The 72,089-nt window shown below is 32.5% G+C and overlaps 4 protein-coding genes across 5 annotated transcripts; 2 read left to right on the forward strand and 2 right to left on the reverse strand.

Moving 5' to 3' along the window:
- Positions 1-9,672: 9,672 nt before the first annotated feature.
- On the forward strand, positions 9,673-12,299 carry LOC108325544 (cytochrome P450 94C1). Its single transcript, XM_017558632.2, has one exon. It carries the CDS (start codon positions 9,755-9,757, stop codon positions 11,300-11,302), a length of 1,548 nt encoding a protein of 515 aa, XP_017414121.1. The 5' UTR covers positions 9,673-9,754; the 3' UTR covers positions 11,303-12,299.
- A 6,469-nt stretch (positions 12,300-18,768) lies between these two features.
- Positions 18,769-33,032, forward strand: LOC108326375 (uncharacterized). Of its 2 annotated transcripts, XM_017559854.2 has the most exons (15): positions 18,769-19,122; positions 19,592-19,724; positions 19,868-19,917; positions 20,090-20,180; positions 20,922-22,579; positions 24,288-24,413; positions 25,552-25,624; positions 25,912-25,957; positions 26,076-26,148; positions 26,738-26,803; positions 27,952-28,029; positions 28,115-28,287; positions 31,078-31,124; positions 32,099-32,351; positions 32,444-33,032. In XM_017559854.2, exons 1-15 carry the CDS (start codon positions 18,806-18,808, stop codon positions 32,791-32,793), a joined length of 3,534 nt encoding a protein of 1,177 aa, XP_017415343.1. In that variant the 5' UTR covers positions 18,769-18,805; the 3' UTR covers positions 32,794-33,032. The 2 variants fall into 2 exon arrangements, with proteins under 2 accessions (XP_017415343.1, XP_017415345.1); XM_017559856.2 differs by lacking the exons at positions 18,769-19,122; positions 19,592-19,724; positions 19,868-19,917 and having other exon boundaries at positions 20,091-20,175.
- Positions 33,033-36,527: 3,495 nt separating this feature from the next.
- LOC108324503 (uncharacterized) lies at positions 36,528-39,198 on the reverse strand. The gene is made up of 4 exons (XM_052874568.1): positions 37,747-39,198; positions 37,440-37,663; positions 37,086-37,343; positions 36,528-36,744 (listed from the first exon to the last, which is right to left on the reverse strand). Exons 1-4 carry the CDS (start codon positions 39,196-39,198, stop codon positions 36,660-36,662), a joined length of 2,019 nt encoding a protein of 672 aa, XP_052730528.1. The 3' UTR covers positions 36,528-36,659.
- A 7,593-nt stretch (positions 39,199-46,791) lies between these two features.
- LOC108324044 (IQ domain-containing protein IQM3-like) lies at positions 46,792-50,528 on the reverse strand. Its single transcript, XM_052875455.1, has 9 exons — positions 50,011-50,528; positions 49,691-49,799; positions 49,480-49,545; positions 49,150-49,238; positions 48,712-48,799; positions 48,391-48,537; positions 48,189-48,281; positions 47,874-47,975; positions 46,792-47,753 (listed from the first exon to the last, which is right to left on the reverse strand). The coding sequence occupies exons 1-9, from the start codon at positions 50,310-50,312 to the stop codon at positions 47,232-47,234; spliced, it is 1,518 nt and encodes a 505-aa protein (XP_052731415.1). The 5' UTR covers positions 50,313-50,528; the 3' UTR covers positions 46,792-47,231.
- Between the last annotated feature and the right edge of the window lie 21,561 nt (positions 50,529-72,089).

Below are 72,089 nucleotides of genomic sequence, written 5' to 3' on the forward strand. Positions count from 1 at the left end.
TTAAACTTAATACATTTATCGAAGGTGCACAACAGGTAGAAACAAAAAAAAAACAATGATTTATACAATTTTGTTTGAAAATCCTACCTATCTTATTGTATTAAAATTATGTGTGAAATCTAACTCATAGATACTACTTAAAATTGAAGGATCTTATAATTTTACAGTTTAAATCTCGATTTTAACTATAATCAATAAATGTACTTTGCATGTTCATTCAATGGCTAATGTAAATCAAATTAAAAAATGTGTTTCACTTAATATATCCAGTGTATATCTCGTGAAAGGTGGTATCAATTAATTTTTAAAAATATAATTATAAATAATAATAATAATCCTTTTATGTTAATTTATATAATTCACTTATTATAAATTTATAATTATTTAATCAAGATTAACTCATTCGAAATTATAATATCCTCTCACGTTAAGAAAGTTCATGATGAATTTAAATTGTGTAGGTAAGAAAATTATAATTAAGAGGGGAGACTCCATTACATATAATAAATCGTTTTCTTTAAATAAAGTTTAATTATGAACAATCGGTAAAGGGATAGAGAATGTTAATCATATGCCAATGCTTTAATTAATGTATATCAATAAAAGTTAGAAATGTGAAGCATGTTTTTGTTTGCACCATATTTCATCTAGCAATTCTAGTCACGTTATAACTCTTTTTTATTCACCTATTAAATAAGTGGGTGAAGAAAAGTTCAACTCCGAAAATTTGTACACATAGCATGAGATAGATTTAGAATTAAAAGGGAATTAATAAATATAGAGTTAAAATGGATTTAACATACTATGACATTAAAAAGAACACATCGATCAACTCATAAATATTTTTAAGGTTTAATACATCATTTGGTCCCACTTTTGGAGGTTTGGTTTAAAATAATCCTACCTTTTGAAAAAGTTCAGTAAGGCCTCATATTTTGTTTAAAAATGTTTAATTCAATCCTTTTCGTGGACGCCGTTAAAAACATAAATGTGTTAATGCCACTGTGGCCAAATCTGAGTGAGGTGTTATGTTGGATGATTACGAGGCACTGTGAAGTGAAGTGAGTTGGTGCAAGCAACCCCACCATATTTGGATGATTACGTGGCCAAATCAGAACAACGAAGGCCACTATACCCAAAACCATATTTGTTCATCAGGATCTCCATCACTTTGTTGCAAACAACCCCATCGGTGCAAATCCACCAAATCTTGAGAATAAAGATGTGTTTGAGTCGTTGTCGCTCACAAGCTTCACGATCGCGACTCTATCGTAAATCATCCCGAAGTTGTCCGGAGTGATTGTTGTTGAAAGAACGACCCTTCATTACGAAGGTGCCACCGTCGCAAGTGCTTTTCGAAGACAGTCACCACGACTCCATCGTAGACCACTAACAAGGGAACGTCATTGCCTGAAACAGAGCTCTGCTGTGAATGTATAAGGGAGCTTCTGTTAGGGAAAAGAAGAAATAAAGTGCCTCGCCAGACCTGTAAGAAAACCAGAATCAAAACCACCATCACTTCGAACGCAACCAAAAATCATTATGTTTCCAATGATCACCACTGCTTGCGAGAGCTCCACGATAGAAAACATGGCGGCGCACCAAAAAAGGGATCAAGATTGGGGTTTTATGAAACCCGCGATAGAAAGAGGAAAAACCCATGGATCACTGGGTTAAAAGTGTGAAAGGATTAGCCATGTTCGATGTACGACGCATTGTTGGTGAAGAAGGAAGGAAGAAAAAAATGCATAAAAAGATTGGGAATTTTTCCCCAATTTAGGGTTTCTGATTCTAATTTCCACTTTAGGGTTCTTAAAACGTTAGGGTTTTAGATTTGAATTTTCTTTGATTTTAATAAAAGAACCCACACTTCACTTTACAGTGTCACATAATCATCCAACATAACACCTCACTCAGATTTGGCCACAATGGCATCAACACCATTATGTTTTTAACGGTGTCCACGAAAAGGACCGAATTGAACATTTTTAAACAAAATATGGGGTCTTACTAAACTTTTTCAAAAGGTAGGACCATTTTGAACCAAACCCCCAAAAGTAAGAACCAAATGATGTATTAAACCTATTTTTAAAATATCTTAATTTTATATTATTTTGCAAAATAATATTTAATTATTTTCTATTATTCGTAAATTAATTACAAAGATGAGCTTCAACCTAACCCACTCAGGACTAGTTCGATTAGTCTAACTTAAACTCAATTTAATCCAACTTGAATTTGCCTGAATTGGACTCAACTTAACATGGACTTGATAGGACTCAATTTGATTTCAGTATAGGACAATTTAGTTTGATTTCAGCCAACCTAACTTAAGCTTCACCAAATTTGACTAATCCTAACTTGAGTTTGACCCAGTCCAACTCAACTTGACTTAAATTAAGTCCAACCCATCTTTACTTGGGCTAAGTTTAACTCAACCTAACTTGACAAGGCCCAACGTAGGTCCAACTTTTAGCCTAATTTGAGTCAAGCCTGGCAAGTTAACCTAACCTAACTCAACCAACATGAGTCTAACCCAACTTGACATGATTGGACTCGATCCCTCACAACATAACTTTGGCTCATCTAGATCAACTTGACATGGTCTCTACTCAACTTAGCCAAATCTAAGGTTACCTTGACCAACTAGAAATGGTACTAGCCTAGCTTGACTTGAATAAAGGAATAATAATGGAATGAGGCAAGTGGAGCTTTGACTATGCTTATCCCTATACCAAAAGTAAAATTTTACATCCATCCATGTAATTTCCATCCTCATCAAGTATGAAATTTGTGTTTCATTCGCTTTCTTATTGAATAACAAATATACTTGTGCTCACGCCTATACTCATTTGTTAATTGTTCTAAATATAAATTAAATATTTTCTTTTAAAAAAATCACAACATAAGAAAGAGCATAAATGATCAAATGTGTGTTACATAATATAATTTAATTTAATAAATTGGAGTTTACATTTTCTGAGGTGCAATGCATCATTTGAAGTCCGGATAAAGGAAAAAAAAAGCAACTAAGGTTATAATGAGAGGAAAAATACCTTATGTATTTAAGTTAACTTGGTGCATATTGAATGAGATGAACCATATAGATAGAATTGAAAAGGTTTAAACCCTTTAGTTGTCCCAATTTATGTGAGGTTTTCCCATTTTGATCCTCTTCTTATTAGAATCCCCAATTGAGTTCTTATAAGTGGTAATTTGCATCAAATAAGCCCCTACCGTTAAATTTCGTTAACGGGGTTAAGTTTTTGCACAGGTGGGAGGATGACGTGTTTTTTTCTTGAAACGTGGCTTGTTCAGAGTTTAAATGTGCCATTATGGTTATTAATTTGGGTTGTTTTTTTTTAGGATTGGGAAGCAGTTGAAGTTTGGACAGTGGGGAGTGTGAAAGCAGAAGACGCAACAATGTCGATGGGTCATTCGTGTTCCTCTTTCACTTGCAATGAGTGCGGAAGAAAGCATTTGCGGTCTGTAAGCTCTCGTGGAGATGGAGGGTGGACAGGAATGATGGTTCGCTGATCTGCCATTGTGGAGATAAGTTTGTGTTGAGGACTGCGAAAACCAGTAAGAATCGTGGCAAACAATTCTGGGGTTGCCCTAGGTATAAGGTTGGAAGTGAAAATGGGGGATGCAACTACTTCAGGTGGTTGAGTGATTGGGGAATTGAAGAAAGTGTTAGCTGTGAGGTGCTGGAAGCAAATGATGAAAGGTTGGTGAAGAGTTTTGAAAATGAAAGTGATAAGAAGATAGTTGGTGTGTAGAAAGCTGTGATGGGTCTTCAAAGTTGGATTAAATTTTTGGTTGGGGTTGTCAGTGTTCTATGTATGATGAACATCATTACAATTGCAATGTTGATGGGAAGAGCTTGATAATTTAGGTCTGTTTTGGTATTAGTAGCAGGGTTGATAATTTTAGTGAAGTTCTGTTTAATGTATTTATGTTTACTGCAATGAAGATGTATCAGTTTCAGATCTTGAATGAAATGATAATTTGGGAAAAATCAGTTTTATTATTTTGGTATCATTTTGTTGTCAGTAGTTGCCCTATGTATAACATAACATGTGCATAGAAACTGTAAAACAGTTCTCAGTAAAGGCTGAGTAAACACTTTTGAATAAAACATACAACCTGTAAAACAGTTGTGAATAAAACACAGAAAATACTATATTCTTAGGACCTGAGTAAACAAAACTTTAAGAGGAATTGAACTAAGGGCACAATGATGATAATAATAAAATTTAATATCAGGAGAATAAAGAAAATGAATAGGCTTCGAACTGAACATTTGTATATTAATACGATTGAATAGTCTATTACATACTGAAACATTAAAGCATTGTTTAGAAGACATGTTTGTAAGATGATAAACATCAAACTTTGCCCTATTACATTTGGTACTACTAAAACAGATAACAATCTTCAACTCAGAAGTGGTTCTTGTCCATCTGTTTCACCCTTAGGCAATGAACTGGGTTGTTGTCCCTCTTCCTACACCTGGTTTGTCTTGGGGCAGTTTTTTCTGTTGTGGCCCACTTCCCTACAAATGCCACATCTCTTCAGTAATCCCCCTTTTGACATTCTGGTGCTACTTTTCTTCAACTCCCATTGCTCTAACCTCCTTTTCTTCTTAGGACGACCAGGCATCTGTCTTGTTGATGGAGGCATGACATCTGGACTTTGGGTTACCTCCCAGAGGTTGTTTCCATTAATGGGATATATAATGGAGGAATAAATTTCTTCATATGTAGACTTTTTAAAGCACACAGGTATGTAGTCCTCTGGATCTATGTTGAGAAACCTCGTTGCTGCCAGTGCATGTACACAAGGTATGCCACTGATGCTCCATTTCCTGCAGGAGCATGAATATTGATCTACATCCACCACAAACTTTTCCCCACTTTGGGACACATGTCTGACTTCAAATAGCCTTTGTGCAGACCAGCTGTCAATCAATAGGTAACATTAGTTTTTTACTATCTCGGATAACATAAACAAAGATATACATATGTCATAAATTTTGGATACCTGGGAATCCAATTCTTTGTTAGTAGTCCCTCCTTTTGTAGTCTACTCAGTATTTTTGGACAAATTAATGACTTAAATGACGTTACCCTTGACCTATTAGTGGCCCATCTCTTCATCATGTATAGTCTGATTTCCTCCAACATTGTAATAATTGGTTTTGTCCTCGTATTTACCAGCACACTGTTAAAGGCTTCTAACATGTTATTAACTAAAGTATCACATTGAGCTGTGGTTGTGAACCTTGATCTGGACCAAAACCTTCAATAAAGATGTATGTCACACAATAAATATGTTGAGTAACAAGAAAGTAAAAGTTATGTAAACCGAGAGTGCCAAACCTTAGAGGAATAGCTAACAAGTGTCGAAAAGCATCTTGGTTGACCTCTTTGATACATCTCATCTCGTTCTCCCATTTTTGTGGGTGGGTTGCTATAGTTGCCCTCCACATAAGCTTTTTTAGGTTCTTTCCAGTGAATTTCTTCCTGAAGTTGGCATATAAATGCCTTACACAAAATCTTTGTGCAACTCCAGGAACAACATCTTGTACTGCTTGTAACAAACCTTGTGAATGAAGAATAAAAATGGTGAGATGGTATTGATTTGAATAAATTTGTATAAGATAGAAGACAATAATTATAATGGAAGTTACCTTCTGTTGATCTGATATGATTGTAAGTGAAGAACACACCTCAGGTCCACCGAGGTCTTCAATCAATAGCTCCATAAACCAAGTCCAAGTCTCCTTGTTCTCAACTTCTACGATTGCATAGCTAGTGGCAACATTTGGTCGTTTGCATCACGATCCACAACAGTTAATAGCTCACCACGATGTCTGCCTTTCAAAAAGGCTCCATTAAGGCCAATGATTGGCCTGCATGAGACAAAGCTATCTTTGCATGCCTTTAGGCATGTGTAAAACCTCTTGAAGATTGATTTCCCATCATATGACTCAACTTTCACCTTGATTGTGGAGCTAGGATTTCTTCCTAATAACTCGTGAGCATAATCATAAATTCTACTATACTGCTTACTGAAGGACCCAACCACTTCGTCTGATGCATAGGCTTTGGCCCTGTAAGCCATGTTCTTAGAAATTGCTATATTCCATTTCCTATTAATTTTATCTCTAATATCAACTCCCTTTACATTAGGATTCTCTCTTAGTGTTTTTTCCAATTTTCTACTAAGCCATTTTGCATTGAATACTCGCAACTTGTGTTCCCTACTGCATGTATGCTTGTCAACCACAGTCCTCAGTTGCCATGACTTTACTACATCCATGAAACCAAAATATGCCCTCCACGGACATTCTCCTTTTGATCCCAAACATTTAACCCTAATTCTTTTTTTATCATTTTTAACAAGTTTCAAAATTTTCCCATTGTCTACTGCATAACTTTTGATGGCATCAAGGATGTCTTGTTTATGCACGAAATATGTTCCCACTTCCCAATTGAAATCAATCATTTTTTTGGGCATAGTAAACGTATAAAAATGCCCATACCCTTCTTCATCCTCATTGTCCTCATCACTAATATCAGGAGAAGTTAAGTCCTCAGATTGCCATTCGTCATTGAACCAAATGGAATCATTAATATCATCTTCTTCCATATCTGACTCAGACCCAAGTAAAACAGGTTCAACCTCAACCTCCAAATTACCAGAACTGTCACTTACATCACACTGCACATTTATGTCTACTAACCCATCCTCACTGTGCATCTCACCATCATCATCATCACGTGATGTACTCCAATCACAGACTTCTACTTTTATATCCTCCAAGTCTTGTACTTCTGTTCTGTAAGCCTGACCATCTAACCTATGACCCTCACCATCCTGTGCTTCTATCCTCTCAGCCTCAACATCAACTTCCTCAACCTGTATCATTTCTTCATGCACTTCATCTGTTGCTATCCTCTCAGCATCACCTTCCTCAACCTCTGTCCTCTCACCCTCATCTTCCTACACTTCATCTATTGTTGTCCTCTGACCATCAGCTTCCTCAACCTCTATCCTCTCAGCCTCAACTTAAACTTCATCTGCTTCTCTACTCTCAGCCTCAACATCAGGTTCTTGTCCCTCTATCCTCTCTTCCTGCACTTCATCTGCTGTTGTCCTCTCACCATCATCTTCCTCAACCTCTATCCTCTCTTCCTGAACTACATTTGCTTCTGTCCTCTCACCTTCAACATCACCTTCCTCAACCTCTATCCTCTCTTCCTGAACTACATCTGCTTCTGTCCTCTCAACATCTCCTTCATCAACCTCTATCCTCTCACCTTCATCTTCAGCTGCTTCTGTCATCTCAGCATGACTAACATCCTGTGCTTTTATCCTCTCACCATCACCACCTACCCCCTCATCCAACACTTGCCTCAAACCATCATCTACACCCTCAGCAAATTGTGCAACCTCACCACCCTCATTAACCTGAGGTGCAACTTCCTCACCTCCCTCATCAACGTTGTATTCAATCATGTGAATCACATCAGGTTGAGAGATAGTGTGCACAACATATAAATGAACTTGTCCATTTAAGTGAGCTAAATTGACCATATGCATGGCACCTACGTCATCACACAATGGTTCTAGCTTATCATCTAATACAGGACCACATCCAACAGAAAACCACAGATCCTTAAAATCGTCGTACCCAAGACTTTTCACTACACTAACTACAACAAAATAACTCCATAAGTCAGGATCAAAATACATTGTCTCACTTTCCCCTTCATATTTCAGGCACCCGTCATTCACGAACTTCCCCCCATGGTGAATAACAACCTCTATATCATCCATCACACACAACACAATGAACAATATTCTACACCTACAAATAACCCTAAAATTACAAAAAAATAGCGCTTATTAAAGTGAGAATGACAGAACAAACAAAGGATTTAAAGATAGGGGACATGGGGGACCACAACCGCAATATGCAAACACCACATTTTCAGACAACCCCAACCCCATATTCAAAAAAGCATCCCCAGATAACAACAGAAACAACCGAATATTAAATTCACATCTATGTAAAGTACACATACTAACCTTCCAGTAAATTCCACTTCACGCACACCTACAACGACTTCACGTTTGACGTCCAAACTCCAATCACGAACCTCCAAAGCCCTAGTCAAGTCTGTATCATCTCCACTAAACACTTCGCTCAAGCTTCGGATGCACTCTCCTCTCAGATTTCTAATCCAAGATTCAATTTCTTTGAACCCTAAATCCCATTTCAGATTTCCCTAATTTTATATTATTACGTTTAAAATAATTCAACGAATAATGCCACGTTTAAACTCTGAACAAGCCACGTTTCAAGAAAAAAACACGTCATCCTCCCACATGTGCAAAAACTTAACCCCGTTAATGAAATTTAACGGCAATGGCTTATTTGATGCAAATTACCACTTATAAGGACTCAATTGAGGATTCTAATAAGAAGGATATCAAAATGGAAAAATCTCACATAAATTGGGACAACTAAAGGATTTAAACCAATTGAAAATTGTGAAAGTTTCATTTTAAAAAGAAACAAAATAAAAAATCAAATAAAACAATGAAATAAGTTTTTTCAACTACCATATGGTGTTTTAATAATTTTAAATAAGAAAAAGATGGAGCGGACATGCATAAACTTATTCTTGACCTTATATCTAATTTAAAAAATTGAGTATAATCATTTTCATGCCCATCAATACTAGAATTTCTTATCAAAATTCTAATAGGTTCATAAAATACTCACATGCATAAGTTTATATAGCATCCGTACTTGAGTCTGACGTGTTAATATATTAGTTTCAATTTTTCTCTTAATGAAAAAACATGTTAATCATTAAAGGTTAAACACATTTAATTACATCACTAAACAACATATTCGAATACTTTATCATAACAAAGTTACTATTTATGTATACTTATTACCGAGGATCAAAAGTCCGGTAAACTAAGAAATTCACATGTGGCAATAATGAAGGTGACGTTATAATAAGGACAGTGGTATTTTAACTCCATTTTTTTTTAATACCATTTGACACTACTTACTACGGTTTACTTTATTATTTTCCGAAATACAAAAACTAACTTTCGATAAAACCATTTTACTTTTATAAAATTTGTCCAATGTCAAATAACTTTTTTTCCTTATAATAATTAGTATTTATTTTTCTCAGAAATACAAAAATTAACTTTTGATAAAATCATTTTACTTTTATAAAAGTGGTCAAATGTCAAATAACATTTTTTTCCTTATAATAATTAGCATTATTTATGAAGGTGGAATAGTTTATTTTTTTAAAAATAAGATATTTTGAACATATTTTTTATAACATTTTCACATGTCAATTTCTTAATTGTTTATTATTTATATGATATTATACTGAAATACTCTAAATCTAATAAGAAAATAACACGGATAAATATTATTCAAAAATATGTGTTGACATATGTTTTTTTTTTACCAAAATCTCTATTAATAAACTTGAGAAGTGTTTCCATTATTTTGATGGATAAATACTAAACATAAGTTAATTCCATATATATACTTCTCTTGATAAAGTTTAGGTAGGAAAAAAATTGAAGCTGATGTGATGAAAAGTGATCCAAAGAATAAATAAGAATTGTAGCAAACGCTAATCCCACTTGTCCCCTCTCGTTGCATATCTCTTCATACTTTCTGTCCTTCATCGTCAATCTTCCATCAATGGAACTCCAACTCTTATTGCAGTTCTTCACAAACAACGTCTATTTCTCTTCTCTTCTCCTTTCACTCACCATCCTCCTTCTTCTCATCGCAATCGCGCGTCTTTCTCACCGAAAGAACATCCTCTGCAGCTGCGAAACATGCCAGGCCTACCTCACTTCAAGCTGGTCCCAATACTTCCACAACCTCTGCGACTGGTACACCCACCTCCTCCGAACCTCCCCCACCAAAACCATCCACATCCACGTGCTGCGCAACACCATCACCGCCAACGTGGAAAACGTTGAGTACATTCTCAAGACCAGGTTCCACAACTTTCCCAAGGGGAAACCCTTCTCTACCATCCTCGGTGACTTCCTCGGCAAAGGAATCTTCAACGTCGATGGCGAAACCTGGCGCTTCCAGAAGAAGATGGCCGCCCTCCAACTCAACAACAACGGCGTAACCTTCTTCGCCTTCGAAATCATCAAGAGCGAAATCCATGACAGACTCCTCCCGCTCCTTCACGCGTCGACCCGAAACGGCGCCGTCTTGGACCTGCAGGACGTGTTCCGGAGATTCTCCTTCGATAGCATTTGCCGTTTCTCCTTCGGGCTGGACCCCAAGTGTTTGGAGAAGTCTTTGCCGATGTCGAAGTTCGCGGTTTGCTTTGACTTGGCGTCGAAGCTCTCTGCGGAAAGAGCCATGGCGTTGTCGCCTTATGTGTGGAAGGTGAAGAGGTTTTTCAATGTGGGGAGCGAGAAACGGCTTCGGGAAGCGGTTGAAGTGATTAACGGGTTGGCCAGGGAGGTTATAAAGCAAAGGCGCGAAATGGGTTTCTCTGAAAACAAGGACTTGTTGTCGCGGTTCATGAGCACGGTCCACGACGATGACACGTATTTACGAGACATTGTTGTGAGCTTCTTATTGGCGGGTCGTGACACAGTGGCTTCGGCTCTCACCAGCTTCTTTTATCTGTTAGGGAAACATCCAGAAGTTGAATCGGAGATTCGTGCGGAGGCAAATCGAGTGGTTGGGCCTCATGAGGATCTCACGAGCTTTGAAGAGCTTAAGCAATTGCACTATTTGCAAGCGGCGATGCATGAAAGTCTGAGGCTGTTTCCACCGATTCAGTTTGATTCAAAGTTTTGTTTGGAGGAGGATGTGTTACCCGATGGGACTAAAGTGGAGAGTGGAACTAGGGTTACTTACCATCCCTATGCGATGGGAAGGTTGGAGGAAATATGGGGCTGTGACTGTTCGGAGTTTAGGCCAGAAAGATGGTTGAAGGATGGGGTGTTCCACCCCGAAAGTCCGTTCAAGTACCCGGTTTTTCAAGCAGGGTTGAGGGTTTGTTTGGGGAAGGAAATGGCTCTGATGGAGCTCAAAACTGTGGCACTTTCACTGCTTCGAAAGTTCCACATCCAGTTGGTGGAATCATCTTGTGGAAACCCTCATTTCTCCCCTGGACTCACTGCTACCTTTAGGTTTGGCCTTCCCGTGAAGGTTCGTGAGAGAGGATTAGAACAACAACAACTGAACCCTCTCATTCACCTATCCTCTTCCTAGTTATTCATCACCTACCTTGCTGTTCATTATTTATGCTCCATACTCCATAGCATGAGATTGTTTAAAGAAAGCTTGTATATAATTAAGTTATGTAAGTTATATGAAGCATGTTGGACAAGTATAAAGCTCTCAGGCCAACTTCAGGTTTATCAAGGACTGAGTTTAGATTCTATCTGGGAACAATCTCTGGTTTGTATGAACTGATTTTTAACTCTAAGTTGGACACTCAACTCTTGTAATTAACCTCTGTAACAAGTTAAGTTCCATATGGATCGATCTTGAACCCTTCCAAAATTAAGCGAATCTTGTACAGGATCGTAGGATTTGGATTGACGAAGATGTATACTTGTTCATGATACTTTGAGGGGTGACTCGACAGTTGGAAGAACCACTTGAAAAAGGAAAAGCACAGAGAGCAGAAAAGCAACTCACGATAAAGGTATTTATAACTGATATTTGGCAAACCTTCTTAAACTGGAACATTTATGTTTACATGTTTTGGGAGTTAGGTATTCATTATTTATGGACCATACACATAGCATGTGATTAATTGTGATGTGTGAGAGATTATTGGTGATTGATTCTATGCTGATGATGATAATGGTGGAAAATGAAGAGACAGCATTGTTTTGTGCACCACAAGTTTATGGAAGTGATTAGTTGGAAAACGACTGGGATGTGATTAATGGCGAACGGGTGCAGAAGAGTCTTGTTCGCACCACTAAACCAGAATGAATGTGTTGATGTCGGTAGATTCTTGTTGAGGTACAAGTTAATGTTGAAATTGATTCCTGAAGCTGGTGGTTTTTGGATGTGCATATGGATTTTGCTCAGTGGATCCGACATTTTATATAGTGCGCCACGAAAGCTGTGACATATTTGTGAGTGTGTATGTGGTTCTTTTTTTCTTTATTCTGTTTGTTTTTATTGATATTATGTACATTAAAATTGTAGAAGTACCTGCAATGGTCATTAATTAAATCCTTTTATGTATGATATGCTGTTTAGGAATAAAAATTTACTCCTGTTTATTTCTTAGAGTTTTGAAGGCTGGTTATGTAAGTTCTTCACGTTATAAAATACTACTCATTTTAAAATTTTGCAGAGTTAAATAATAATATGATAAATATTTAAAACTGAAAAGTTATATTTTAAAAACTAAGTATTAAAAATATTTATTTGCAAAAGTTCAAATTATTGAAGGCACTACTATTGAGGATACGTAATTGTTTAGTAGTTGTTTAGTATTTTTATTTTTAATTATTAATCTCATTATTTGAATAAAACAACATTAAGTAAAAAAAGTCAGCTATATATTCAACTATTCATCATCAATTAATTTAAATATAACTTTTAATTAATAACAATTTTCCTGTTTCTTAATTGTTTAAATTTTTAAATGAGTGATGAAAACATAATTTTTTTCATTTACTTTTTTTAACACGTTTTTCTTCTCGTTAAAATCTATTAAAAACTATCAAATATAGGAAAGAGTTTAATTATGTTTTTTGTGAAGTAGTGTTAGACAAACAAGAGAGAACATTTAATAGCATAACGAGTTTTAGTGGTTAATGAATATGGTTTGAAGATAAATTTGTATTTATATTTTTATATGTTTAATGGTTAATATTCAAATATTATGTTAGTAATCTAGCAAATGCAAATGTTAAGTCTTAATATTAGACGAGTTGTAATAGACAACGAAGATGTTAAATGAGTACATAAATGATGATTAAGTTTAAGCATTAGATAATACCTTAATCTAGATTGGACAAAAATATTCAAAGTATTAAATATTGAAAATGGAGAATTGATATTTCATTGATCATGAGAATTGATATGTTGATTTAAATATTCAAATGGAAAATTAATTATGCAAGCTGTTCAATAAATTAAGTTGTGATAATTATATTCTAAAAAAAAGAAAGTTGTTGAATCAAACATTCAAATCAAATGAAAATTAGGAAATGACTAATGAACAAACTATTTGATTGAGTATGAAATATTAGTGGTCTAATAATTCAAAAACACATTGCATAAAGTTCCCTTAACAGAATAATTGTGAACGTTGAAGCAAAGAACAAAATTCAAAATAAAGTATGAGCTCATTCATAAAAGGAAAGAATATATCATGAAGACATCAACAAATTTAGATTTGAAGTCTTAAAGAATGACCTTGAAGATTCAAGCTACATAATCAAATTAAAAAATTGATCAAATCATTCCATATCAAGAAGATTATGATGAAGTGTTGTAATTTGAATTCTCAACAACAGTCAAATACAATAGTTATTTAAAGGATGCAAAGCCATACAAGAAAAACAACTAAAAGAATGAAGCTATTATAAAGAGATCAAAGTGCTGAAAAATTGTCATATTATTAGTGATAAGTGAATTAGGTTGAGAACTTACATATTATAAATCATTCTCTAAGTGAAATTATAACCTCTAAGTTGAATTTTACACTCTTATTGTGAGAGTTTTTTCTTATTATTTGTTATAATTGTGAGTTTTTTTTATATAGTAGAAAGATTAAAAAGGATACCTAGAGAAGTTAATACTTGATGTAACTTATAAAGATTTGTACTTGTATACCTGGAAAGATTGAAACTTGTGTAACTTGGAGAGGATGATGTTCTTTGCTATAGCCAAAAGTGTTTATTAAAGAAATTTCTTAAGGAGGTTGTCGTGAGTCCATTAAAGGTGGTCGGCGTTGGAGACAACGACATACGCGTTGTTAAGAACGGCTAGAAAGGACGGTGCAAGCAAACTATGATTGGCATGTGAGAGTGCGCCTAGACTTCATGGAAGCGATCTCAACAGCGTTGTAGTTGCCTAGTCGAAACGAGCAAAATTGTATGGTCGTCGATTGAAATTGATGTTCCAATAGTGACAACGACAACAATTGTAATGGACAAAAACGATAAACATTTTCCAAAAAAATATAACTAAACCTAAAATACAAATAAAAAATAATATAACAAACTAACTAAAAATAAAACATAAAAATAAAATATAAAATATTTAATAATCTAATATATCTAACAAAAATAAAAAGAATAAATATTTCCCTTCTTTTAAACTTTTTGAATTATATATTATATACATATTGTTTAATGTGTTAAAGAAGAGTACTCTTTTTACAAGGTTTACGAGAACATTGTTGATAGAAAGTCTATCAACGAAAAGCTGCATCCAAGAGTCTCAATATTAAGACTTTCTTTTTACCATAGTAAATATTGTTCTCGCTAAACAAATGAAATTTTTTAATACACAGTTCAACTTTCCTTTCTTTTGTATTTGACCTAGTTTCACATATGTCAATTTATTGCACAAAGAATTGTTTGGATGTTGTTTTTGAAAAAGAATGAAAAAAAAAGAGAAAAAATGCAAAGAAAAAAAGGAAACCCTTAGAAATTTGATTGCTTGAATGTTGCAAGAAACCATTACATGGGTTGTGAAGTAGATTTCACAAAACTTCCTACCTTAATTGCTTGTTTGAAACCTACATTAAATCAATTCTGGCAATTTTATTTTTTTAAGAAAAAAAGGAAAAGCATGTGACATACAGTGTTCAGAATTGCTTTAGAAGATTTATTGATTGCAATAATCAAATTGTTGAAGATTTTTTATATATATTTTGGAAACCTAGGAAAATCAATTACTTAACTAACTTTCCTTGTTCTAGTTTTGATTTTTGATTCTAATATTTTCTTTTTTTAGTTAATAAACTCTATGTTTTGTTTTCCTAGTTATCTTGAGCCTTTTGTTGTCAAATGTCTTTTCTAATTGTTTTTTGTTTTCTTCTTCTCCTATATAATTCATATTTATCTTGCTTGTTTTTTTCAATGAAATTTTCTTGTTCTACATATTTTGGTGTTGTATTTTGGTTTTAAACTGTCATTGTCATTTTTAAAAGTAATTATTAGTTATAGATTATTTGATTATTATAAGAAACTTTAAGTGGACAACTAGCATTAAATGGTAAAAGTACTTCATTATAGAAAAGCCCATTTGAGTAAAAACTATGAGTGGAACCATCCATAGAATAGAATGTGAACATGTGAGAAATATGGTGAGGTCCATTATTTTTCTTGAAAATTGATTTTAGATTATGGGAGGAATAGGTGGTGATGATAATAATGAGAAAGAATTGATGTTATGAGTACAAAGAATGATGAATGAAGACTTTGAACAACTTTTAAAAAGAATTTAACAAGTAGATAATGAAGTACATAATAATGAGAAAGTCAAGAAGAATATAGGAGGCATGAAAAGCCAAGAAGAGATAATGAGAGGGGTCATAGGCACTTATAGTGGCATCAATTTCAAAGAGATTAAATAAAGCAGGAAGAACTTGATGTAGATACTTAAGTGAAGATGAGAAGAGGTACGAGGAGACGAAGAGGTGAATATTTTAAAGAAATGAAGATGTTCATTATTCCATCCAATGTAAACGAATAAAGGAAAACAACTATAATTTATTTTGTGCTAAGGCAAAATGTTAACACTAATAAGAGAGATTATTTGTTATTTTCAGAATTAAACACAAGACAAGTGTTTGAAAAGAGAGCCAAGTAAGCACCACTGTTTTCACACACTCTCATATCTTTTCTGTTGTCTGCCACCACCAATTGCCCAGTAACAGCCTCTCATCCCGTATGTACCTCCTCATTCTAAAACCCAAAGTAACAGCCTTAACCCCGTTGTTTTATCAGATTTTTAGTGTACCCTCAATTGTTAATCTCATATACACTTGTTTGTTTGCTTCACTCTAAACACTCACTTTTTTTTAATAAAAATAAGGTTTGATTGGTCCCTTTTTTGGGATTTTTGTTCAAAATCGTTTTAACTTCTTCAACAATGATTCATATTTTATAAAAAATATTTTGTAATCACTACTGAACTATTTAAAAGATAGGACGACTTTAAACATAAAAATCTTAAACTAGAGACCAAATGAATTAAACCAAAAAATAAATGTTCAATAAAAATCATAAAAATAAAAGACAAAAACGAAAAAGTATATATAAAAATGTACATACGGCCATTGATATTTCTAAATTGTAAAAGTAAATTATAAAAGTATAATCCTAATACTGGGATACCAATTTAAAATCATCTCCTTAGAAGAACACATAAACACGGTGAAATATTTTCAAACCATGACATATGGTCACTAATTATTTCCATTATGACCATGACATATTTTATTTCCAATTTATTTATACATTTTGATGATTTCCTCACTCTTTTATATTTTTTCTTATTTGACTTCAAACTCCATAAAAATAAACCGTTCTAACAAAAGGAAGTGGTCATAAAGCCTAATGTGAGACAATAATATTATTTACTTATTTATTTTAGTTTATTTTAAACAATCTTATTTTTTGAGTTTTGATTCCAATCTATTTTATAGAAAAAAGTTGTAATAATTATTTTAATATTTAAAAGTATTTTATTTTGAATTCTTCTTTCTTTATTTATATAGCTTTTATACAGTGGTGATACACACGTGTCTTTCTATCTTTTACTTTTCATGTTTCATGAAATTATGCATGTACCGTGATAGTTATTAATAAAATTTAATTTTAGATTACAAATTGCCAAAATTTATTGAATAATTTAAAACTAAAAATAAGTATTAAATTTAAGTTTAAAATAAAAGTGAAATCTGTAAATTATATACATATTATAATTATAATATACAACATTCAATAAAATATATCTAAAAAGTTGGTAAAAATATAATCAAGTTTATTTATATTAGCATAAATAGAAATTCTGTCGTGTCTGTGTGTATTCTTTAAATATTTGTCTGTATTATAAATTAATAATATATATAAATTGATTAGATTAATATATAAAAAATATTAAATATTAAGAAATATTTATTGTTTTTACTTGTAACATTCAAATATAACATAGAAAACAAAACAGAGAAAAAAAAGAGAAATATGTTATAACTTTATACAAAATATTCAAAACAATAGTTATTCTTAAAAAGTTATTTATTAATTATATTTATAAAATTAGTCAGTTAATACTTATATTATAACAAATAAAATGTGAATGAAAATTGTATATAAAAATGGATCTTACATATTTCAGATTATAATGGATCTTACATATTTCAGATTATATAGACTTAGTTAATTCGCTGAATCATAATTAATAATTTATAAAGTTAAATATGATTTAAATTTTCTAATAGTATGATTACATGATTTTATTATTATAACTTAATAATATATAAATTAAAAAATACATATATAATTTAATAGGTTTGTATAACCATACATAATAAATCTATATATTAGTCATATTATTTAAGTTTAATTAGTCTTTTATTCTCATATTTTAATCTCTTATTTAATTTAGTACTATATTTTTTTATTGAACTTAACGCAACACCGAGCCCTGTCCTGACCGCACATCACCGTCGTGATTTAAGAACCGCTGTCGCGCTCTTATCCTCTTCAGTGTCGCAGCGTTGGTTCCATCTTCCATCATCTCCAAACTCCATCAAGTGCAGCTCAAGCAACAATCACACCAGGACCATCGCCATCGCCATCGCCGGTGACTGAAGCCACAACTGGATACTTAGAATAGTTTTATAAAATTTATATATATATAAGATATAAATTATAAAATAAATTTAAATTGAACTAAATAATATAATATTTATATATTTTTTTAAAACTTTAATTTTGTAAAAATGGTTTTAAAAAATAATGCGAAGATATTATGTGGTTATCTGATGTTAAAGTATTTAGCATTATTAATTTATGTTTTTATTTGGAATGAAATCCTTTTTAATTAGTAAAAGATAAAATAATTTATTTGAAAAGTAATATTAAAAAAAATTGTAAAAGAGTGTATATCTTTTATATTATAGATAAAAGATAAAAGGGTAATTAAATTATCATCAAATAATTTTATATACGAAATATATTTTAGGTTTAATTGCTTCCTTTGTCCCCAGTTTGGTTGAATTGTGTCAAATTCATCCTCATTTTTAAAAAAGTTTCATTGTCGTCCTCACGTGGTATAAAAGTGTCAATTGAATCCAAACATAGAAAAAATTTGTGTCAAAGTAGTCATTTTTCCTATATCTCTGTGTCTTCCTTTCATATGTCACTTCTCTAGAACTATGAAAAGCCTTAAATTGGATAAGGTAAAATGAATATCTGTACTTGATTGTATGAAAGGAAGACACAAAGATATAGGAAAAATGACTACTTTGACACAAATTTTTTCTATGTTTGGATTCAATTGACACTTTTACACCACGTGAGGACGACAATGAAACTTTTACACCACGTGAGGACGACAATGAAACTTTTTTAAAAATGAGGATGAATTTGACACAATTCAACCAAACTGAGGACAAAGGAAGCAATTAAACCTATATTTTATATATAAATAAATTGGGTCCTTATTGTGGTTTAGGGTTCGAACCCAGGTTTCATAAAAACAAATTCAATTATTCTTCACAGAGGAATGGAAGACAGAGAGGCGAATGCTTACGTTGCCCAGCTAATGGATTGCAATGAGAAGGAAAAGAACAAGAAGAAGGCGGCGAAGCAAGCCACAGAGAGAGGTTCTGTGAAAACATCCGAAACAAATTCTGCAACTGAAAACAATGGTGCTGATGTTACTGCTGTCAATGGTGTCAGGATTGCTCTGTTCGATTTTTCGGTTGAAAATTTCTTCCGAGGCATGGACACCATTATCAGACTCTGTGGGCAAGAAGACGACGTTGCTGCTACTGACCAGATGGAGATTCAAAGAATGTCTTCCTCAGTCACTTTCTTAAGGTACAAACAACAAATTTGTTGGAAGAAATTCTGTTGCATTCAATCTTATGTTTATAAATTAGGTACAATATGAAGTCATCCTCCTAGTGATTATGTCTATATAAGAGGAGTCAACAATGTTATTCTGTTTCTTACTATGTGAATTAATATTGTAATTTTTTTTAGAACTGTATCAGAGAAGAGTTTAATGGGTAAAAATTTATCCATGGTCATCCAATCTCAAACCATTGTTAGTAGGACCTTTAAGATAGTTATTGTGAAATTCAACAAATTTATCATATATGACAGTTTGTGGTTGGATAGTAATGCAGAAGAAAAAACCTTTTTCACTGTTAGTTTGAGAACCATTGTAAAGAATAATATTAGTAGTCACCAAAAGCCTTGTATTTGAAAACTGCCCGATGTCCTAGCTTTTAGAAGTTTCCAAAATAAGCCCTTAATTTTTTTTTTGTTGATGTTAAATGTGCAGAGAATGGAGAGATTTTAAATATCCATCAAAAAGCATTAAATTTGTGTATGGACTCGAGAGTTCTGATTGTTTTGAGGGAAAAGATGTCAGTGCCATAAATTTGCCCCCGTTTTCTTCTGCCTCTGTTCCTGAGGTACATTTACGTTATATTGTATACCTTGTTTGTTTCCTGGCCAATTTTGGCTATTCATATCTTATGACATTTACCTTTTTATTCATCACTACTAACTAGTCTTCCAACTCATTATCATTGTATATCTTTGTTTTTTTCTGTAGCAAGATATGCAAAAGGAGCAACCTGGGGAGGTCATATCTCAAGAATGCAGGTACGAATAAGACATAGCTATTTTTGTTGTTTTATTCATTGTCTTGACTATGTCATTATAGTGCATTTTTCTATTAATCAATAACAATTATGTTTGAACTTGCTGATAAATTTAAGCGTTCTAGCCCTATATTATTTAATTTTGGCTAACACCTCAAGTTTTGCTGGAGCAGAGATTTTGTGATGAATGTTGGAGGCTCTGTATGGGCATTAGATTGGTGTCCTCAAATGCATGAAAAACCTGATTCTTCAATAAAATGTGAGGTACTTGGTTAGCTGTCTTCCTTTAACACAAATCAAGTCTGATTATAGTTTTTTGGCTTCTGTTGTGAGAAGTCTTTAACGCTTGAATACAATCCAATTGATTAATTTGTCGGAGTGACTCGGATGATAAGTATAACTTTGCCAATTTAATGTACTGTTGTTACCAAGGTTATAGGGCTATTTATTGGTAGCGGATAATGATGTTTGGAGATTTTTATTTTGTTTCATTTTTGTCACATTCATAAGATAGTTAATCTTTTAAGCTTGTTTTATATGGCTTTATGACTCTTTTAATTAGATAACTATGTTTTGGGTGCAGCATGATATGGTTGTTGTTGTTGGTGGTTGGAGAGAAATTACCAAATCTTAAAAGGAAAAGTTCTCTTGTATATATTCTCAAATCTTCTTCTTGACATCCCTGGTTGTCCATAACTAATTTTCAATTCTATCTAATTGAACGATTCTTCTAAACATGAGCTCCTTTGGTTTTTCTTTTGGAAATCCATTTACCTGCAATAGATTGAGATGCATTAAATGAAAGGGAAAATGCACATTATAATATTTTGAATAATGTTGTGTCTGTTTGTTCATTTGTTCATCTGCACTTGGACTTTTTGTATGTATTGAACTGATAAACTAAGCTTTAATATTTACTATAGACATGAAAATATAAACTATAATAAACATTTTCTTCTGCCAACCTTGCACATGAAATGAACTTCTACATGATGATTTTTTTAGTTTATTGCTGTTGCCGCTCATCCACCGGGCTCTTCTTATCACAAAATGGGTGCCCCACTTACTGGGAGAGGTGTGATACAAATATGGTGTCTTCTAAATATCTCTGAACACAATGACAAGTCAACAAATAAAAAGAGGCCTAAAGGAAGACCTAGAAAAAATCCAACTGTGGTGGATGAGATGAGTTGTGATAAAACAGATGGAGACACAACTGACAAATCAACCCAAATAAAGAAGCCTAAAGGAAGACCTGGAAAAAATCCAATGGTTGTAGGAGTGGATGATATGAATTGTGATAAAAAAGATGGAGGTGCAAATAATAAATCAACAATAGTGAAGAGGCCTAGAGGCAGACCTAGAAAGAATCCAACAGTGATAGCAGTGGATGATGCAAATTGTGAGCTCCAGGATATGTCAGCTCTTGCTATTCAATCTCCAGAAAATTCTACTGAGTTTCCTACTCCAGTTGAGAATCATGAAAAAAATGAAGAAATACTTCCTAAAAATGATGGAGGCACAAATGACAAGTTGACAAAAATAAAGAGGCCTAGAGGAAGACCTAGAAAAAATTCCATAGTAATTGCAGTGGATGATATGAACTGTGAGCTCCAGGATATGTCAGCTCTTGCTATTCAATCTCCAGAAAATTCTACCGAGTTTCCTACTCCAGCTGAGAATCATGAAAAAAATGAAGAAATACTTCCTAAAAATGATGGAGGCACAAATGACAAATTGACAAAAATAAAGAGGCCTAGAGGAAGACCTAGAAAAAATTCCATAGTAATTGCAGTGGATGATATGAAATGTGAGTCTCAGAACAAGTCAGCTTGTGATGTTGAAGTTGCACAAAATTCTACAGGGTTTCGTGCTTTAGATGGGAATCTTGAAAGCAATAAAAAATTTATTACATACAAAAGAAAAAATGGAGCTAAAGAAAATGAAGAGTGTGATGAAAAGTCAATACTAATAAAGAGGCTTAGAAGAAGAACAAATTCAAATTCAAAAGGAGTAACAACAGATGATCCAAATTGTGGCAATAAATGTACTCCTCTTCATATTCAAAACGCAGAAGATTCAGCTGAAGATCTTTCTCCAGATATGTCTCTTGACAATTGTAGTGAAAAATCAGCACAGAGGCCAAAAGGACATGAATCAAATTCAATAGGAAGAATGCCAAATGATCCAAATTTTGAGAATGAACCTATGCCTCTTGATGTTCAAGTGCATTCAGCTGAGTTTCTTTCTCTAGATATGGCTCATGACAATTGCAACAAACATGCTTTGCAACAATGTTCTGTTACAAAACAAAGACATACAAAGGAGGCTGTTTCTGCCTGCAATACTTTTTCAACAACTACTGTTAAAAATAGTGGATTGAAAATTAATCACAGAGAAGGAAGATGTGACCAAGATATAAGTCAGCCACTACACTATGATAATGAGGCAAATTATCAACTATGTTCTACCTCTGAGTTGGAAGCTACACCAACTACTTGTTCTATTCCAGAAGATGTAACATTGCCTAGAGTAGTTTCATGCCTAGCTCATAATGGAAAAGTGGCATGGGATGTGAAATGGCGACCTACTAGCATTTCTGATTCTTGCAAACACCGAATGGGCTATCTTGCTGTCGTGTTGGGCAATGGATCTTTGGAAGTGTAAGATATCTTGAACCTTATTCTCTATTTGCAATTGTTGTTCTTGAAGGTTTATGATTTCTTGTTTTTGTCCACTTTGTTTAAATGTTGTCACTACTACTCCTTCATTAGATGTGAAGTATTTGAAATTTGTATATTTTAAACAAATACAATTCTAATTTTTTAGAGTATAATACTGTTTGAGATAATACCATTTCTACGTTAGTCTAGTTGTTTAATTTGTTTTTTTTTCTTTTATGTATTGTGCTGGTTGTTTACTTACTGTATCTCAGTTACTTCATATGTAGTAAGATGCTTCACAACTAGCATCAGTCATTGTTTCAAGTTTTTGTTTTATTTATAAATAAATGAATGCAAACATAAGCTAGTCGACTGTGTGTTCTCAATCTATAAAAATGGAAAATAGTTTCTCAAATTCTGCAAATTTGTTATACTACTACACAATAATGATTTCATGAGAACTTGAAGGAGACATAATTGGACAACACAAAGGGTGACTATAGAAACAGAGAACAAGGATTGAAACTAGCTATAGTTTGAATGAAGTGTGTTGCAAACTATTGTGCACAAGAACAAAGTGTTTGCCAGGCAAACATTTATCATATAGTTTGCCTATCAGTTTGTAGTGTAGTTAATGTATGATGTAGAATTTAGGTGGGGAAGAGAAAAGGAAACAAAATAATGAGGATATAGGGAAAGAGGAGAGCAACAGAGAGATGAAAGAAAGTGTGTATTGCACACCTGTTATTATCATTTAGTTGAAAATACAAAGTCTTACCTTATTTATTAGTAGGTAGCATACAACTATGAGCCACACTTGGTGGATTAACTAACTAATTAACTATATTCCATTTTGATAGGTTCTTTTAATCAAGAACCTATGAATAGCACTAGAAACACGACACAGAACAGGTACTCGGAATTATACAGCCTCCTTTTATTGAAAAGAATCAACAAGAATGGTGTTACAACGTAACCCGAGAGCTTAACCTCTCTCCAAAGAACTACAAGAGTTCTCGCAAAACAATAATACTCCAAAACTGTCCTCTCACCAACCAAGCCACCCCTTTTATACTGACTTTCCTAACTGCCTTGGCAGTTAGGCTGGGTAACGTTTCTCCTTCTACTATATACAATTAGTTCCCTAACACATTTCTTATTTGTATTTACATATTATGGAGCTGGTTATTTACATGGTGTAAAAGCTAAATTAAAATTGTGTCAATAAAAAGTCAAAATGGTCATTCATTTGTATCATTCAGTTATATTTTACTTTATATTTATACATTTTTTGGCTGTAGTGCTAAATTCTGTTTGAAAGAAGAATGTGACAATTTTTTGTGTGGGGAGGAAAATGAGGAGAGATTTATCTTGCTTCATAATTTATTCAATACTGATAATTTTTGCTTCTCACTACCTAAGTTCATAATTTCTGGTGTTTGTGACCACACAGTTTTTTCTAATTTTATCGTAAACTTCAGTAGTGGCTTTGCAAGTTTTGAATACAATACATGAAATTTTCCTTCAATGTTTCTTTGAAATTATTTTTAGTAGAAAGGCTTCTAATAAATTAATAAATCTAGTTCCTTCATAATGATTACTTCATTGTTTGTTCACAGAAAAATCAAGTTTCTTTTATCAAGTGTAAGATGTTTTGAGGAACACTAACTTGGGTGACTTTTGTTTTTGTTTTCACTTGTCATTGCAGGTGGGAGGTTCCTCTTCCTCATGTATTGAGAGAAATTTATATGCACAGAGAGGGGACTGATCCACGATTTATAAAATTGGAGCCTGTATTTAAATGCTCAATGTTGAGGCGCCGTAATTTACAAAGGTATCTTTTAGGGCTCTATTGAATAAAAACTCAAAATCCTAACCAAGAACCAAGTTACACTCAGAGCAATGATATCTATCTGAAATTCCTCTTTATTGATTTAAGAATCAAAGTCACACAAAACCAAAGGTATAAAAAGTATACCCCCAAAAGGAGCACTATTCTTTTCACACTGGAAAAATCCAATTAAAATAATTATCAAGAACACTGCCTCCCAAAACAAAAGAAGAGTTATTTATATCCTATATAACAACTAAAAACAAACTAATTTAGTTAACTCAGTTTTCTGCACCAAAATTACAGTTGGACCCTTTTCCCTTTTCCTCCTGTAATAAACCTGCTGATACTGGTTTATTTTACTCCCGGAAATTATTCCTAAAAGTATTCCCTCGTTCTGAAATGGCCATGTCCTCAAGATTGAAATCAGGGAACTGACTGCTAATGGAGGATCTGTCCTCCCAAGTAGCCTCTTATGGAAGTTTGCTTTGCCACTGCATTAACACCTGAGGACTCTCAGTACCAAATTGATTCACTGTTTTGGTGCTAATTCTGTCCTATTTAGAGCTTGTTTGTAACTACAGTGCTAATCTCATGAATAATGAAATGCTACTGGACATTATCCTTTTCGAAAAGTGAACCACACTAATGATTTATTGTGTTTGTTTTGGCTGTACTGAATCCCTATTCAGAAAACTTTTTCTGCATAGTGAAACCAGAGTAAAATTTCATACAAAGGGCCACTGGTTAAATCGTTGGGGGAGAGTTTGCATTAAATTAAGCTCTTTATTTGTTATGTTAATTTAGGGTTAAAAGCATTAGTTTTCCAAGACACTTTGTTCATTGCAAAAGTTACGAGGTGCTATTGAAGAAAGGAAATATTAGCTTTTATTGAGATTTATTTTAAATAGAAACTTAATATTCATTAAAAAGAACTTGCTATGCTAATTTCTTTTTCCAGTGAATGGTTTTTTTACTGAATTAGAACTATCTGTTTATAGTCTGCTCATTATCCATTGTGGAGACTGCTAAAAGCAGGAACTCAGCTGCAGAATATTATTGAAGTTACATAATCATGTTTAATTTATGTTTTTTGGTATCCTGAATGTGGTTTAATTTAGTCCATCGTCTGATCTCACAGCATTCCACTGACAGTGGAGTGGTCAGTTACATCCCCGCATGACTATTTACTTGCTGGCTGCCATGATGGAACGGTATAACTCCTTACTCAATTTATGTACTTTTCATTCTCTAAATTGAGGTTTGCGTTGCTCTAATAATTTGGAAATAGGTTTTTCTATGAAGTTTCATTATGGAAAAAGGAGGCATTCAATATTTTTCGTAGTATTTTTCCTCCAATAATCCTGTATTTACTATTTATGATGTTTTATGTAGCACTGTTTTTTTTTTTAAATATCAGCTTATTGTCATAAAAAATCCTTTTTATTCACAATGTATATCACTTCTCACTTCTAATGCAATTTGATTTATATTTGTTTAGGTTGCTTTGTGGAAATTTTGTATAAATTCTTCATCCAAATGTGATGGTAATATTTTTGTTACTTGGTGTTTGTCTCTGTTTACCTATTTGGTTGAGGGAAGGTAGCTATATTGAAAAATAAATTGACGCTTTATTTGTTTATTGACAAACTTTGCATTATGCAGATACAATGCCTGTGCTTTGTTTTGGTGGGGATACAGTTCCTATTAGAACAGTTGCCTGGGCTCCATTTGAAGGGTTAGTAACACTGATCCTTCTCAACAATAGCATGTTGCATTGAATATGGTTCTGTTTCTATTTATCTATTATTTTAAATACATAAATCTTGATTTCCAATTTAAATAATTCATATATAGATCTGTGTCCCCCAATCCTATATTTTGGAAATTACAAATGTTGAAGTGTCGTATCCATGTCATGTCCAGTACCTGTTAGTATCCGTGCTACATACCTCTTTCTTGACTAGGTCCACCTTCATGATTGGTGCATACCCATCACTGATTTATTTCCGTTTTCTTATTTAATTTTTCCCAGAGGATACTAATTCTGATTTAGCTGGTTTATTTCCTTCTTAATCAAACTCTTTCCTATTGAAAAGTAAAATGATACCACCAATTTTGTCTGGATATGGTTTGTAAGTCAATTGTTTTTTGTTTGAGGAGTACACATGCACCTTTGTTTTCGGATGAAGCTTGCTTCAATAAAAAAGCATTAGTTTATTACACATGCAAACATCATATACCTGAATTAATCTATGTATAAATCAGTTGCACATCTTTTTACCCTCATGTTGAAAGCAGTGTGAGATTTTGTTATAATTTTCCAGGGATCCAGAGAGTTCTAATATAGTAGTAACTGCTGGACATGAAGGTCTTAAGTTTTGGGACCTGCGGTGAGTCTGTTATTTCGCCCTCAATATTTTTGTTTACTTTGTTATTTCTTTCTTTATTTTTTTAAGTTAATTTTAAACGTCAATATTTAATAGTTATGTTTCATTATCCCTTAAACTAAAATGGTAGTTTCTATCTTCTTAAGGATATATACAAGGCATAATTAAGGACAGTATGGATATATACAATTTCATTCTCCCTTATAAGGACAGTGTATATACAAGGCATAATTAAATTAAGGTTTAAAAAAGGATAAAGGACTTGACCAATTCTTTCATATGTAACTTTGGATCCATTGGTTAACAAGGTGGAGAATTTTTGGGGAAGAGATAAATGAGGATGAAGAATGATTACTGGAAATATGACTAGAGGTACTTGAGTCAAGTATCCATAGACCTTGACCTTCTATAAATTGAGAAATACAAGCTATTGAAACACTTGGCACCAAAGAAAATTGACCTTGATGGTTGAATTTTTCAGATGAGTAGTGAGCCTTGACCATCTATGTAAGGGCATCAAACTAAGAGGATAAGGGCATAAGTGTGCCCAAAAGACATGGCTAGACAAACGGAGGCTATCGGATGTGATTCTGAAACAGGGAAGGTAGTTTGAGGGACATATGTGCTTGGTGAAAAGCTAATGGTTGGTGATCGGTATGTGGCAGTCTGTCATGAAGCTTTGGTTCACCCAATTACTGGAGCTTGGCCACACTCCCTGAGGTGCACCTAATCCTGACTTAGCCAAATGAAATGGTAGCTGAAGGTGGCCGAAGCCATAGGATATTTGTTGATCCGAAGACAGAGAGCACTTGATACCAACTTGAAGTTGAATGTGATGAAAAAAATCAATGAGTTAATTGCTTAGCTGATGCACTTTTTATATATATGAAAAAAAAAGGAAAGAGTACATTCCAGGGAAAAGTTATATCCTATAACACTACCCTTAGATTAGGTACATACATCCAAAAGCAATATAATAACAATCATAATTTTAACAATTAGCTTTGCTTTTTTCAACACTATGAAGGTCATATTTTTGTATCTTTCCAAGTCAAAGTGTATGATTTCTTGTTTACAGAGGAACTACGTTTAGCCTGTGTCTGGTACACTTGTTTTCAATGGTTTGCTTTATAATGGAAATTTGTTTGTAGTAATCCATTTCGTCCTTTGAGGAGTCTCCATCCTGCACCGAGAATCATATATAGTTTGGATTGGCTGTCAAAGCCAAGGTAATACATCATTTTAACTTAATCAAATGCTGTCTAAATTGTCAATGTAATGAACGCAGAATGATTCTGTTGGTACTTTTTCTAGTTGCATCATTATGTCCTTTGAAGATGGAACAATGAGAACCATTAGCTTGGCGAAGGCTGCAAATGACCTTCCTGTCACTGGAGAAGTATACAGTGGAAAAAAACAACCTGGGTTGCACGGTTCTTCATATGCATCTTTTGCCATTTGGAGTGTTCAAGTGTCACGTATAACAGGTGTGTTTTTCGGTATGCATTAACAATATGATTATGTAATCTTATTGCTAGAAATATTTTATTTTTGGCATTAAAATACTTGTGTACTATTGATCTTACTCTGTAAAGTAACCAATAGTATGTGTAACATCCCAATATATAGTGTAGACTATAATAAAGAGAAGCAACATGCATGATAAAGTAGTACAGTTATCCATCTAAAACATAAAGTGATATCTTTACAGTCATCCAAAAACAACTATAAGTTTAAAACTTTATATACATGCTGAAAACTATTCCAAAAACTATCTACAAGGCTCTAAAGAACCAAAAGCAACTACTCAGCAACAGCATCACCTCCATCCAATGCTTGCTCCAAAGAGACCTCTTCTTCTGCTGCTCACATCCAAAGGATGGTCATCGCAGAAGAAGAACAGTAGAACATACAAAACATAAGCACACAACAGGGTAAGCTAGTTTAAACAAAGACTAATCATACCACAATCAATAGAATTCATACAAGCATATTATCCATCTTCATCACTTAAACCCTTCACACATAACACACACACTGACTCTGACTGTCCGGACTTAGAATGATTGCCGAGCTATGGCGGGTCGTGCACTTGTGGTGGCTTCTACTGCTTTGCAAAGCCATTGCCAATGGGTTTCATCCTACCACACTCATGAGGTTAGTCCGTTATCACTCACCTTGGGCCATACTGGAAGCACCCAAGACTAGGACCTCCTGCTACTCCTCACGACATGGTTCACTCCTCTCTACTTGAGAATGAAAGATCATTGGAGTTTCAGGATAACCCCCAAGACTAAGCTCCTGCATCCATTCTAAACTTACTTGAATCTCAACTAGAGATTCCACTTTGAATCACAACATAGGGCACCACCATGTCTCCTCTCCTTGAGGATCATGGAATTACGTCCATAAACCACACTTGAACTTTACAATTTTGATTACATCATACCACAATCACCACAGATATTACATGATACAACTTCAACTTACTTCATACAACACTTATTGATACATATCAAACAACATAAGAACACATAAGACTTGAACTAGAACGTACCTCTCGCACAGCGCACACCTTCGCATAGCGAGACCATAAGCTTCTCGCACAACGACCTAACTCGCCTTGCGAACACCCTAGACAGAGACCAACTACTATGGATCTCTCGCATAGCGACTAAACTGGCTATGCGAATAAAATTGTAAAATGCAACAAACCCCAACCCCTCGCATAGCGACCTAATTCGCTACGCAAGAATCTCATCCAGAGACTTGACCCCCCAAACACTCGCAGAGCGAGACCCATTCGCTGATCGAATAAACTGAATAATGGTTCCAGACCCCAACCAGTCGCATAGCGATTACACTCGCTATGCGGATTGACAAACAGAGAGCAACCCTCTCAAATCACTCGCACAACGCACCCATTCGCTATGCGGGTACATTCGCAGAGAGCATCTCGCCAAGGTAACTCGCTATGCGAATCCATTCGCACAGCGAGTCTGCATAATCTGCAGAACGAAATTCTGCAGAATTACACAACTCAACCACTCCTTACCAATTCTACTCAACTTGGCCAACTTCTAACACTCCTAATTCGATGTATATACTAAATTAGACTTGACTAAAGGATTCTAAACATTCCTAACACCAATCTAAAGTGTTTATGCACCAATCTCTACTCTAAAACCTCCAATTCATCAACTTAGAGACCCAAAACCAATTCTACCACTTGGAACCTGTTTTTGACCATTTTGATGACTCAAACCAGTCACATATGACCTATCTACACTACCCCAGCAGTCCCTAACAGCCCTTGACCACTACTACTCAAATTCACTACCTCACTTCCTCTAAAATGCACTAAACCAGCCAAAACACTTTACACTTTACTTCCTCATCCCTACAACAGATCTCATACAGCAATAACCTCCAATTTACACAATCATAGCACATAGATTCATCCAAACCAGTTCATCAACAACCTATCACAGTTTCATAATTTCATCCTTCCAACACATTCAATTCACATTACTCTAGAACTAACAATTTAGTCTCAAACAGTCAAATATTATCAAATTCAACACATAAACAATTCATACAACAATTCAATACAGTGGCTAGCTCCCCTTACCTCAAAGACAGACAATCAGCTCACAGAAACGCTTCAACCGTACCTTGCACAACAAGGAAACTCAGCAGAAACCTACAACTCACCAATTGGTGATAGAGAACAACACTTAGAACCTAAATTGAGCTAGAAATGGAAGAAACAACTACTAACCACATGCAACCCGAAATCATTGCATGCTCACAGTTCAGAGAAGAATGGACAAAAAAGGGAGACAACTTACCAGGTGAAGAATGAGAAATTGATCGGTCAAGATTGAAGCTCTCAACGCCAGGATTGCCTAGGCACTTCCTGATCGTCGAACAGAAGACTCAGCAGAGAGGATTTGTAGAGAAAATTCAGATAACTCTAAGGAATAGAGTTCTAGAGAGATGAAATGTTCTTAGAATAATGAGAAGTGTTTATAAAATTTCATTTTATATTATCAGATTATTTTAAAGTAAAATAATCTATCTCCTTATTCTAATACACCAATCTACTCTATAACACTCTATTTTTCAGGTCTTTACAGTATGTCTGGGCGAACAGACTTTCTTGTAATGACAAATTTGTCCTCATTTGTTTACTCAATATCATAACCGGGCACTAAATTACTTAATTATCATTACTGCAATTTTGTAAAATGATGGATTTGCTTTTATTATGTTAGGCATGCTTGCTTATTGTGGTGCAGACGGTACTGCCATTCGTTTTCAGGTAATTCTTATAATTTGTTGGAGATTGGAATCACCTGCAGTGCCTTTTTTTTTACATGATAGATTCTTAAAATCAATTGCTTTGTTGACCAATAGTCAAGAGTTTTCAAATCCCACACTTTATTCTGAAGCTGAACTTCAATTTTCAACACGAGGAAGTTTTGGCTTACGCATTGTTAATTTTTTAGTGCAAGCAAAAAGGGCTTTTTGCATATGTACCTCCACATAATAACTGCAGGATATAATAGAGTTGATTTTTCGCACACAACCCATAATTCATGTAAAATTTATTAGCTAATATTTCCCAAATGACTAATCACTCCAAAGGTTCGCATGCTGAGCCGTTATTTATGTAACTAACGACTCAATTTCTTTGTCGTATATATTGGGCTAGAGGCTTTCGTATTTAAGATTAGGAGTACAAGACCTATTATACAGTTAGGATGACATGAACCCATGGTGATTTTTTCTAAAATGTATGATATTGGTGAGAAGTGCTACTGCCGAATAAGCTAAATAAACTTTAGGGTAAATATAATTTCACTCGTGCATCCAAGTAACCCTCCTATAGTTCTACTAACTTATGTGTCAAACTGTTGCTTAGTAGAAAGGGTTGTGGGTATGGCTCGAGAGGGTTTAGTGATACAAAAATAAAGGGATTGGCATTGGCATGTTGAACAGTAGGGGGGAAGTGTATAAAATGACTTGAATATCAAAACACGTGCACATGTGTCAGAGCACTTGGTGCTTTTTAATGAAATGCCCTGCTTGTCTTGTGACTATTATTGATGACTAACCTTAAATTAAGACCTTGATGTTTTCCTTAAGGAACAAGGATTTGAGTGAGGAAAAAGTATAATGTTGACAGTACATATCAAATTTGTTAATGAACTTTTCAAAACTATAACTTTAATCCTTGATTAATGTTTTGTACAAATGAAAGTAATCCTGAGCTTGTTTTGATATAATACTCAGCTTACTGCCAAATCAGTGGAGACAGATCATGCACGTAATCGATCCCGACGCTTCCTTTGTGGGTCAGTAACCGAGGAGAACTCAAATCTAGTTATCAACACTCCTGTATCAAATGCTCCTTGTCTGTGGAAGAAGCTACCTGAGAAGGGTCGGTGTGCTGAATCTTTCCGAGACCTGTTATCCAAGACTAACCCATACAAAAATGCACTTAATCAAGTGACAGAAACTTCAAATTTTGATTCTCAGACTTCAGGTCAGTCTTGCTATGCTAACCATAACATGATATGAATATGATTAGCTGCCGTAGTTTAGCTGAGATTTCTTATCAACCATTAATTTTTGCAGCCATTGGTGCTGGTGAGAATGTGGATTTGTTGGAATCCGGGTCGGAGGAAGCTTTATATTCTATTAAGCAGCCCAACATGCCAAAATTGAATAGTGGCAGCAAGAAAAAACCAGATGTGGATTGCAAAGATGATGTGCCACCAATCATTGCCAAGGCTGATAATGAAAAGTCGGATTTTGGGAATATACCTGAAACCTTCCCTCCCAAAATGGCAGCATTGCACAAAGTGAGATGGAACATGAACAAAGGCAGTGAAAGATGGTTGTCCTTTGGAGGAGCTTGTGGACTCGTACGTTGTCAGGAGATTGTTTACTCTGAGATTGATAAGAAATGGGCCTTGAAGAAATGACAGCATCTAATCCACCTAAATTAGGTGTCGTAAATTGCCTCGATGTGAATATAATCTTAACATTTAGATTAACCCAGAAAAAATGATAGTAAAAGTGACGACTCAATGTGTAACATCGATTTATAAGGCAGGAAAAGGTCTCTGCTTTTGTAGCAGCTCCATAAAACACTAGATATAATTTGAACTCTTTAATATTTAGATTTATAATTTAATGTAAGGTTTTGATTTTGTTATTTTAATTTTAAATTTGAGGTTATTTATCATTATTTTTTAATATCATTTCTTATAACCCAAAAAATTTGAAAAGTATTCTACTTTGTCCTTGTATTAAATGACAATGAAGTTTGTTCCAGGTAAAGTTGTTGCAATATTTGTGGTAAGTGATTGATGCTTTCCGTGGAAGAGTTGTTGCAGTATCTGTTTCTACTTCTGTGTGGCTGTCTCTTAGTTTGCTGTTTCTTGCTCTTTGGTATATCTGTTATCCTAGACTGGTATTTTCTACAACAATTGGTATTAGCAATGACAGAGGCTACGCGTTCTGTTCAAGTCATTAAAAACATGGAAGAAAACTCTCAACACGAATGGATTCTTGCTTCATGTAATTAGCTGCTTCTCTACAACCAACCTTGTATCCTTGGAAGAAGTGTTTGGTGAATAAGTATGTTACAGCCATCTACAATTCGAACATGCTGCTTCTTCCTTTAGGTTGTTATTACAAGACTATACAAGACTTTGGTGTAAGGAGTACATCTGTCTATGATGCAACCCTGTACAGCAGAAGAAATTCTATTGTCTTCCTTGCTATTCATGCAGACCAACCTTCTGTACTTAAAACATTTATTACAAGAGTACGAAGAAGTGTTTCAAGAACCCAAACAGTTGCCATAGTTTCAGCACGTGCATGACCATAAGATTCCTGATGTGTTTCAAGAACCCAAACAGTTGTCACCGTTTCAGCACATGCATGAACATAAGATTCCTTTAATACAAGAAGCAGATCCAGTATACAAAAGGCCGTATAAATATGCCAAGAACCAGAAAGACATTATACAAGAACGCTTAGAGTATGTGTGGATTATCAGAATTTAAACAATAGTATGGTAAAAACTAAATTTCCAATTCCTTTAGTTGATGACTTGTTGGATGAACTCAAAGGATTTATTATTTTTTCCAAGATTAACTTGAGGGAAGGGTATAACCAAGTGAAGATGGACCTTTTATATATATATATATATATATATATATATATATATATATATATATATATATATATATATATATATATATATATGTGTGTGTGTGTGTGTGTAAAGCAACATTTCAGGACCTAATGAAACAATGTATTTCTAGAGCTTTTGCTAAAATTTTTATTAGTCTTCTTTGATGATATTCTCATCTACAAAGAGCATTTACAACATTTAAAAAGGTTCTTACTACTCAAAGAGTAAATTCATTGTCCCGGGAATATCAAAATGTTATTTTGCAGTTCAATAAAGTACTTGGGTTATCATTGCAGGGGTGAACATTCTGGGATCAATGCAACCATGAAAACAACAAAAATGCAATTCATAAAATACTAAATTATGAAATTAAGAAATTAAAAATATAAATACATAAAATTATGAAATTAAAATATTAAAGAGTTGTATAATTACGAAATTATAAAACTTTAAAAATATAAAATCATAAAATTATAAGTGATAATTTGAAATTACAAAATTTCATAATTTTATAATTCTGTAATTTTATAATTTTAAAAATTTTTATAATTTTATAGTTTATTGTAAGAACCTTAAAATAGGGCAAATGGTGCCTTAAGTTAAGGGACCACACTTTAATTGGGCTTTTCAAAACATTCTGGTCCATTTGCTCAAGCACACTGCTCTTTCTCTCTCTAAAACTCAGACTCACATTTTCTCTGCATTCTCTCTACAACCTCACCTCCTTCTCTCTTCAATCTCTTTACATTGAACCATTAGATTTCTGCTTAGGTGGTGCTCAAATGTCTGCGACGTAGAGAGCTTCGGAACTATCCAATTAGTTTCGGATTCTAAGCTGGTAAGTCCCTCTATGCAAGCTCTTCTCTGTCCTTGAACTAGCACATGCAATCTCTGTAGTTGCATGTGACTTGTGCTTTCATTTTCTTCAGTTTTTTCCACTTCATTTTAATTCTAAGAGTTGTTTTCTACAATCAATGTGGTGGTTTGTAGGGTTTGGTCGGGTCCTTGTTGTGTGAGGCACTGTTAGAGCATTCTAGTAGGCTGTATTGCTCAACTCCAAGATAAGGGGAGCTAGGTTTTCTTAAAGTTTATTATTATGAAGGTTTAAACCCTCCCTTGGTCCTCAAGTTTGTATGAAAATCTCAGTTCGGTCCTCATTTTTTCAACTGTCTCAATTGGGTCATATTTTTTGTAAAAATGAGCACATTGTACCATAACCGTTAAGTGGTGTGAGACGACGTTAAATTGATATGAGCTGGATTTTTTCATTTAGCGACGTGGCATTGTGCACTAAAATTGAATGTGTGTTGTGTTTTATCCAGGTAGCCTACGAAGCCCTAACATTTAAGGGCATCCCCTCTCATCCAAAGTATATTTTTGTGTTGGGGAAGGAGAGGAGGAACGTCTTTCATGTTTCGTCTTGGTGAAGCACGCCTGCTGTCTTACGTGTTGGGCAAGCACTGTGGTGTTGAGGTGGTGGTAAGGATGTCTCGTTCATCTTCCTCTTACAAGTGTTTGGGTTCAGCCATGCAACACAGAAGTGGCAGTGTGTGGAGGTATGATGCAAAACCAACATGCCTCTATGGTCAGAATGCAGTGTTTCGTATTGCGAGAACCCCTAAAAACAAGGGGAAAAAATTCTGAGGTTGCCCTAACTTCAAGGTGAGTTTGATATAACCATAAATCTATGTCTATTTATTTGGGTTTTGACGAAGGAGTGTGTGTTGTTGTTGAACAGGGTGGGAGTGGAGAATTGGTTGGTTGCAACTTCTTCAAGTGGTGCATTGTCGAAGGAAACGAAGGAAATGGGCTGAATGTAGAAGAAAGGACTAGTAGTGTAAGAAATGAAGAAGTGGGTGTGTGGAGCATGGAAGACAGTGTGTTGCAAACGGAAGAAACATATGGTGAAAAGATCAGACTGGGTTTTATAGAGAAAAGTTTAGTTAAGTTGGATAAGTGGTTGAAATTGTTAGTGGGGATGATCTTTGTCATATTTGTTTTGAATGTAATTGTATTAGCAATGTTGGTCAAAGTTGGTTGATGTTGTGTCATCTGTGATCAGACTTGAAACTTGGCTTATATGTAATGTGTGTTTTATTAATGAAGGTGATTTATTACAGTGATAATGTGTGTCATTTAATTTCATTTAATTATATTGTTACTTTAAGTGGAATAATCATAAAGCAAAATCATGACTAAGTGGAATAATGAGAAACATCATAAAGCAATGACCAATAAAGTTGATGAGTGATAACGAAATTGGGCAATAATCACTTTCTCATAACCACAAACATTGTCTTACATCATAACAGAAGCTGTTCAAAATGATAACAACATTGTCTTACATATCCAAAATACATCATAACAATACATCATAACAGACTTTGTTCAAATTGATAGAGCAAATAAGTTCAGTACAGACTGTGTTCAAAATACATCATAACAATACATCATATAAATAAGTTCAGTACATTAGATCATTGGTGAGTAATAGGAACATCTGTTGCTGGAGGTTGGGTGACTTGTACAGATTGGGCAGTAGGAACCTCTACTGTTGGAGGTCTTTGTGGACAACCTTTTCTGTTGTGTCCAAGTTCTTTGCAGATGGCACATCTTTTCCTCTGCCCACCCTTTCTTAATTCACTGTTATTCTTCTTCAACTCCCAATCCTCTAGTCTTCGTTTCTTCTTCGGTCTTCCTGGCATTGTCCTCTTCTTTGGTGGTAATATATCTGAATAGGGTGTAACATCCCACACATTTTGTCCATTGATAGGGTTAATTATTGTGTTTTAAACCAGTGCCCAATGTATTCTTCTGCATTTATATTCAAAAATTTCATTGCAGTGATGGCATGAGTACACGGAATGCCAGTAATTGTCTATTTTCTACATGTGCAGTCCATGTTGTCAACATTCACAACAAATTGCTGACCAAATTCTGAAAGATGTTTCACTTCAAATAATTTTTCTCTTGACCACCTGTATGTAATACACAATTCAAAACACAATTAGATGGATCACTATAAATGGAAACAAAGTTAACATGAATGGAAACACACATCATAAAAGTTACCTTGGTAACCAATATCTAGTTAACCAGGACTCCTTCTGAAATCTGTTAAAAACCTTGGGGCAGATTGAACCTTGATATGATGTGATCTTTGTCCTGTTGGCAGCCCATCTCTTCATTATGTAAACCCTTATGTCTTCTAACATGCTAATAATAGGCTTAGACCTACTATCAACTAGCACACTATTAAAGCCCTCACACATGTTGTTCACAAGAGTGTCACATTGTGATCTAGAAGTGAATCTAGATCTTGACCAAAACCTGGGATAAGTGAATATAACTAGTCAAGTATGTGTCATGGCAAGCCAATATGTAAATAATTATAAGACTTAATGCACTGGAAGACGTAATACATACCTAGGTGGGATGGCAAGCAGATATTTAAATGCGTCTAAATTGATGTCTTTAATATTCCTCATTTCAGCCTCCCATTGTTGTGGGTGTGTGGCTGTTGCTGCCCGCCACATGAGACGTTTAAGGTTTTTTCCAGGAAATTTTTTTCTGAAGTTTGAATATAAATGCCTAACACAAAATCTTTGTTCTACACCAGGTAGAAGATCTTGGATAGCTGGCAAAAGACCCTGACATATTCAAGATATTTTAATTAACATTTGTTTAATGAAGATATTCAGTTATATGTACAAGATATTGAACATTGACTCACCTTTTGTTGGTCTGAAATAAATGTGCATCCTGCACATACAGCTGCCCCACCAAGGTCCTCAATAAGGTGCTCCAAGAACCAAGTCCAGGAGTCTTTGTTTTCTACCTCAACAATAGTATATGCTATGGGCAACATTTGGTCGTTTCCATCTCTTCCCACTGCTGTTAGTAACTCCCCTCCATACTTGCTTTTGAGAAAGCATCCATCCAAGCCAATAATAGGTCTACAACAAATGAAGCTATCCTTGCATGCCTTCAAGCATGCATAAAATCTTTGGAATATGACCTCACCATTATTGTTATCAACTTTAATTTGTACTGTTGTACCTGGATTTGTTTTCAGCAGCTCATGACCATAATCGTGAAGTCTTCTGTATTGATCTTTGAATGATCCTTCAACCTTATCTTTTGCCATTGCTCTTGCCCTAAAAGCCATATTTCTTGAAATTCCTACATTCCATTTCCTAGTAACTTTGTCCCTAATGTCCATGACCTTCATTGTAGGATTTTCTCTCACAGTTTTCTCCATCCTTTCACTCAACCACTTTGAAGTCATCAACTTTACATTGAAATCTCTACTACAGTTGTGAACATCAAACACTTTTCTCAGTTGCCATGCACTGACATCAGTCTTAAAGGAACAATACGCATACCATTTACAATTTCCTCTTCCACCCAAGCACTTGACAGAAATCCTTTTCTTGTCATTCTTAATAAATTTTAAACTTCTCCCATTACTTAGTGCATAAGTTCTTATGGCATCTGTGAATTCATTTTTCTCAGCAAAATAGGTTCCTACTTCCCATTTATAACCCACCAATGTTTTAGGCATACTAAAAGTAGGAAACCTTATCTTAGTGGACCCATCATTGTCCTCACTATCTGATCCACTAATCAACTCCTCTGATAGCCACTCATTTTCAGACAACCCACAGACATCATGAATAAATTCATTATCTGTTGACCGTTCAGACTGAAGTAATGCACTGGAAGCTTGTTCTCCCACATTTCCTTTAGAAGTCTCAATGTCACAATGCACGCTGACATCAATTAGACTTCCTTCACTGACATCTACATCTTCGTCCTCAATCTCTGCCTCATGTACATCATCACCCTCACTGTCCTCTACATCATCATCCTCTCCTAAATCCTCTAGCTCAAAGTCATCTACATCATGTACCTCAGCTTCCTCTACATGATGGACCTCACCATCCTCAACCTCATGGACATCAACATCCTGACCATCACCCTCATGGGCATCACCCTCACCCTCAACCATTTTTGTACCAACATCACTATGCTCCTCACCATCACCCTCATACCCATCACCTTCACCCTCATGGGCATCACCCTGACTCTCAACCATTTTTGTTCGTACTGAAGTATGATCCTCACCATCACCCTCATACCCATCACGTTCACCCTCATGGACATCACCCTCACCCTCCACCATTTATGTTCGAACTTCAGTATGGACCTCACCATCACCCTCAATCTCATGGGCATCCCCCTCACCCTCCACCATTTCTGTTCCAAGTTCACCATCACCAACAACCTCAACCTCCTCCACTTGTGTTGCAACATGACCTTCATCATCAACTTGACCACCAACCCAATCAATCATTTCTATTATTTCTGGTTCCATCATATTATGAACCACATACAGATGAACTTCATCATTTAACCTAGCAATGTTCAACATGTGCATGGCACCCCTATCATCAGTTAATAATTCTAACCTATCTGGGTCCACAGACTGACCTCCTAAACCGTACCATAATTCTTTGATGTCCATATGACCTAATTCTTTGACTGAGGCTACTATGCCAAAATAGCTCCACAAGTCTGGATCACAAGACCATTATGCTCTCTCTCCTTCAAATTTTAACTTCCCATTATCATCACTGACAAAATTTCCACTATGGTGGACCACCACCTTAATACGTTCATCATCCATATGAACAAGTTGCTTTTATAACCTGTACATTATGGGGGTTAACAAATGTTTCGAATATTACAGTGCTACCACTACGGAAACAGTCACTCACTAACTAAACACTCACACCGACACAGGCAGGGGGACAAGGAACAAAGTAACTTCCCCACTACCGAAACACTCACACACAGGGGACCACTACAGCTGATAACCAATTCAAAAAAATAAAATTCGGGACCACAATGTCTAAACTACAATGTAACAATTCAACATGCAAAATGGGGACCACAAATCATTATAAAAATTGTTTCAGACCAAGACAAAAACCCAATTGTCGAAGACGCACATGTTTGTAAAACCAAAATCACAATTATGCGTTCAAACAGAAAACCAAAGACGAAACGAAATATCTTACCTTAGTCGCGTCAACTATCGGCTGGATTCTCTTCGTCTTCTTCAAGATTGGAGTTGTTCTTCGTCCTCGGCTTCGTCTTGCAACAACGAAATTAAATCCCCAATTCTCATTTCAAATCCCTAATTCTGATATACCTAAACTGAATAAAGGGTACTTATGCCACATAAGCACTATTTGTTTAATCCAAACAGTCCACGTAAGTCATCAACACACATCACCCCATTCTCTATGCTCCAGCTCATATCAATTTAACGCCGTCTCACACCACTTAACGGTTATGGTACAATGTGCTCATTTTTACAAAAAATATGACCCAATTGAGACAGTTGAAAAAACGAGGACCGAACTGAGATTTTCATACAAACTTGAGGACCAAGGGAGGGTTTAAACCTATTATGAAATATGCAAATGTGTTGATCTCTGTGTGACTATGTTGTTTGGGTTGAAATTGTGTTTTTGAGATTTGTCGTATGAACTGTATGCTGGAAAGTTGTGACTGGGGATTTGGTTGGACTGAGGTGATATTTGATATTGATATGTTTGATGTATGTATTCTGTTGGAGGGGTGATCAAGTGGAAGGTAAGGAAAGTATGCACTATTTTGAGTGAACTTCTAGTGTTTTGGGGTCACTTGAGGGGAAGTGAGGTAGTGATTTTGGGAAGTAGGGGTTTTGGGCACATTTGGGCTGTTGGGACATCTTAGGCAAGTCAATTGTGACTTGTTAGGATCATAAAACTGGACTAGAACATGTTAGAAGTGGTAAAATTGAAATTGGGTCCTTAAGTATAGAAATTGATGTTTTAAAAGATAAAACTTGATCTTAATCACTTTAGATTAGTAATGGGGAGGGTTAGGATCATCTAGGCAGGTGTAATTGAGCTTAATATACGAATTGGAGGTCTTAGAAGTTGGCCAAGAGGCCTAGAAATGTAAGGGTCGGTGTGAGTGTATGATTCTGCAGAATTCGCGTTCTGCAGATTATGTAGACTTGTTATGCGAGCTGTTTCGCACAGCGAGACCCTGTAGAGAGTGTTCACTGTTTGAGTCATTCGCTGTGCAAGTTGGTGCGCTGTGCGAATGACTAGAGGGTGCTGCTCTCTGTTTGTGGATTCGCTTGGCGAATCGTGTCGTTATGCGACTGGTGGTGGTTTGGAACCACTGCCCATTTAATTTGAAAGGCGAGTGGGGCATATAGCGAGAGCTTTAGGGGAGTTGGTCTCTGTTTAGGCTATCGCATAGCGACCTGGGTGCGTTATGCGAGAGGTTGAAAGTCAGATGCATGCTGCGAGTTAATTCGCATGGCAAATTAGGGGGTGCGCTGTGCGAGACCATCCTGTCTCGCCTTGCGATTAGGGTGCGCTGTGCGAACCCTTTTGAGTCCAGTTTTCTCTTTTGCTCTTGCTTTGGGTGAACCAAGTGTGTGGAATGATTGAAATGCATAACATGATGGTAGTAATGATATTGAACTGATAGTATGTGATGGTATGAAACATGTTTGGTGGTTGAATGTAACAAGTATGATTGATGGACGTAATTCCATGGATCTCTAAGAAGGTCACATGGTGGTGCCCTATAGTGTTGGACGTAATTCCATGATCTTCAAGGAGAAGATTCATGGTGGTGCCCTTAGTGTTTAGAATGATTCGCATGGTAGCTCAGTCTTGGGAGTTTTCCTGACGCTCCAATGGTATTTCATTCTCAAGTAGAGAGGATTGATCCATGTGGTGAGGAGTAGCAGGAGGTCCTAGTCTTGGGTGCTTCCAGTATGGCCCAAGGTGAGTGATAACGGACTAACCTCGTGAGTGTGGTAGGGTGAAACCCATTGGCAATGGCTTTGCAAAGCAGTAGAGGCCACCACGAGTGCATAACCCGCCATAGCTCGACAATCATTCTAAGTCTGGACGAGTCAAGTTTAAGTGCAACAAGTCATGTGTGTGTAGTGTAGTGTGTCTGTCTTTATTTGCATATTGTGTGGATGTTATAACATGATTTTTATATCTAGCTCACCCTTGCTTGTGTGTTTGTGTTTTGCTTGGGTATGCTTTTCTTTTGCAATGATCATCCACTTGGATGTGAGTAGAGGCGGATGAGGTGCCTTTGGAGCAGATTTTGGAAAAAGATGATGTTGCTGCTTAGTCTCCTTAGGATTCTCTTAGTTATTTCTATTATTTTGAAATACTCTAACATATTAAGTTTTAAATTATGACTCAATTTGGGTTGACTGTAAGCTTAACAACTTTATTTACAGTCTACTCTCATTGTTCTCTTATATTAAAATGTGAACTTACTATATGCTTCTATATAATGGGATGTTACATTTATAATTTTATAAATTTTAATTTTATAGTTTATAATTTCACAGTATTATCATCTTCTTAATTTTTTAATTTTATAAGTTTAAAATTTTACAATTTTATGATATTATAATTTTATAACTCTTATAATTTTATATTTTATAATATTATAATCTTTTAATTTTACAATTTTATAATTTTTTATTTTATAATTTTTTATTTTCATAATTTTTTAATTATATAATACAAAATTTTATAATTTTTCTTATAATTTATAATTTTATGCATTTATAATTTTTGTAATTTTATAAAGTTGTTTCTTATAATTTTATAATTTCATAACTATAATTTAATAATTTTATAATTATCTGATTTTATAATTTTATATTTATCTAATTTTTTAGTTTTTATTTTTATATTTTATACTTTTATAATTTCGTATTTCTATAATTTTAGAACTTTATAATTTTATAAACTTTATTATTTGTTAACTTTATATTTTACAACATAATTTATATTCTTTAAATTTCATAATTTTATAATAATTTTATAATTTTAATTAATTCCGAAAGCAACTTTTGTTAAGTAGAACGAATTCTTGTCATTTGAAACAAAAATATATATAAAATGATATTTAAAGAGATGATAAAACCTAATAATTGTTAACAAAAAAAATCAAGAAACAAAATTTCATTAATTTTTTTTAAAATTTTAGAAATTAATAGACTACAAAATTTTAATAAAAATTCTGTTAATTTCAAATTTATTAGAAATTTAAGTAAAAAATTTCAAATTTAATAGGACCCAAAATTTAATTAAACTATAAAATAATTAGAAGTGAGGTTTCTGCATATCAAATAGTAGAACACAGCAGAAACCATATTTTAATTAAATCTTGAGGAAATGAATTTACAAGTGGGATTTAATGGTTGAAGAATTGATGTACAGATTTAATTAAATATATGGGGCCATCTTTAATTTCTTCTGTACCAACCCTTTTCAAAAGTCATTCAACACAATCATATCTAGAACTTATATGATGTGTAAACTTCATTTGCCAGCAAAACTTGGTTACCTATGAACAATTTCAGTGAAAAATTATTATTTGATATCTACTTTTTGTTAATAATAAAATCTTATATTTAATAATAAAAATAAATATAAATAAAATCTTAAGATAAAATAATAAGATTTATAATTGTTAAATACTAGTATAAAAATTATAGTTGTAAATTATCATGGTCTTTTTCTAATAATGAACATTTTCTATATTCTACCGATATAATATTTTAATAGTATATAATTATTAGATATCACATATAAAAAATGAAAACAATAGATAATTCAAAAAATATGTAAATAAAGATTTTTACAGTTATATAATACATAATTATAATATAATATATATATATATATATATATATATATATATATATATACTCTTTAGAATAATATATTTTTAAAGATTGATATAGATAGGAAACTAAACTTACTTCTAAATTTCAACATGACTCTCGTTCTATATTGAATTCATCAGAGTATCTTTATTTGTTTACACGGTCAAAGTGATTATCACAAACAAGAATAAATAAACAGATAAAAACAAAGAGAAAATGGTAGTTTTCATAAATAAACATAAAATTAAACATCATACAACACTCATTCATAAAAAAAACATTATCACATGTAATGCCTCCTTATAAACTCCACGATCCGAATAAAACATTGATTTAAAATCTTGGGGGATAGTGCGCTTATGGTAAACATTATCACATCTAGCTCCTATCATTATATACTTCACCCTTCTCTACCTATGATTTGATGGTTATTAGAGTGTCAGGATGACATCTTACGTCTAACTTCCACATTAATGCGTACACTAATGAAATGTCACCATAAAATCTCCTCATGAGATCCATGAAATTATGCCAAATACATATACCATGCACTTAACAAATAATGAACTTATGATCATCACATATCATACATGAATAAACGCCATACATACTCACAATCATGTTATTATCCCATGAAGCATCACAATTTCCGTAATAAACATACATATAACTCATGGTAAGCTACTTCAAACAATAAAAGGATTAGAGAAATCATAAAACACCACATTGACACTCAACGCAAAACCCTTGGAATATGGAGCACTTAATGCCAAAGCTCTCGTAATTTTTCTCGCTTAGTGAGGACAACCTGTCGCTTAGTGAATCAAGATGAAAGAGGTTCCAAACTTACAGTAGAAATTGGCACTTAATGGTACCAGGCCACTGCTTAGTGCTAGATGATTCACATTTTTGCTCACTCAACGATATGAAGTGAAAATGCTTCCAAACCATCGCAACCAATCTTGCGCTCAATGCCAAATTAGAAGCCAACAACTTCAATTTTGTGATTTGGCAAACCAGGGACCTATTCAGACAATCAAATTAGTATTCTTGACTCAGTGCTTGAATCAACAACATGTTTTAGTGTCAGAAAAATATCAATTTGCTCAAATAGTCATATCTTCAATCCCTCAACTCAACATCAATTGAAACAAAATCAAACATTATACAACCATCAAGCACAATAGAAACTCAACATGTTCAAACCCCAAATTTCATCAATCTAACGAATATCATGCAAGTTCATATTATCAACATACCAAAAACTTAAAACAAGGTAATTTAGCGTTCATTACCTTACAAATAACAAAACAACTTTAGAAGTTCTAAAACCGTTCCAACAATTCAAAAAACTTTTTATGCTCATACAAACCACAAAAACATGATCATGGCATATAGTTAGGACCACTTATCAACAAAAAGTCTTATAGAAGACTCAAACGTCACATGCAACTACAAAAAACTCGCATGCAAAAGAAGAACGAAACAGACTAGAGAAAGAAGCATAAATAAACATATTCTATCTAAGAAATTGATCAAATAGAGTTGAAGATCTTGTCTCAAGGATCACTCAGTCAGTCTATGACCTTCAAATAGAATGATAACCTAGAAAAAAGTTAGAAAACTCTAAAAAAATATTTTTTAGAGAGATTGTGTTTTAAAATAATAAAATTCATTCATAACAAAATTATTTCTATTAAAATATTTTAATATTAAAATAATTAAGTTTCAATATTTTTAAACCACTATCATTTTTAAAATGTAAATTTCTAGATATTTAACTTAGTTGTTTGATAAGATTTATTTCCTTTTTTATTTCAAACTAGTAATTAAGAAATTTATCACGTATTAAAATTAAGATGCATGTGTACATTAAGATAAAGAGTAATAAAAAAAGACCGTTAATTTTTTACTGGTTAACCTTTGATTGAAACACTAATACTTGAATACTATGTGGTAACTTTGGAGAATCTAATACTAACATCTTTGTTATGTTTGTCGCTAAGCGAAAAAATACAATTAACGGGATGACACAATACGAAGCTAAAAGTTACACTGCTCTCTAATATTTACAACCTACTGTTATAGCAATAAAGAAAACGTAAACATTAACTTTGATATTTTTCATTGATTATTGATAAGTTGCTTCCTATCATTACACCTCAAAAGCACTTTTTAGTTCATCATGCAAATTATTTTTTATAACTCACTTTCAAAATACCATTCTCAAATAAAAGTCAATTTTTTAAATCCAATTCTTTGAAAAATATTTTTATAAAAATCTTATATTCTGCTCGGTATAAAACAGAAAAATATGGTAGATGAAAACACAAAACGTGAATAAAAATGAAAAATAAAGTATAAGTTAAAAGGGGTTAACTGAAAAGAGGGTAAAATATAAATAGAGATAGAAAGATAAGTATAAATATATAAAAAATAATAGGATAAAACTTAAATACAATAACTACGGTTAATGGTATTTAAAATTTTACTTTGATAATTTAAATTTTCTTAAATGCATTGCATATTATTAAAATACAGCTCGATATATATAGAAAAACTTGCATGTTACGTTTCTCCACAACAATATGATTAGTGTCATTATTATTTTCTTTCACCCAACGGACCATCAGTATATATAACTTCACTGCAATATTTTGTCAATCATAATAACTTGGAGATAAAAGGATCTTATTATTCTTTTGACTCTTTTATTTTCACTTTCCAAGAATTTCTATTTAAACATTAAATTTATTAACGGTTTTATAAGCATAGATATAGCAGGAGCACAAACAAGAACAACCATTCCTTGACATCTTTCTGTCATGTTTGTTCTGACACACAACCAGTAAGAGTGTTCTCACTATTATAGTACAAGTAAGAAATCCACCACCCATTACCCCACTAATGTCTAGCTTTCTTGTGTATAACATTCATGTCCACGTTCCAAAAGCAATAGCTGAAAAATATAATTTCTTAAAGCATTTAAATCATTATTTGACATGATAGAAAGAAGCTTCATTGTTAATGACAGTTACGTTTTACAATGCCTGATAATTACTAGTTAGTTTCTCAAACACAGACTAACTAGTATCTCAAGTTCTTCATAATTCATTGCTCTATCATCATTTCATACATCAAATTGCTTTGATCGTGGAGGCTACTTCTGGAAGAGATTTGTGGCACAGTTCACATACAGAAGTAGCCAGATCTCAGTTTTAACCCAATGTAACATTACCATACCATGCACTACAGGGGTAGCATGAAACAACCTTAACTTTATCCTCACGTTTGTGGAGACAACCATGACGTGAGCTGATAATAACTATTGAATTTTATAAAGACAACATTAAGTTCTTCAAAGTAGACATGACATAAAGAACGATATTTAACATACATTAACTAAAGCACCTATCATAACCTTGACAGACATAATCCTAATATCATTTAGGAGTTGAATAACGAGAATTCTCATCAGTTTCAGTTCTTGTGCCATTGGGTGTTGAGCAAGCCGTAGGTGAGACAAGACCACCTGGTAACCTGTACGAGGAAGGTGAAGGAGGAAGTTTTGGAGAAAGGTTAAGCATTTCCAGGGCCTGCAGTCTAAGCTCTACAGGGTAGTCAGCAACACACCCAATTCTTGGTCCAGCCCCAGTTGACCATTTACGTGAAAGTTGATGCCCCAATTGGTAGGATTTTGCCTTCTTGGAATTGATTCTTTGCAATATTGCTTTCTTGGGCACCTCAGCTCTTGGACTCTGAAGACCACCTGAGAGAGTCCTTTTATAACTACCAACAGATAAAGGTTGAGGGTCTACTACATTGCTTGAAGATGAGGTGTTCTCAGCTTTCTCAGAAATTCCAGGCTCTGGTATATTACCATGGTTAGAATCTTCAACTACTGTCTCCATTTCACTAACCTTTCCATCCTCGTAAGCATCGCCATCATCTTTTGGATTGCGAATCTGAAACAATGCATCATGATTGTTCAATGAAAAATGCAGGTGATTATCTACATGAAGAAACAGCTTTTGGCGTAAACAAACATTTAGCTTCACAAGAATGGCCTGCTATAAATAAATTACCTCAACTTCATCAATATTGACACCATTTTCTTTGAGATATGATATGAAGGAGTTGAGCGCCTCATCTGTTGGCCGATAGTGTCCACTATATGCAGAGATGGACTAAAAGGCCAAAAGCATAGAGAATCAGTCATTTGTCATTTTTCAATGCATAGATATAGCAATTAGTAAATGAGTCTATCAGTGAGATTCTATGTGCATAGCCAAATTTCTACCAAAAGAAAAAAAGATGACAACAGCACACTACAATATTATAAGAGATTCCAATAGGACAAAGACCTAAATTAATCATGCAACCTATGAAATTAAGTATACCTTAAGAACACCATGCTCAGCCTCTAGCCTTCCAGCAGCCAAGGTAGCTCCACCAGCTAGAAAAGAAGAATGGTGGAATAATCCCTTCTTTTTCTGAGAGGTTATTACAAAGTATCAAGATGACTGGAAAGAAATGGCAGAGTTGCCTGTATAAAAATGAGAAACAGAAAATTGGAAACAATTACTGAGTTTGAATTGTTACCTTGCCAGCATAAAGTTTCTTTGAGGTGCTCATTACGAATATCCACTTGGCATCCTTAGAATCTTCTTTTGTGTGCAGAAAATCCCCAGATTGCCTGTGGATAATTTTCCCCTCGCAGACAGTGTATTCATAGTGCTCTCTCTCTTGCTGTTACAGAAAATTATTGAGAAGGATCAACTAGTCGAAAAGCAGGAAAAAAAGGCAACAACTTTTTGAATAATACAGTACAAATTACAAAGCAAATAGTCAATCAAGTCAACGACAACTTAAATTAACAAAAGAAAAAAAAAGGTGATAAATCCAACAAGTAGGTGCACATACAGGTCCAAGATACTTTATGCATTGCTTTCGGAGTTTCGATCTCGAGCACTGTTCAAGATCAAGATTTTTTCCATTTCCCAAATCCAACCTGCAGAATGAGACAAATTAAAAAGTTTCAGTGAAAAACCACAACTTTAACCTTCATCGTTCCACTTAACATTTCACTCCACGTGACAAGCTTCCCTTAGTCAAAACAAGAAATGGGAAACAAAAATCAAAATTCCCCATTTCATCTAACCAATGAAATTGGGCTCCTAAACAATCCCCTTTTTTCATGGAAAGTATGGAAGGATTTTTAGATGCTTAAGTGTAAAGCAAAACATATTCCCCTGTATTCACAATGAAACCATCCAACATCAACAGCATATTGTCAATCAGACACGACCAAGCCCAATGAATGAATCAATAAATGCTTTCTTTATAGAAAATTAGTCTCACCAAAAAAAGAATGGCTGGCCAGAATCCGTTTTGCACCATTCTTCATAGTAATAATGCAAGTTATGCCCATAGCGGTGGCGTGGATCAATCTACAGTTCAAGCCATAACACCAAATGAATGATGACTTTGAAATATTGAGAAGTAATAAATCACATCCGAAACATAAAAGCTACTATGATTACTACTACTAGCTTCTTCTCATTAAACGTGAAAAACCAAGACGTGGAACCAAACACGCTACAACAGAGATAACGATGACTTGGCCATATATAACAAAATACAAATAAATTAAATAATGCCAATGTGAGGTGTTAGGAAATGCATGCTCACAGCTTCAATCCAATGTTGAAAAGCCAATTTTTGTGCTTTGGCGTCCAAGAACAAGCCCTTTCCCACCTGCGAAAAACAGCTGACTTCAGAATCAAACATAATCTTAGTATCAAACGGAACAAAAGGCAAAATAGCTTCCAACAAAACGTACAAGTACTCGTATAGTATCCGTATTACACATATAAATCTATTAAAGAATATAGAGAGAGACCTTGGAAGCGTTAAGTTTCACCCTATTCCACCGTGATGCAGCACTCTCGGGCAAATTGAAAAACGAAATGGTGCTGTGGTTTAACCTCGCGAAATCAATCACTTGCCACCTTCAAATTTTCAAACCCCACCTTCTCAAACTCAGACCCAATAAAATTTTAAAGAAAAAAGAAATGTCCTAAAAAAAGAATATAAATTATATATATATATATATATATATATATATATATATATATATATATATATATATATATAGAGAGAGAGAGAGAGAGAGAGAGAGAGAGGGGGGGGGGGGGGGGGGGGCATGCAGAGAAGACGCACCAGAGCTCCTCGGCGACGACGGCGGAATCAGCCAACCTCCGGCGTGTGCGGTAACTCCGGTAGACCTTTTGCACCTTGAGGGCAGCAGTAGTCTGGGGGCAGGCGCGTCCCGGCGCGTGAGGCCCCGATGAGCCGTGGGTGGGTGAAGGTTGTGACAGGTCTTGAGGGGAGAGTGGGAATGTTGGGGTCGGGTATTCGGAGCTCCGAAATTGAGGATGATGAATGTCGTAAGGGAATGATGCGTTGGGGTTGGGGTTGACATCGAAGGTGGAGTGAGCGTGGGTGTGAGTTTGAACCTCCATTGAGACAAAGAACACGAAAACACTAACAGTAATATGCAGAATCAATGGAGTTCTTAGGATGTTCTCTGAATCAGAGAGAGAAAGAAGGGTTTGTTTCTCAACAGAGTTTGATCGTTCGAGTAAAACGATGTCGGAGAGTGAGTGAAGAGGAGGGAGTTAAGAAGCACGCATTACAACGTTGGAATTAGCGAGTGGATAGTGGTGGTTAAATATGAAGTTGGGAAGAACACAGGGTGTCCCTTTCTTTATTATTTTTCCTTTCTTGTTGCCTCCCCACGCGCTTCCCCTGTCGCGTGGTCTTCCTTCGACCCACAGAGAAATTTTGACGTGTTAATATTGAGTCAGTCAATGGAAGGGGATTTTGGAACTGGACAACGCAAGACATTTTAAAATCGATATATTTCTTATAAGAAATATATTGTGTTACATATGCAACATCATTAATTTATTATGACAAAGCTGATGGAGTAGAACTTTATTAAGATTTAATTTTATTTAATTCAATTAATGAATTGCTTAAATTGTCTTCATAATTCTGTTACATTTTGGAAATTAATGAATTGCTTAAATTTTATGGCTTTTTTTTGCATAGTATTTGTATATTTAAATATATAATGTAATAATAAGAAATTATAAATACTTCGAATAATAGATTACACGATAAATATCTAGTAAAAAAATATTATATACTAAATAATAAATGTTGTGAAATAGTTACGTGTATGAATGAAGCTTATCTTGAAATTTGTGTACATAAAAGAGTATATGTTAGAAAATCAAATTTTGTAAATGAATATAAAAAATATACTGTATTTAGAATGAATTATTATAAAATGAAATTAGAGAGATCATTCTTCTCATGTTCTGTTAGAAGTAAAAGAAAAGTTCATTTTCCAATAAAAAATGTTTTTTTTCTTCAATTTAAATTTCAAACCTTTTCCTTCTCCATAATTTTTCTTCTTTTCAGCCGCCAGACATAGGATTTATGTTTTACTCCTGACAAACAGGCTAACTTTGCTCAAAAAATCATTTTTAAAAATTATATACTTATTTTATTTTATAAAAAATTTTGATACAATATGCTACTTGTCAAATTTAATATCCAAAAAAAGTTACTAAAGTTGGCATAAAAATTTAAAAATTGATGTGACTTGACTTTACGACAATGCGTTTTGTAAATAGATTAATTTACATAATCAAACTTAAAATATTAACATTAAGTATCATACTGTATAAACCTATACCCCGAGTGTTATTTCATAAAAAATCGTTTTTACTAATTCAATCCTCGTTTTGAGAATTTTCAATGTTAAATTAAGTGCGTAGAAGTTTATATAATTAAGGAACTAATTAATAGTTCGTTATATCACTTTGTTGTAATATATAATATATTATTAAAAATATAAGCAAATTTTTATTGCCGGAGGACATGCAAATATATTTTTTAATTATTTAAAGTTATATATACATGAGCATTAAGATAATTATTTTATTAATTGTATCTCATTCTTTAAGGGAGAGGTGTTTCTAAAAGGTGTATTATTAATAATTATGTTAAATATATAATTAGCAAAGTGGTTTTGCTTTTGTAGTTTTCTTCCACATGGTTTTACTGCTGAAAAATATGCAACTTGTGTTTGATAGGATTCAAAGCTGGCACACAAATGGACCTTCGAGGAAAGTCCACTGGTAGGTAAGAATTAAGATTATTTTCTGTGATCAAATTGAGGAAAAACAGAACCTCCTACACTATTATTGTGGAAGATTTATTTTATTGCATTGTTGAGTTTTATCCTCTATCTTTTTCATCTAATGTATAGTCTAATAAAAATATTTACTTGGTTTGTCTCGTAGAGATGTTCTAGTGAGGGAGATGGTACTGTGTTATTTAATTAATATTGCATGTAACCTAAACTATTAGTGTTGGCTAATGAGGGTTACTGTTGGTCACGTTTTATGCTATTTAACTCTATTTAGCAATAGTATAGGACTTTTTAACTCTATTCAATGTATGTGAGTAATTTGTTGTTAATATTTTTTAAATTTGTCTTTTCTTATTTCAGAGTGTGCTTTATTCCTTTTGTAATTATTGGTTTTGTTTCTGAATGTGTCGTCAAGAAGAATATTTATTAAGAATCATATTTATTTCCCTTATTTTATTTGTTTAATGTTTAACAAATTTTTTTAGCTTCTTTATGTTTAACAAATTGGTATATATTAAAGATTTGGCTGCGATTCATTTTACATTGACAGGTGGTTGATTCCAAGTTAAGATTAATCATTTTTGTTTGTTTTGTGTGTCATAAAAAAATCTTCAACAATATATTCAAGAAGATGATCATACAACAAATTGACAAGTTTATGAAAATTAATGGTTTCAATATGTAACACATCAAATTATGTGTTTTGTTGAAGGAACGAAGTGTTTCAGATGCTTCTTTCTAATAAAATTATCTACGGTAAAAAAAATTGAAAAGAGGCATCTTACTTTGCAAGATAATCAATTATAATTAATGAATAATTAATTATTAATTCATCTTATATTTTTCAGAAATTTTTAGAAATTTAGATAATCAATTATTGTTAATAACATTCTAAAATTTCAATTCAATCAATAAAAATGAAAAAAAATTATGACTATAAGAATCCAAGAAACATTACAAACATTCACTATGTCTAAATCTTTTCTATTATATATATATATATATATATATATATATATATATATATATATATATATATATATATATAAAAGCATATCCAGGTATCCAAAGTTTAGTCAAGATATCAACATTGGAAAGACTTTCTTGAATGAGAGTTTCTCCCTACATCACCACATGTTTCTTCCTTCACCATCCCATTTCACAAATATCCCTCAGTCAAAATTAAACTACTATAGTAGAAGGCACGAAAATGGGAGATCCGCTAATGGATATGAGTATCCGTTCAAGAACAAACGGATATGAACATTCGTTTCTTCTGTGTTGATATTTGTTTGACATTTTGAGCATGAGCATTGTTAATTGTTTGTTATATAATGCGACCATTTATCTAGCACCAGCACTCTAGCAAACTCTGGTATGTTGTGCCCCTCATCTCCCTTCGCCAAAGAATAGGGGTTTCTTCTTTCTTCAATGACTTCAGTTTCTCCAGGTTGTCACTGTACGTGCCCTTCTATCGAGCACACCGCTGCCATTGCCGTGCATCTTCCCCTCGGACCCCGAACTGCCTGCGAAGACGTGAACTCCCTATTAATCTTTGGGTCACACTGTTGTTTGCTTCCGAGACAACCACCAGCGACGCTTCTTTCTTCATTCGAAATACAGATCGGGAGTTGGCAACCGCATTGCCTCCCTAATGTGCTCTTTGTTCGAAATGTTTCTCTGTTTTGATTGGGTTTGTGTGTGTTGGATAAGAATGCTAACTGGATGGAGGGGATGAAAATGACATGGCCTTGAATGATTGTTAAGACAGTGGTTTTATTGGAGAATGAATTATGGGTTGTGTTGAATGGATGCAAAGATAAAGTACGAAATTGGTACTGCCCAAATGGTAGTGTATTTTTTATATTTTGAAAGAGTGAAGAAGGGGTTGGAGTGGTATTGAGAAAGAATGGAGAGGAGAAGAAGATGGAAAGAAAGAATTTAGAAAATGAAATGTGGGGGTGGGGTTGGGGTGCAACGGTGGAGATTAAAGAGAAAGATACTAGGATTTGAAAAAATATAAAAAAATAAATAATATTTACCTAAGGTTACTTTTGGAATTATGAAAAATTGGAGAGGTGCAGGGAGAAGGGTGTGGTGGTGTATGTTGAGACCTCGGCAAGCGTACCGGATCGTTCAAGTAATAAACCGGTAAGTCCGGAAATCGTTTTCCCAAGAGATTTGTTTTGATTCACAGATTGATTAAAGTTTACTAATTTAGCGATTAATAAACGTATTTTTATAACACAATTAAGATTCACATACAGATGAAATTAAAGTGGTAAAAACAGATGAATTAAAGTTCATTGGGGTTGAAATTCAAGTTCATCACTCCGGTAATTTTCTACTAACACAATTCCTTAAAATTAAGCATCGACATCCTAGGCGCATGCAACCTCTGATCCCTCAGATGACTGTTCAGAATCACTCAAACTAAAGTACTAATCCCTTAGCTAATTCAGTTATCAGATTTGCCTTAAACACAATGTCACAGATGACTAAAAATTCCCTCCTATGTCTAGGACTCGAAATCCTTTAGCAGTTCTATCCTAGGTCCGCGGTCTCATACATTTCCCAATGATTTAACCGTTCAAATAGCTCAGATTCCCATCATAGGCATGAATAATAAAGATAGAACACATAATTCAAACAAGTTCATGCATTAATAGAGAAATTACATAGAAGTTCAGAATTTTACTCTCAACCCCAGTGAAATGGAGTTCTAGCTACACATATACATCATAGAAGCGATAAACGATGGATTGGATGGTAGAAAGTGGTGATTTTCCACCTTGGAAGCACCCAAAACGAGCTGGACGTGAGTTGCAGAGTCCCCTCTGGACTTCTCCCCTCCAAGACTGACTCTCTCTGCCTCTGGATCGCGTTTTTAAAGAGAAGGATGTAAGTGATTTTTCGCTGGGCGAACAGCGTCCGTTCACTGGGCGAGCGTCTCGCTGGGCGAACGTCCTAGCTCGCTGGGCGAGCGTCCAACTGTTGAGTCACGAGCGTCCACTCGCTGGGCGAGCGTCCACTTCTCGCTGGGCGAGCGTCTCGCTGGACGAGCGTCCACAGCTTGCTGGGCGAGCGTCCACTGTTGATTCACGGGCGTCCACTCGCTGGACGAGCGTCCACTGTTGAGTCACGGGCGTCCACTCGCTGGACGAGCGTCCGCGCTGGACTTCTTGGCTGGACGAGCGTCGCTGGGCGACCAACGTTCGTTCGCTGGGCGACGAGCGTCCACTCGCTGGACGAGCGTCCGTTCGTTGGGCGAACGTCCGTTCTCGCTAGCTTGGTTATTTCATCCTTCTGACAGGAAAATGACGCACTCCAAGTCTTTGATAGTATCCAATCCTTATTCTACTTTGAAAATAACAAACAAAAGCATCAAAACACATTTAAACAGTCGAAATTATACTTATATCAACAATTATATACTTTTCATGAGAATTAACACTAAAACTTATTCAAAAGCACAACAATTTAAGGAACAAAAACGAGTAAAGTTTACACCTATCAGTGTAGAGAGAAACACTCTTCTTGAATTTGAAATAACCTGTAAGACAAAAAATAACATTTTGGTCTCCAAAATCTTATATGGATCATTTATTGGAACCCAAACATATCTTCCATTTGTAACATCAAAATATTTTATTTTACATTTACTTGAAGTGTATCCCTTTTTCATACAATAAAAGCATGTTATACAATCAACATTCATGGAATAAGACTTACCTTTTTACCTTTTTCTACCCATACCCTACATGGTCTTTTATTCTTCTTCTTGTTCTTTAAACCTTGCTTGTTTTTATTAAAAGTCTTTTTCTTAAACATTGGCTTTTCAAAAAATTTATTTTTAGGTAATTTTCTAGAATGTCAGTATTAAACATATAGGTTTTACAAGATGCACACTCAATAGATACATTTCTACTTTCCTCTAAAATTGAAATTTCGTTATTTAATGTTTCTACTTCTTCTAAAGATTTTTCAAAATTCTTTTCCAAAGCTTTATATTCTGATTTCAATTTTCTATATACATAATTTAATTTTTCAGATTCAGCATTAGTCTTGAAAAGCATAAAATAATTCATCATAATAATTTGACTCACTAAAAATACTCGAATTACTGATCTTGTTGCAACTTGATTCATTTTCTGCTATCAAACAAATGTTAGCTTCTTCATTTAAATCACTAGAGTTTTATGAAGAGCTTGAACCATTCTCCTTCCATTTCTTTTTCTTCAAGAATTTTCTGCCTTTTTCTCTTCACTCAACATTTGTACAATCCATTTGGCATGCCCCAAAATCTCCACAATTGTAGCTCTTTAATTTTGAAGATGAACCTTGATTCTTCTTTTTATGAGAACATTTATATCATTAAGTCTATATTTTGCAATCAGAGTCATCATCTTCTTTAGAGCTTTTGATTTTGACGACTTCAAATTTAAAAGTAATATTATTTTTCCTTCCTTGATCCTCTTCTTCATTCAACCTTCCAAGTTTAAGCTCATCCTCTCTTAATTTACCAAAAAGAGTCGTCATAGACATGGTTGCAAGGTTTTGTGACTCTGTGATGGTCGTGACATTTTGCTGCCATGTATTGTTCAAATATTTTAGAATTTTAATATTTAATTCATATGTATCAAAGGTTTTACCTAAACCAGAGAGATGATTGACGATATGCGTTAAACGCTTCTACACGTCATATATGGTTTTAACTTGCTGTTTCCATAACATCTTCTACTCTTAAATTAATGAGTTCTTCCTAGCTCGCTTCATATCATCTATTCCTTCATGGGTTACTTTAAAATTTCCCACATTTCTTGAACACTTGAATAAATAGATATCTTGTAAAACTCATCAAGGGTTAAAGCAAATGAAATTATGTTTCTAGCTTTAACATCATATTGAACCTTTCTATTTTCATCTCTAGTCTATTGTGAAAAGGGCTTAGGTTCCTACACATAATTAACTGTAATGGTAGGAACAAAATGATCATTCACAAATACCTCTATCAACAAACTCTAAAAATATTTACATTCTTCTTACTTTCCAAAAAAGATCATTTTTCCTAGCAAACAAAGGGGATGTGTTAATTGAAGCACCCTTAACAAAGGTTTGATTTTCTCCAACCATTTTCGAAAAATTTGAATAACTATCAAAACAAGCTTTGATATCAATTAATAGAATCACCCAACCGAATGTTTATGTTAGATATCAATTAATAAAAATTGTACTTTTAAATTTTTTCCCTTTTTTAAGATCAAAGTTTAAATAAAATCATTTCCTTTATAATAACAACATATAATTTAAAGAGGGTAAGGAAAGAGAATATTACATAAAGTATTTTATATTGGTTCAAATTAAAAGACCCTATGTCCAATTATTAATCTCTCTAAAGAGGGATTAACTCAAACACCAAAACAAACCAAACTTACAATCAAAAAAGGAATAGTTTAAGATTTAGAAAAAACCTATCTTGAAGACACAAGAGATGAAAGACATGTTCCTTGAATCACACAAGGAATGAACCACCTTCTTTGAGTCATACAAAGGATGAATAATTTCTCTTAGCAACAACAACAACAACATTCAATCATCCAAGAACCCACTTTGGTGAAATTTATCGCTCTACCCACACTAGGTTTTTCAAAATCCCTTTTCACAAACACAAAAAGTTTCTCTAGCAATCATAACTCTAAACCTCTAAATGAAAAGTTCTTCTATAAATTAGATTTTACCAAATATATATATATATATATATATATATATATATATATATATATATATATATACTTTCTCTTTCAAAAATTAGGTTATGAACCTGAAGAGTCAAGTCACAACTATCGCTGAAGATCGATTATTTCAAGAGATAATCGATTACCAGAAGTGAATAATTAATTATCATATAGTCTTTTATGAAAATCTTGACTTCATTTGGATAATCAATTATCATTAGTGCTAATCGATTATTACAAAGCTTTTATGAAAAATAAAATTTTCCATGAGTGATCTTTGTGTATGCAGTTTTGTGACTCTCTAAGTTAAGTCCTACACATAATTTATTCACTAATATATAACTTATTACAAAAGTTTAATCACATACATAAATAAAGTACAAGTCTTCTAATATCTTTTATCATCACTGAGTTCTTTGGACTTGATTTTATCATCATCAAAATTTACTCTTTAATACTAATCTTCTTCTTCTTCTTTTGTCAACAAAGATTTACACAAAATGTCCATGCACATTTCGTCCCCAACCAATGTTTCTTTCCTAGATTAATTATGTCCCTACTCTGTAGGCTAGCTACTTGAACAAAGTATGATGTGATGCACATTATTCCATATATCAAACTATAGTTGCATTGGCATATGGAACATGAGGCTTGTATTTTTTTCTTAAAATTGGAAAAGTAATACTAGTTATAGATAGATGAATGGTTAATGTCAATAGAGTAACAATTCACTTGATACCACTCTTCTCAAAACAATTCAAGACATATTAAATATACTTCTATTAACCTAAAATTAAAAATTTCGTTTGAGAACTATTCTACTTAATTTCTTTATTTAAAATTCTACTAATAACTCACACGCTTCAAGTGACCAAAAATTATATAATTATTGAAATTTTAATTATTAATATTAATGGATACTAATTTTTTTCTTTTTATCTAAATCCTTTTAAAGTATTATGTTATCAGTATTAGTTTAATATTGGTATTCAATTTTGAAATAAATCATTGAATGAGTTGATTAATTACTGGCTTAAAATAATAAAAATAAATTATAATCTTAATTAGATGCATAATAGAGATGTCAACGAAACGGGAAGAGTATAAGTAGTAGCTCTCCACTAGATAAATATATGTGTCTCGTACCAATTCTTATATTTATGTGGTTATATTATGTCGTTACTAGCATATTTTGTAATATTTGCATATATCTCTGAGTACCTATGGATATTTATTAAAAAAATTCTAAAATATTTAAAAAATATTTTAAACATAAAAGTCTATAAAAGAAATTGTATAAAAATGATATAAGATTATAAAAACTTGTATAATTATAAAAATCTAGAAACGATCTATGTACAAATCTATAAAAGATTTATATATAAAATTGAATGAATGTCTAAATAAATTCAAATAAAATAAAAAACATCATTATCATAAATTTCAAACAAATCTAAATAAACTCAAATTTATACACGTCTAAACAAAATTACAAAAATAAATAATAAATCACATTTAATACAATAAAAGTTCTTTAATTAATATTAAGTAAATATTAAAAAATAAGTTTGTTTACTAATTAATATATATATATATATATATATATATATATATATATATATATATGATATTTTATAAATTAGATATTAGTAAGTACAATATCTATTAATATAGATACCATTATATTCATACTCATGGAGTTAATATTTGAGTATAAAAAGTACTAATATTCGTTATTTATACATATCTATTTATAATATTTATTCATAACTTTATGTGCGCATAATTACATGTAATTGTTTTTTTATGTTTAATTATTTAGATAGTTCCTATTTTTAATGACTTTTTTCATATAGGTTTTTCATTTTTTTTTATCTTAATTAGGTCTTTATTTATAAAAAATGATGCAATTAAATCTTTGCGGAAGAGGTGTTAGATATTCTTTTTGAATATTTTAAATATTTTTTTAAAATATTTTTATTTTTTATTTTTTAATTATGCCATTGTCAATGATAGTGCCACACGTTAGTGACAATACCACATGTAATTGCATTTGTCTCTATTTTTGGTTCTTATATATTTATTTTGTTTCAATTTAGTTTCTTCATTTTTATTGTCTCAATTTAGTCTCAATTTTATTAAAAATTTAATAATTTTATCTTTTCCAAATTCAAACAAAATTTATTTTGTGTAAAAAATATATACAAATATAAACATTTACGTTTTCCAATTTATTATCTTTAAATGTGTTTTTGTTAAGTGAATTTTTAGTGATGATGTTTTCGAAGTCTTAATGTTTAACTACATAAAATTTTTATGAATTATTGAGGAAGTACTGAAACTATTTTTGTGTAGATCACCTTCATATTTATTATTGAAATGTTAACTTTTATAGTTTGCTCATTCATATTATTTAGGTTAAATGATTTCATTTGTTGTTTAATTTTGTAGAAAATTTTTAAGTGATTTTCTTTATTTTTATTTATCTCAATTTAAATTTAATGCAATTAAGTTATTTTCGTTAGTACTACATAAATAAAAATGTGTTATATGTTAGTTCATAACTTTTTTATTTTTTTAATAAAAAATTATCGATTTGTACAAAAAAAATTATAAAGATTTATATATAATTTAAATTTTGTTTGAATTTGGAAAGGAAAAAAATTGTTTAATTTTTCAAAAAATTAAAACTAAATTGAGTCAAAATAAAAATAGAGAAATCAAATTAAGACAAAATAATAATAAATGAACCAAATTGAGACAAATGCGATTATATGTGGTCTCACATGCAAGTGACAATGTATCATTGCCATGTGACACAATGTCAGCTTGATAAGTGACAATTTTTTTTATTTTGAAAAGATAAGAAAATAAAAAATAAAAATAAAATAAGTAAAAAAATATTTAAAAATTCAAAAAAATCACAAGCTAACACATAGTACCTTTTTAAATATGTTAGTAAGAAACTAACGACAAAAGACATAATTGTTTTAATTTAAAAAAAATAAGAACCAAAGGAAAGTAAGAAACATATTTAAATAGAAACTATATGAATTATTAATATTTTTTTTACATTCTTGTATGCATTTTAATAGTTTAACAAAATTGTTGTCTAGGGATACTTTTTCTAAAAATAAATGCTATTGTTTCTTCAAATATTTATAAAATATATTGTCAAATACATTAATTTATCTCATAAATAATAAACTTTTAAAAAATCTTGAGAAAGAAAAACACATTAGTATTAGTAAAATTTGAGGTAGTAAATAAGCTTTGAATAAGGAAAGTGTCTGGAAGGATCCACGTTATAAGACACATAACGCCAAAAAGCACTTTGTAGGTGTGGTGATAATTGCACAAATTCCTTCTCTCACGCGCAGATAATAGGAAAAGAGGAACATATCATATTATATTCACGTGCATAATTAAGTACAATATTGTAGAACGCATACTCAAGGTATCAATCCATTTCTCTAACCATTTTGAGCCACCAAAGAAAAAAATATAGGTTTATACGAGTTTTCTTTCTCACAAAATTGAAAAATAAATCAAATTCCTGATTTTTTTTCTATGAATCAAAATTATCTTATAAATAAATTAATTTGAACAAAATGTTCCTTACATAACTTCTTCACAATTTTACTTTTATCCTTTACATAGATTCAATTTAATTTGTAAAGAGCTCAATTTTCTTGTTTTTTCTTAAAATTCTTGTGGAGAAGTTTGTTGAAATATTTTCAAAGTTATGCATTTAGAAAGTTAATATAATATATATATTTTAATATAATTAGTTTAATGAGTATATGTCTTATTGTGGACACTAGTTGTCAAAACGAGTTACTAGGTCTAATTTGGTCTGACCAATCATAGATTGGTTACTTAGTGAGTCAATCCAATCCGACTCATTTATTAATGAGCAAAAAAAATTCAAACACAGCTCGACTAACCACGAATTGGTGGATTAAACGGTTGACTCACTAGTTCACTAATTAGTTCACAAGTGTTTTTTTTTAAATAAAAAAAATTACAATTTTTTGTAATTTGAATTTAAATAATTTCACTCTAAAATGATGTTAAACTCCAAAGACAATTCAAAATAAAAATTAACATACAACTAAAATATAATCCGAAAACAAACTCAAAAAGTGAATAAATAAGTTTATAATATTGATAATTGTTGTGTCACTTATCTATTTATAAGATTAGAGTCTTGAATAGATAAATTTACATCCTTTTCTTTATTCTCATTTACAATACAATAAAAAAATGTTAATTAATAATATTGAAACATAAAAGAATAAATAATTAAATTAAAATAGGTAGGTTGATGAGACAACCCGGTTCACCACAGGTTCAACCCGAGTGAGCCGGATTCTAAGTGAATCGAGTTAAAAATTGACTCGTATAAAAAAAATTTATTTTTTTCAAACTTAATCCGACCCAAACCCTTGATGGGCTAAATTGACACGCGGTTTCTAGTCTATTTTGATAGCATGGAAACTTAGACAAGAGCAATCAAAAGAAATCTTTTTATTTCTAAAAGTGTTTATGTGGAAACGTGGACAAGTGTAGAAAATAGAAATCCTTGTTATTTCTAAAAGTGTTTATGCTCTTTTTTTTTCTTAGCTAGGTATATACATATGGTCATTTCATGATCTTGAGATTTAACATCCTTTTTTATGAATATGTTTTGTAAAGAAAATATAGAATGAGATATTAATTATAGTCAAAAGAAGCTTTTTAATAATAATTGTTTCACTATGGTTGATAGAGTAGTGATTAAAAATAACATATATATTTAGAGAAAGTATATCTCAATAACCATTATTATAATTTTATTATTTGAGAGATTATTTTTAAGATGAATGTCATCATCGTTTAAACATTGGACTTTAAATTGTACTTTTTTTGTGAGAGTTCATCTTTTTAATTTTGAAGTTTTAGTTTTTGAGAGAATTAAGCCAACATAATAAGAAGTGGTTTGTGCATTCACTCTAATAATTAACTTTATTACTAGAACTTAAGGAGAAATTGTCTTTTATATAAGTTTTTCTTAAATAAAATTGAAAATGTATTTTTTACAAATGTTTTATATCCAAACATATAGAATGCCAAAATAAGGATAAAAGAAATATGTTACGCTATATTAATGGTCTTTATTATATATGTTTCAAAATTTTCCTTATATAAATATATAGCAGGAGAAATGTTAGAGGATCCAAGCTTTCCTTATTAGAACTTCCAATCAACATGTGTAAAGCATAATTCAAGGAATTGATGAAAGTTGTTTTGAAAAGAGATTAGTGGAACAACGCTTTTAATCTTGATCTTCACATTGGTATTATCAAAATGAGTTCCAAGAAGTGTCCTTTTTTTAGATTAATCAAGTTTAGCTTTCTAAAATTTGTTTAATTAATGAATTGAAGCTTTTGAACTATATAAGATAATTTAAATGAAAACACTGAATTGGTATACTATCTCACTTGAAATCTAGTTTAACCAAACAAAACAAAGTGTATATAAGTTTCAAAGAGAATTTCAAGTGAAATAACTAAAGAAATCACTTAGAATGACTTTTTTAGTTATTTTCAATTGATTGATTCACGTTTCAACAAGTTGAAATAGAGTGAAATTGATTTGTGATGAATGTTTCAGGATTTTAATAAATTGAAATCACTTTCCAATTGATTGAAATGTTTAAACATTTCCTCAAAAGGATATAAACATTTAAATGGTTAAAATGATGTTAATAAGTTGAAATCATTTGAAATTCGTTACAATCAATTTAAATAGTTTGTAATCAGTTTTAAAACAAAATAGTCAAGAAAAAACATTACTTACTCATATAACCCCTAAGCCCAAGGATAAAAATTTAACCAACACAAATAAAATGAGAGCATAAGAATTTCATCATAAAATCATCAAGGCACATGTTCAAAATGATTGAAAACATCAAATCAACTTTTCAATATAAAAAATTATGAATATATATATATATATATATATATATATATATATATATATATATATATAATGTCTTAAACTAATTTTAGAAACCAAAAGTAATTAGTATAATAACCAATTTATAAACTAAATATTATTGATATCTAAAATAATTTTTATTATGAATAAAAAATTATAATTGATTTATGAATTGGTTACTAACTCTAACATCAGATATTAAAGTTTTGACTACTACAACCTTCAATTTGTTTATTACATCATAATTAAATATGAATATAATAATACAATTAATTGACAAATATAAGCAAACAAACAATGTGTACTTAATTCAATATCTTAAGTTATATTAAGGTAATATTATATAATCTTACATGATCAACATTTTTAAATTTTATATTCGAAGTAAACAGTAATAACAAAAAAAAAAATCTAGATAAGAAATATATGTTTAAAGTGTGAGAGGGTATGGCAAGTAATCTCAACTACCTCGTGGGAGGGGCCATATAGAAAAAATCATAATTAAGAATAAAGATTGCATTTTAATTATAGTTATAACTTTTATCCTATAGGAAGCATCCCAACAAGGAGTTTCTTGTAAAATGAGCAAAATAATGTAATAATGTAGTCATAGAGAGATATAATAATTACTAGAGACATCTATATTAGAAAATAATTAGTATAAAATATTTTGATAATTGACTACAACTTATTTATTAAAACAAGTATTTACTCATGAATACATGGAGTGAAATAAATTTGTTTTCCTCTATCGCAAAGAAATGGATGATATATGTTTGTGTTCTAGCTTTCTTATTAGTTATTGGGTGGCTAAGTTGAGAATCTAGGGATGTATTCACTTCATTTTTGCTCTCACTCAAGCATTTTCAAAATATATACTTGAATTATTTAAATTGTAATAAATTATTTAGGCAACAAAATAAATGCACAAGTGATATGGTTATCTTTGGGCTTCCTGATACAATCTTCAAGGCTTCCTGATTCAATCTCCAAGACATCAACATGTTTATATACCATCAAACCTCATTATTCATGTCAAAAATAATGGCATCCAACAGTAATTCAAGGTTTTTAATGTCATTTGGATCACAAACAAACAATTTACCTTGTGAACAATGGGAATATATCCAACAACATTTTACGTAAAGGGACCATTGTTTACCTTGTGATGTGACAATGCATAGTTACGATATGTTTTCAACCTTTCAAACTTCTTTTTGTATAAAATGTAAAAATATTAGGGTATTTATGCAATCTTTTATACTTCATATCCATCACAAAATGTATCTTAATGATGCCTATTTTATTTATAACTTAATGATGCTGGTTGGTGATACATATTTTGAACATATTTATATATTTATTATGCATTTGAAACATTTTTAATTTTTAAATAGCTTTATTAAATTAGGTTCAATTTGCATATCTTTAGTTTTGATTATAGTTGTATTGAATTGTTCCTTGGATTCATTTGATATCTTTTATGATTTTCAAAAGTTGAGAAAAGTTTATTGTGTTTTTGTATAAGAACTAATGTGGATTTGACTTCCTTAGTTTCCTTAGTTTCAGTTTGAACTTTTATAATTTAACTTATGGACTTAATTAGAGCCCACCTATGTAGATAATTGGAGCTTAATTATATACAGACGAAATAAGCTTTAATTAAATATACTTAAGTAGTTTGGTTAGTGTTTTTAGTTTTCGAATTGGTCTCTTGGTCACATTTTCTCTTACAAAATTCTTTCTTCATCTTTTTCTTTATTTTGTATGTTATGTTTTTCATTAATGAAAAACTAGTTCTTTGAAAGTTTAATTTATGAAATCAAGACTGAATTGAGATGTGTTATAACTAGTGCAAAAAAAACTTTTTAACACATTCAATATGTTTCGGTTTTGAAAAATCAAAACCTAAACAAATGCGATGACATTTTCATAGTTTCAACGAACTTATACATCTCGGTTAAGCGAGAACTAAAGCCTAAATGAGATATTGCCTCAGTTCTTTGAGCAACTGAAGTCTAAAACCCTGTTAAACCCACCTTCCCTATTTGCAAAACAAACTTTTCACTTGACAACTTTTTTGAAAAGAACATACTGTCTTGGTTCTCTAATCACCCGAGGAAAAACACCCTGCAAAATCCCTCTGTAACCTTTGGAAATTCACTAACATACTCTTCGATAGACCTTACAACATCGGTTGTAGGCAAAACCAACACAATAGGTCATATACTCCTTCGGGTTTCTGTGTAACCGAGGCGAAAAACTCTGCAAATTGACACTTATACATTGTCATATTTTGATCGCACTATATTGTCTTAGTTCCACACAGAATCGATGTCATATGTCCTGCCAAGCAGCTGACCTTTTAGGAATTGAACATTTCAAATTCCTTTTGTCAACACATATGGCTTTGGTTCTAACAAAACCGATGCCATATTGTTTTTCTGCCTCGGTTTAACCACAAAACGAGACCTATAATCTAAGCAAAATTTCAAAATTGGCATTTAATATTTTATTTTGAATTTTTTTGAATAGTTTAGGCATCGATTGTTAGTCTAAATGAGGCGATAAATCCCTTATTGCCTCAGTTTTTCACTTAACAGAGGTAATATCGTTTTTCAGGGTTAAAATTTCAAAAAGGTAAAACAGTAACCCACTTCTTCTCCACGAACGCTTTCTCTCTTCTGCGCGAACTTCATTCTCTATTGTGTGCACGACATTCGTTGCCTCCACCATTGTTGTTCATCGCTATCGCATTGCCACTAGGCATTCACGCCATTGTTGTTGTATCCTTCTCAATGCGTTGTCGTTTTTCCTTACTATTCTTTGCCATTTCATCTTCGCGTGGTAAGTTTTCAAACCCTTCTCCATTTTTCGTTTGAGTTTAATAGTGAATGAATATGTGACTGATATAATGGTTATAGCAACTCAGACAAAAAACCTACCATTTTTTATCTCGGTTGGATATACCTTGATTCATTAACCGCTGCGTATAAACTAAAAATAACCGTTGTCATTTCTCTTTGTTGTACTAGTGTATGTTTGTTTAATGAGTTTGTTTTTCATTTATCTTATTTTGATATTTTTACTTTTTGATATTAATTGTTTTAATTTTAGAAATCAAATAAAAATTAATTGAATTTTGATTTCACTATTAAAAAATACATTAGATATGATTTAATTCATATTATTGATTCAATGAGATTTTTCAATTGAATTAATTAATTTATCTTGTTAATTGTTCAAACATTAATCTAAACAAGAAAATTATGATAAGAAAAATTGAGTAAATCTCGAATCTTTAAATTGAATTTGTCATTTCTTGAATATTCTTTCCAATTTATTGCATTTTCAGTTTTTGAATTTCTTTGGTCTAGCACTTACAATTTCATTGCATTTTAGTTATGTTGCATTCTAAACCCAAATCTCCGAATAAATTTGCATATGAAAAATTTTATGCGTTAAATAATATATATATATATATATATATATATATATATATATATATTTATAATAAAGTTAAATATTATTAATTCATAACGATAATGAATACCAATCAGCACAAAAATAAATTTAATCTAAATGAATTATATAAATATGAAAACTTAATTACATTCAAGAGAAGAACATGAACATGAACAAAACAAAAACTACAATGAAACATGAAGAAGATATAAAATGAACAATTTGACGATGTAAAAAAGGAATGAAAAGTGAAATGGAAAAGAAATGCTTATGAGATGATGGGGTTATCATGTCACTTAAAGAAATTCTAAGATAAATCTCTACTGAATCATCACTTCATCCAAGGAACAAGATATTAGAAACTCTTTCAATTCATTTAATATTTCAAATTCATATACAAGAAGAATTATTTATAGCATCATGAATCAAAAATTGAAAAGCTAAATTCATCATAAATGAAATGAAACTTTAAACCTAAAGGCTTAAAATGTTGGCAACAAATTGAACAGACATAAGATAGAAGAACTTAAATGTCAAAATTAAAAAAAATAAAATGAAGTATTTTTTCATTACATGTGTTCCTTATTTTTGGTATTTTCTCCTATTCACTCCATTTGGTCAAGATTTTGGTTAAGAAAAGCACCTCAACAACCCCAGTCTACACGAAAACATGAAACCGTTTACTTTCATGAACGTACGTTCTACTCCAACTTTCTGTTTTCCTTCTACTCGTGGCTCAAATTCATCATTTCAATCAATATTAAAACTCATTAAAACAATATTTATAATTTACAAAATAAATAAATAAATAATATTTGTTGTAGTTAATTTTAATAATACCCGAGTTCTACATTTAACTGAACCTACCATAGAAACTAAAATTAAATTAATCATGTTTTATTTTATTTTTCTTATTATGCTTACATTGTTTTCCAAGATTGTGTAGGAATATAAAATAATATTTTATATATAAATCAGTATCTGATCATAATGATATGTCCAACATAGAAAAATACGGTATTAAGATTTATAAGACCTTATATTATTGTATGTTATCTACACGTATATCAATCTCTTTCTAAACATTTTTTAAGTAGGTATCAGAGTGGTAAGTAGAGTTAAGCCTGATTAAAACAAAGGAGATATATATTAAATTAAGATATTAATGTGGGTCATTATCTTCTACAATAGTCCATGGAAGCCAGTGAGTACAAATATTTGATTTTATTTTCTCATATTATATTTAATTAAATATCTAGAGTTAGAAAGACCTGAACATCCGGAATAACTGATATATAAAAAAAAGTATCACTTATATCTTATTTGAATACAATTATTTGTTAATAAGAAAAATGAGTGGTTTATAAAAAAAATGGGTAGGAAAACAGACAAATAGAAGTAAACGCTAATTGCACTTGCTACGTATCACTAACACATACTGAAGTGGTCAGTGTCAGTGGTCCTGAAAACAAGTATCGTTTTCTTCACTTTTTCCCGCCCACCATAGTTGAACGACTTCGTTTCTATTATTCTATTCTTTTCTTATTTTTTCCCATTTCACTTTATATAAGGTTTTGCTAACTATTGATCTATCGAGTTAATTAACGTATGTATATAATATTTATTTATTTTTAGATTTAGTAGATTTTTTATAGTATTATTATTATATTTTTTTTTCAATATTGTCTCATGAATGTTCTAAATTTGATTTTTTTTAAATAATCTATTAAATCACATTAATTATAAAAGTGTTCCAACAGTGACATATAATATAAATATAATCAACGAATAATATGTTATTTATCAAAGATAACTTATTGAAATAATTTACAATACAAGCACTGAATGTTACCCTCAATGTAGGAACATGTCACTATGAATTTAATAAAAGGAATTATATTGAACTTAAAGAAAAAAGTGGATTTAAATTGAAAACATTAAAAATATTAATTAAGATGAAATTGAAAAAGAAAATCATAATATATAGAAAAATAAAATTATTAAATATTTTAATAAAATATCTATTTCTTTTTTGGAAACCACAAGATTTAATATAAGGTTGAGGATTTTGTTTAGAGATATGGTTGTTTTGATTTTGTATTTGAAGTGTTGTTTCCTTTTCATGTAGAATGTAGGAGTGTTTGTGCATTACATATTTATTTATTTTAATTATTTTCATTTTTCACTCAACACTTAAGAGATTTTATTAATCAAATATATGCATCATAATAAATACATAAAACTTTTAAGGTTATAATGAGTGATAAACTTTTCTAAGTTATCAGTTCTCAATCCATACATAAGATTAAGAACTTTAAAAAAATAGAAAAAAAACACTCTAATAGAGAGCACAATTTAAGTTTATTTGGAAAAGTTTTATAATGTGAAAAATTATACATTTTTTTTCAACCCAAAAGAGCACTATGTAAACAAGATAAAAGATGTATTGATGGTTGTATCTTCATTCTTCAACTTGTTCACTTTCTATAGCTTTATAAAATTGACCATTGCTTTTGTATATAGTAGACTTTGATCATGCAATATCTTCACGTAGAGATCTTGGTCTTTATTTTTCATCTTTTGATCATGCAATATCTTCACGTAGAGATCTTGATCTTTATTTTTCATCTTGATGACAAAGAAAGTTTGTTTTAGGAATATATATGATGATATCTTCTCCAACATTCACGAATAACTTTGTTAAAGGAAATTTTTCTAATAAAATTAGCAAATATAGTAATTTAAGTATAATAAAGTATAATCATATAGAATTATTTATTTCTATAGTTAATATTTAGAAGTGTTGGTTGATTTAAATTAAATTTGTAACACCTCGCAAACCCATGTTGTCACACCAAGAAGATTTTCTAATGGTCCATGAATAGTAATGTCGTCTACTAGTTTGATTACCCACCAAACGAGTCTAATGACGTCCAATTGAGTGTATCGTTTGATCAATTATATTTTATGCTAAAGATAGAGAATTAAGCATACATTTTCAGAAATTCATTCTTATTCATTAAACGTCAAAAGATGTTACAACACATTGTTCACAAATGAATTAAAATGCTATGAGGAATAAATATGTATACAAAATTCTCCTATACTATAGGGTTCCTCACATCACGACTACTGGGAAGCACCCACAACACCTGTTGAACGATCTTCTCGAATGCATATACATGATCATGGTAGGTAGAAATCACACATCCAGAAAGAGAAAGGGTAAGCTAACTTTGGATAAAAACACACATACATAAACATACCAATACACATAAGTTTATTCATACATTAATTCCCACACGCTTATTGGTTGCATCTTACATCATCTCTTTATGAACAACGCCATTCTCATGCAGTAGGCCTACTAATCTCATGCATACTCTATTTGCACAAATAGAGAAGTCTTCCAAAAGACTATAGGTAAGTGAGTCCACCAAGAGTTATGCACCTATCACAAGCACACCATATTGGCCAACATATTTCTCAGGAATTCTTCCCTTGGGCTCTACAAGGCCCTTAGTTGGAAGAAGTCATCCTTTCAACCCCTTGTGACTAGGTTAATCTTGTGAGATGTCAGTTCCAATCTTTTTTAAGTTATAACTACTACCACAAGGACCTCTTATATATCTCACACCATAGCCACTTTTCTTTAGCTCATAGTACGTGTCTACTTAAGTCAGGATAACTCTCTTTGACACTTATTTACTTTGGCCCCTAACCACCACAATAAGAGTCATTCCTCTTTGAATACCCACCAATGCAATCACCATAGCAGACTCAACTTGCCCACACAAGTACCATTTGGACCTCGAGTCTAGTTTTTACTAAAACCTTCTAGCAACCACTGTATATACTCAATTTCCTCAAACCACTCTCTGGGTTTGCCTTAAGATTTTTGCTTAAGCACCTCGCTAGTTTTAGCCCTTTAGTACTAATTAACCCATTTGAGCCTTTATCTTAAGCACATCGGTAATTGTGGCCCCAAATCTAACACTACTTAACCCCAATATCCATTAGATTATGTTGCATATAATGACCAAGTTGTCTACTAGTATAAGGTCTCTTAATATTTCGAGTTGTCTAATAGACAGGATCGTCCAATAGCTCAAGCCAACTAATAGTCCAAAGTCATCCACTAGCTTAGATTATCTAATGGCCCAAGGTCGTCCAATGGGTATCGTGTCTAATTTAACCCATCAGATTAACACTTGTCCATTAGATGTCGCCTATAAGACATGGTTCCTCGTTTGGCCTTACTCACTAGTATCCTTTCAACCAAGCAATTCCAAGCCTCACACTTTATCTTCAAAATTTTGAACTCACCTATCTCACCTCTCTCTGGTATTCCCCTTAAAATCTTTCCTCTTAGGTTTTGACTAAAACCACTCAAAGTTCTCTATTGGAATCCAAGATTTGTAATGCACCATAAGGTGGGAAACACAACCATTCTCATATCATCATATAAAATAGCACTCACAATCTCACACAAACACCACCATGCTCTTAATATAACCATACATTCTCGTCCATGTGTCATCATGTTATCATATATTTTCATGCTTAACCCCAATATCACATGTATTTATATGTTCTTCATTTCATCATCAATCAACATTATAATCACCACATGATAATATCAACACATACAAGGCATGCTAACACATTTATTCATGTCAAGGAACCATTTTCACCAAACAAAACATTTAACATAAACATATAATTGTTGTTATCTTCCCTTATCTTACAACATAGATACTCACAAGCTAACAATACAACTACAAGCACAACACAACCTCTGCTCACTTAAGACCTTCTCGTGCATTGTTACCCAACAAGCACAACTAGCACTGGTGAAAAAAAGACTTATAGAGAAAAGAAAGAACTCAACA

The sequence above is a fragment of the Vigna angularis genome, chromosome 3, assembly GCF_016808095.1.
Source record: "Vigna angularis cultivar LongXiaoDou No.4 chromosome 3, ASM1680809v1, whole genome shotgun sequence".
In the NCBI taxonomy this organism is placed as follows: Eukaryota; Viridiplantae; Streptophyta; class Magnoliopsida; order Fabales; family Fabaceae; genus Vigna; species Vigna angularis.

What these genes read in the sequence shown, in the direction of transcription:
- LOC108325544 (XM_017558632.2), top strand. Translation starts at nt 9,755, where the DNA reads ATGGAACTCCAACTCTTATTGCAGTTCTTCACAAACAACGTCTATTTC.
- LOC108326375 (XM_017559854.2), top strand. Translation starts at nt 18,806, where the DNA reads ATGGAAGACAGAGAGGCGAATGCTTACGTTGCCCAGCTAATGGATTGC. An exon ending in GTCATATCTCAAGAATGCAG is followed by an intron (nt 19,918 to 20,089) that starts GTACGAATAAGA and finishes TTGCTGGAGCAG; the next exon opens with AGATTTTGTGATGAATGTTG. An exon ending in TTCTTCATCCAAATGTGATG is followed by an intron (nt 25,958 to 26,075) that starts GTAATATTTTTG and finishes TGCATTATGCAG; the next exon opens with ATACAATGCCTGTGCTTTGT.
- LOC108324503 (XM_052874568.1), bottom strand. Translation starts at nt 39,198, where the DNA reads ATGGTGGAGGGTGAGGGTGATGTCCATGAGGGTGAACGTGATGGGTAT. An exon ending in TTATTTCAGACCAACAAAAG is followed by an intron (nt 37,664 to 37,746) that starts GTGAGTCAATGT and finishes TGAATATGTCAG; the next exon opens with GGTCTTTTGCCAGCTATCCA. An exon ending in CTGCTTGCCATCCCACCTAG is followed by an intron (nt 37,344 to 37,439) that starts GTATGTATTACG and finishes CACTTATCCCAG; the next exon opens with GTTTTGGTCAAGATCTAGAT.
- LOC108324044 (XM_052875455.1), bottom strand. Translation starts at nt 50,312, where the DNA reads ATGGAGGTTCAAACTCACACCCACGCTCACTCCACCTTCGATGTCAAC. An exon ending in GCATAAAGTATCTTGGACCT is followed by an intron (nt 48,538 to 48,711) that starts GTATGTGCACCT and finishes TTTCTGTAACAG; the next exon opens with CAAGAGAGAGAGCACTATGA. An exon ending in CTGAGCATGGTGTTCTTAAG is followed by an intron (nt 47,976 to 48,188) that starts GTATACTTAATT and finishes TTGGCCTTTTAG; the next exon opens with TCCATCTCTGCATATAGTGG.